We start from the raw sequence: 71,401 nt of genomic DNA, 5'->3' as shown, positions 1-71,401 counted from the left end.
TCTCCCCCTCCAGCCTGGGGAGACAAGAAAAGGAAGGCCGCTCGAACCGGGGAGGCTGGAGGGTCCAAGAAGGGAAGGACTCTCCTTCCGGACTGTTCCACCACCGCCGCCGACAGCGAAGGCGAGTGGTTACTCAGGGCCAACCCCTGGTGAAGTCGTAAGTATTTGGATACCAGAGTAACTCATCGCATACTTTTGTTGCACTGCTTCTCATAACGTCGAATATGATTATGCAGTCCGCCCCGAGCCCATATCGACGTATCCTCGTCGGACGGTTCCTTGGACTCATCGGATATGAATAGCGAATCACTTCCAACTGCCTCCTCTCCTCGCCCTACGGATGTTGTTACTATTGGTTTAGGTGGTATTGTCTCAAGGGGCACCGAGCCGGGGGAGATATTCCTGGAGGCGCCTCAAGGCGACCTTCCGGACTCCAGGCGCAAAGGGAGCAAGACTCCCAAGGGCTCCAAGTTCGGCCCTTAGCCGAACACCGCGCCGGAACCACCAGTGGTTTCGGACTCCGGCAGGCGGCCCCCTTCCAAGAGGGGCAAGCCGCCCGTGCCGGTGACCTCTGTCCATCCAGAGGCACCGGACAACCTGCTGGGAGCGCTTCGCGGCGCTTCCATCAATGAAGAGCACCGCACTATTATGAGTGCGGTGATCAAGAAGGTTCAGTCCGCCAAGAGCGGACTGACTGAAGCCTATGCCAGCCTTCTAACAGGCTTTGAGGTAAGTATTTAAAATATAGGAAAATATTACTGCATAGGCAGTAGCCCCTGATGCTCTGTTTGGTGTTCACAAAGAAAAGCCGAATAGAGGATCAAATAATATCTGTAGGAGTCTAATATAAGTATGTATGTATGTGTATGTAGGCTTCGCTGCTGACCTCTGCCGCACTGACTGCGGAGGTCGCCGCACTGAAGCAGAACCTTGAGCGGTCCGAGAAAGAGCTCGGCCTTGCCAAGAGGCAGCTCGAGGAGAACAAAGGTAAGTAATACCTTGTCTATGTATGTATATATATATAAAGGTGTGGTTGCAAAATGATAGGATCATCATGGATGTGCCAGGGACCACGACCGAAGTGGAAACCCTGAAGCAAGCGCTGTCCGAGGCTGAAAACAAATCGGCCAAGGAGTGCACCGAGCGGGAGAGACAAGAGGCACGGGTGGGCGAGGTGCAGCAAGAGCTCCAGGCTCTCATGAAGAGGCACGAGACCTTGGAGCTTGACTCGAAGACGCGAGAGTCCGAGCTTGCCGCGGCCCTTGAGAGCACAAAGCATGCCAAGGCTGAATCCCAAAAGGCCCTCCAGGAAATTAAGGCGATGAGGAAGATAGCGGCGGGTAAGGCATTCATTATGCAAAGCAAGCATGTGAAAGTAAATTACTTGTTACTTACCCGAGTCTGGAGCTCCCTAGGAGCATTCGCAGATTTGCCCCGCAGCGTGTCAGATGCCGCAAAGTACTACCAGGCCGAGGAGGGAAGCTCGACGGAGAAGTTGTTCTGGTCTCAGTATACTGGGACCGAACACCCGATGCCTGTGAGCGACCAGCTGAAGCAACTGGTCGAGCTGCACAAGGCGGCCGAACAGGCCATGAGGGGCCTTATAGTCCGGATGTGGCCTGGCGACTCCCTTCCCAACAGCTACTTCAGCCTGGTGAGGCGGCTTGTGGATGCCTGCCCACGGCTGTAAGTCATAAAGTGGTCTGTCTGCATCGAAGGTGCACGCCGGGCTTTTGCCCATGCGAAGGTGCACTGGGCCAAGATGGACGCCGAGAAGCTGGTGAAGGAGGGGCCGCCGCAGGGCAAGGAGCATCGCCACCTGAAATGTATTATGAGGGTGTCCTGAAGGGTGCCCGTCTTGTGGTGGACGAGTGTGCGAAGGATGTAATTTTTGAATGAACTTACTCGTGTGATCCTGTATTATGAAAACTTGTTCATGTGCGCTATGCAACGCTTGTTTGAATTTAAAATATTACCTTTTGTGCGGCTGTTTATCAAATCTGAGAGATGGCCAGTCGTCGGCTTCTGCCCCCATGCCACGAGTGCTGGGGTGTTCGGGATAAATCTGAGCACTCTTTTTCCCATTTTTGGGTCCTTCGAGGGAGGTTCTCAGCGCAACGAACAAGGAAATCGGACTATAATGCTTTATCACTCTCACTTAGCCATAGAAGTCTACAATTTTAAATTTTGGCGAAGCCCCTAGTATTCGGAAGGTCGAATTCGGGGCGCTATACACGCCTAAGCCGGATAAAGCCGACTCCTCGCCCTAAGCGGCATAAGTCTTTAGGGACTCGAGACCTCTCGAACAGCGACCAGCTCTCACCTTATCATGACAGTCAGTTTTAGCTTTCTCTACTGAGGTGCTTGCCCAGATGAACTGGGGCACAATCGCAGTAGTTCTCCCATTGCTATCTTAGCCGATATAGCAGAACGTAAGGTACGAAAACATGGGAGCCGGGCAAACCCAACTATTGACCCAAGACATGATTCGGAGCTGATGCATATAATGCTATAAGTTCGGGGTGCCGCACTGTCGAAAGTGTTCGGACTTCTCACGCCGTATTATGGGGTACGCTTAAGCCCCTGGCTGGCCGTACCAGAGCGTACGGGTGTTGAATGTCATGAATGAACATATATATATAAAAAGAATAGAAATGCGATAATAGTCTAGTGTTATGCATTATTTATTCAAAAAGGTGCGTCGAAGCAGAATGATACAAGTAGTGCGATAAGCAAAAAGTAGGACTATTTGACATGTCCCTCCAAGGGCAAGCTGAGGAATGGTATTTAAAGCAGGTATTTCACTCGTTACCAGAGATCACCTGGGAATTCCATGGTGCGACGTAGCTTTCTGCCTCCTTGGTTGTTGTATCGTGTGTCCGGCAATCGTAATGCCGAACGGGGTTTCCAGAGAGTAAAGTCATGAAAGAGAGAAAAAATAACAAAGCGGAAAGCCCCTAGTGCGGTTGAGCCGCGTTTTGGGGCGTGCCGTAGTCGTGCCCCCCCCCACCTATGCCCATGGTATTTTCAATGCGTAATTATGTACGCGTGGCATGGATTTCGCCGTTTGGTTGGAACTGGGGTGGGGGCCGCATTGCTATGCGAGCTCGAAACGTGCCAGGCGGTATTGTTGCAGATTACTCCGGGCGCGCTTGACGGTGTCCGGGTGTTTAATCACCGAACTGGTGGATTGCCTGAAGAGGTTGCTTTGTGCTTCTGCTGCGAGGGCCGCGGTGTGCTCCTCTGTGCGGAGAGAGTGCTCTGTGTTTCCATTGACTGTGATGACCCCCCGAGGTCCTAGCATCTTGAGCTTGAGGTATGCATAATGCGGTATCGCATTGAATCTCGAAAATGTGGTTCGCCCGAGCAGTGCGTGATAGCCACTGCGGAACGGGACTATATCGAAGATTAACTCCTCGCTTCGGAAGTTATCCGCGGATCCGAAGACCAATTCCAGTGTGACTGAGCTTGTGCAATGGGCCTCTACACTTGGTATGATGCCTTTGAAGGTCGTTTTTGTGGGTTTGATCCTTGAGGGGTCTATACCCATTTTGCGCACTATGTCCTGATAAAGCAGGTACAGGCTGCTGCCGCCGTCCATAAGGACTCGAGTGAGGTGAAATCTGTCGATGATTGGGTCTAGGACCAGTGCGGCGAATCCGCCAGACGGGTACTAGTGGGGTGGTCCCTGCGATCGAAGGTGATCGGATAGGAGGACCATGGGTTGAACTTTGGGGTGACTGGCTCCAACGCATGTATGTCCCTTAGCGCATGCTTCCGCTCCCTCTTGGGTATGTGGGTTGCGTATATCATGTTCACCGTCCGCACTTGTGGGGGGAACCTCTTCTGTCCTCCGGTGTTCGGCGGTCGGGGCTCCTCCTTGTCATCACTATGTAACCCCGTATCTTTGTTTTCGGCATTTAACTTGCCGACCTGCTTGAACACCCAACATTCCCTGTTGGTGTGGTTGGCTGGCTTGTCGGGGGTGCCGTGTATTTGACACGAGCGATCGAGTATACGTTCCAAACTGGACGGGCCTGGAGTGCTTCTTTTGAATGGCTTTTTCCGCTGACCGGGTTTAGAGCCTCTGAATCCGGCATTGACTGTCGTATACTCGGTATTGTCGTTGTTGATGCGGCGCTTGTGTTTGTTGCGACATGACCTGCCATTGCTATCCTTGGTATCCGAAGTACCATGGTTCTTTGATATGTTATTGCTTCGAGCCAGCCAGCTATCCTCTCCCACGCAAAAGCGGGTCATGAGTGTCGTGAGGGCTGCCATAGATTTCGGCTTTTCCTGACCAAGGTGTCGGGCGAGCCACTCGTCGCGGATGTTGTGCTTAAAAGCTGCTAGGGCCTCTGCATCCGGACAGTCGACAATTTGATTTTACTTTGTCAGGAACTGTGTCCAGAATTGTCTGGCCGATTCCTCTGGCTGCTGAATTATGTGGCTCAAGTCATCGGCATCTGGTGGTCGCACATAAATGCCCTGAAAGTTGTTGAGGAATGCGGCTTCCAGATCTTCCCAACAGCCAATGGATTCTGCTGGCAGGCTGTTGAGCCAATGCTGAGCTGGTCCTTTGAGTTTGAGTGGAGGTATTTGATGTCATGTAGATCGTCACCGCGGGCCATGTGGATGTGTAGGAGGAAGTCCTCGATCCATACCGCAGGATCTGTTGTACTGTCGTATGATTCGATATTTACGGGTTTGAAACCCTCTGGGATTTGGTGATCCATTACTTCGTCTGTGAAGCATAGGGGGTGTGCTGCATATATCGAGGATGAAGGGAGTCCCTAGATATTTAATGACTGATGGTGGTTCACATTTTATTCATGGTTATTTCCGTAAAATGCTTGCTAAATATGATGTTAATCATAGAATTGCATATCCTTATCACCCACGGTCTAGTGGTCAAGTAGAATTGAGTAACAGAGAACTCAAATTAATTTTGCAAAAGACTGTTAATAGATCTAGAAAGAATTGGTCCAAGAAACTTGATGATGCATTATGGGCCTATAGAACTGCATATAAAAATCCTATGGGTATGTCTCCGTATAAAATGGTTTATGGAAAAGCATGTCACTTACCTCTTGAACTAGAACATAAGGCTTATTGGGCAATTAAAGAGCTCAACTATGATTTCAAACTTGCCGGTGAGAAGAGGTTATTTGACATTAGCTCACTTGATGAATGGAGAACCCAAGCCTATGAGGAATGCCAAATTATTTAAATAAAAAGTTAAAAGATGGCATGACAAAAGGATACAAAAGCGTGAGTTTAATGTAGATGATTATGTATTGCTATACAACTCTCATTTAAGATTTTTTGCAGGAAAACTTCTCTCTAAATTGGAAGGTCCTTACGTTATCGAGGAGGTCTATCGTTCCGGTGCCATAAAAATCAACAACTTCGAAGGCATAAATCCGAAGGTGGTGAACGGTCAAAGAATTAAACATTATTTCTCAGGTAATCCTATAAATGTTGAAACCAATGTTATTCAAACCGTAACCCCGGAGGAATACATAAGGGACACTTTCCGGAACGTTTCAGACTCCGAAAAGGAATAGGTATGTGGTACGGTAAGTAAACCTACTCCAAAACAGTTCTAATGGAAATATTTCTCCATTTTAGAATATTTATAAAAATAGAAAAATAAGAAGCAATCCGGGAAGGACACGAGGGCTCCACGAGGGTGGAGGGCGCGCCCTACCCCCCTGGGCACGCCCCCTACCTCGTGGGCACCTCGTGCGCTTTCCGGACTCCGTTTTCTTACACGATACATATTTTGGTCGGTAAAAATTCATTATATAACCTCCCGAAGGTTTTGACCCCCGTATCACGCAAATATCTCTTGTCTTTGTTTCGAGCTGTTTTCTGTCAGGGTTATCAAGGCCAGGCATTATGTCGTCTCCCTCCTCCTGCAACCATGAGGGCAACAATGCTTGGCTAATGAAGATAGAGCTGAAGAGAGAAGAACCCATGGAAATCAATAAGGATGAAGGGATCAAGAAGACCACGGAGGACCAAGTTCCGGCAACAAAAGACATCCTTCAACTTGATCAAAATCTTCTTACCCCAACTGAGATCGAAGCTTTCAAGATGATCGAGTTAGCTCGTATACAAAATAAGTATCTCACACGTGAAAATATTTTGTTGAAGGAGCATATCATCGCACTCAAAGGCATTATCCGCAAATTAGAAGACCTCCTACGCTCGATGTGCGAGTATCCATCACCAACAACTCCACCTTCTTCACCAACAAAGGATACATAATCACATGGGTATGGGCACTCCCCTTGGCAACTGCCAAGCTTGGGGGAGTGCCCCGGTATCGTATCACCGTCACTTTTATCTTTGCCGTTTTTCTTAGTTCGATCCTTTTGATAATATCTTGATCTAGTAGAATAAGAGTTCTTAGTATGATCTAGTTGTGAGTTTTGCTTTATGATCCTTCTATGTAATCGAGTCCGTGAGCTATATATAATAAATATTAGTGTTGAGTCAAGGGCTTGACTATTTTTCCATGATCTTAAGTGAATAACAGAAAAGAGAAAGAAATAAAAAGAAACAAAGAGATCGTATGGATCTTATGGAGAGTAATGAGCTCACATAGAAAAAGTATGATGAATAAAAGTTGTTGAGAGTTGACAAACATAGTTTTGGTCATCATTGCAATTAATAGGAAGTAATAAAGAAAGAGAGGTCTTCACATATAAATATACTATCTTGGACATCTTTTATGATTGTGAGCACTCATTAAAATATGACATGCTAAAGAGCTGACATTGGACAAGGAAGACAATGTAATGGGTTATGTTTTCTTACATCTGAGATAAATTATATTGTCATGGATCATCCAACATGGTTGAGCTTGCCTTTCCCCCTCATGCTAGCCAAATTCTTTGCACCAAGTAGAGATACTACTTGTGCTTCCAAACAGCCTTAAACCAGCTTTGCCATGAGAGTCCACCATATCTACCTATGGATTGAGTAAGGTCCTTCAAGTAAGTTGTCATCGGTGCAAGCAATAAAAGTTGCTCTCTAAATATGTATGACTTATTAGTGTGGGAGAAAATAAAATTTGTATGATCGCGTGATATGGAAGAAATAAAAGCGATGGACTGCATAATAAAGGTCCATATCACAAGTGGCAATAAAAAGTGACGTTCTTTTGCATTAAGATTTTGTGCATCCAACCATAAAAGCGCATGAAACCTCTGCTTCCCTCTACGAAGGGCCTATCTTTTACTTTTATCTCCTACCTTACATAAGAGTCATGGTGATCTTCACCTTTCCTTTTTACATTTTATCTTTTGGCAAGCACAACATGTTGGAAAGATCCTGGTATATATGGCTAATTGGATGTGAGTTTTCATGAACTATTATTGTTGACATTACCCTTGAGGTAAATCGTTGGAAGGCAAAACTATAAGCCCCTATCTTTCTTTGTGTCCGATTAAAACTCTGTACCCATAAGTATTGCGTGAGTGTTAGCAATTGTGAAAGACTAAATGATAGTTGAGTATGTGGACTTGCTGAAAAGCTCTTATATTGACTCTTTCCTATGATATGATAAATTGCAATTGCTTCAATGACTGAGATTATAGTTTGTTAGTTTTCAATGAAGTTTATGATTCATACTTGAAATTGTGATTGAATTGTTACTCTGGCATAAGAGATCATATGACAAGAATTATATAAGTTGCTGTTATAAGAATGATCATGATGCCCTCATGTCCGTATTTTATTTTTATCGACACCTCTATCTCTAAACATGTGGACATATTTTTCGATTTCGGCTTTTGCTTGAGGACAAGCAAGGTCTAAGCTTGGGGGAGTTGATACGTCCATTTTGCATCATGCTTTTATATCGATATTTATTGCATTATGAGCTATTATTACACATTATGTCATAATACTTATGCCTATTCTCTCTTATTTTACAAGGTTTACATAAAGAGGGAGAATGCCGGCAGCTGGAATTCTAGGCTGGAAAAGGAGCAAATATTAGAGACCTATTCTGCACAGCTCCAAAAGTCCTGAAACTTCACGGAAGACATTTTCAGAATATATAAAAAATACTGAGCGCAAGAAGTTCACCAGAGGGGCACACCCTGCCCACGAGGGTGGGGCGCGCCCCCCTACCTCATGGGCCCCCTGGTGGCCCTCCGATGGCCATCTTCTGCTATATGGAGTCTTTCGATGAGGAAAAAATTATAAGCCATCTTCCCGGACGAGACTCCGCCGCCACGAGGCGGATCCTTGGCGGAACCAATCTAGGGCTCTGGCGGAGCTGTTCTGCCGGGGAAACTTCCCTCCAGGAGGGGGAAATCATCGCCATCGTCATCACCAACGCTCCTCTCATCGAGAGAGGGCAATCTCCATCAACATCTTCACCAGCACCATCTCCTCTCAAAACCCTAGTTCATCTCTTGTATCCAATTCTTGTCTCCAAGTCCGGGATTGGTATATGTGGGTTGCTAGTAGTGTTAATTACTCCTTGTAGTTGATGCTGGTTGGTTTATTTGGTGGAAGACCATATGTTCATATCCTATATGCATATTAATACCCCTCTGATTATGAACATGAATATGCTTTGTGAGTAGTTACATTGTTTTTGAGGACATGGGAGAAGTCTTGCTATTAGTAGTCATGTGAATTTGGTATTCGTTCGTTTTGATGAGATGTATGTTGTCTTTCCTCTAGTGGTGTTATGTGAACGTCGACTACATGACACTTCACCATTATTTGGGCCTAGAGGAAGGCATTGGGAAGTAATAAGTAGATGATGGGTTGCTAGAGTGACAGAAGCTTAAACCCTAGTTTATGTGTTGCTTCGTAAGGGGCTGATTTGGATCCATATGTTTCATGTTATGGTTAGGTTTACCTTAATACTTTTGTTGTAGTTGCGGATGCTTGCAATAGAGGTTAATCATAAGTGGGATGCTTGTCCAAGTAAGGGCAGCACCCAAGCACCGGTCCACCCACATACCAAATTATCAAAGTACCGAACGCGAATCATATGAACATGATGAAAACTAGCTTGACGATATTCCCATGTGTCCTCGGGAGCGCTTTACATCATATAAGAGTTTGTCCAGGCTTGTCCTTTGCTACAAAAAGGATTGGGCCACCTTGCTGCACTTTATTTACTTTTGTTACTTGTTACTCGTTTCAAATTATCCTATCACAAAACTATCTGTTACCTATTATTTCAGTGCTTGCAGAGAATACCTTGCTGAAAACCGCTTATCATTTCCTTCTGCTCCTCGTTGGGTTCGACACTCTTACTTATCGAAAGGACTACGATAGATTCCATATACTTGTGGGTCATCAAAAATGCACCATTCAAAGCCACATCATCAGTTTAGTACATATAGCTCTCATGAATAGATAAGTGACCAAATTAATAGAAGTTCATCATCACGTTAAAAACAAAGTACATACATAGTTCTCATTGAACAACATATAGCTCTCCAGAGCATATAGTTAAACCATACATTGAAACTATGTAAAACCTTTCAATGCAACAACAAATGCGATCCAACGGCATAATGATACCAAGCCTCGGTATGAATGGCATATTTTCTAATCTTTCTAATCTTCAACCGCATTGCATCCATCTTGATCTTGTGATCATCGACGACATCCGCAACATGCAACTCCAATATCATCTTCTCCTCCTCAATTTTTTTCCTTCAAGTAATTGTTTTCTTCTTCAACTAAATTTAACCTCTCGACAATAGGGTCGGTTGGAATTTCCGGTTCAACTACCTCCTACATAAATAAAATCTATGTCAATTTGATGGGCATAATTGTTATAAACAATAAATGAACCAAATAGTTATAAAAGATAATATATATATATATACCACATCCGAATCATAGCCAGGACGAGGGCCGACGGGGGCGGATACCAAAGCCATCGCACTATATAATAACAAGCAATAATAAAAGTAAGAAAATTAGACACGTATCTATCTAAAGTAAGAATTTTTTTTCTTCAGAAGAAGATAAGAACAAGAGGCTCACCACGGGGCGATCGACGGTGGTGAAGACGGGGACGGGACGGGACGGACCGCTAAACCTAGACAAATCTCGGGGAAAATGGAGCTTGGAGGTCGAGCTTCGAGAGGAGAAAGCTTAACTAACGTGGCTCGGGCATTTCATCGAACACCCCATGTGCATAGGAGGTGAGCTAGAACACCCAAATGCCCTCTCCTCGCTGGCCAGAAAAAACAGAGCACTGTGGAGTGCTCTGCTGCGGCGACGTGGTATATATAGGCAACTCATTTGTCCCGGTTTGTGGCTGGAACCGGGACTAAAGCCCAGCCTTCTGTCCCGGTTCGAGCCAAGAACCAGGACCAATGTTTGTGGGCCAGAAGAGAGGCCCTTTGGTCCCGGTTCGTGCCTAGAACCGGGACAAATGGGTCCATACGAACCGGGACCAATGCCCACGAGGCCCCGGCCGGCCCCCTGGGCTAAAGAACCGGGACAAATGCCCCCATGGGTCTCGGTTCGTGACTGAACCGGGACTAATGGGCTTGCCCTGCCCGAACCAAAGCCCTGTTTTGTACTAGTGAAAATGGCAAGGGTGTACCTGCAAAACCGACGTTGACGACCGGATCAGCCAGCGCGGCGCCACTTGCTACTTCTTGATTCACTTTGGACCAAATTATCACATTCCATGCAAGTTGTTGGGTGATGGATGGAGTTTTGCAAGCACCTGGGCTAAATCATCACATTCCATGCAAGTTGTTGGGTGACGGATGGAGTTTTGCAAGCACCTGGACTAAATCATCACATTTTCTACAAGCTCCTTGGCATGTGATGCCTTTACCTCAAATAAATAATTTCTTGTTAGAGGGGGAAAGCATAAAAATACGCCTACTTGCTCTCCGCCTTTTCCCAATCAGCAACCTCCCCTCATCAAGGGTTTTCCTCCTCTCCTCTCCTACCTTTCGCCGCTTCACCGCAACTGCCTTCCCTCCCTCGCAAGCCTCCTCCGCGTCGTCGTCGCCGCCCGCCCGTCGGATCCGCCATGGCGTCCGGTAACTATCCGCCCTCGTATTCTCCCTCCCCTTTTGAAATGAGGATCATTCTTCGACAAGGACGAGGTGTATGGAATGTTTGGTCCCTTTATTATGTTTGTGACAAAATCTTTACAAACTTCTGTCGTCTTTCACCACCTAGCGAGTCTATGTTGGACTCACGCCGTATTCATGCGTCTTTTTGTCTTTGGAAAATAGGACCAATGGTAGTGTCAGATTAGAATACTGTACCATCGCAAACCTTTCATGAAATACATCTTTAGTTCAAAAAGGCAAGTCTTATTGTGTTTATATCTTTATTGTTTCTACCTTGATTCTTGCATGAATATTCTTTGTTCTACTTTAGTGGATGTGTCCTAAAGAGAAGAGCCTCGTTAACCTACACCAAGAAAAAGAGTGCGAAGTTGACGAGGTCGTAAAACGAACGATAAAACAAGAGCGCAGTGTGCACGTCACAAACTCAGTTTCTCGGAGGTACCTAAAGAGCGTGTTGCTTCACATAAAAGAAAAACATATATAGTTGACGCCAAAAAAATGCTTATAGTGCTAATGTATAGAACATCCCCCATCGAATTAATTTATACAACATTTTTCTATATACATTCGAATACTGTACACTTTTTTTTAGGGGGTTTATAAATATACTGTACACATTTTTTCAATGCTGTTTGCGTCCATGCCGGACGCGTCGGAGATGGGCCGTCCCGTTCTTTTAAATCGGAACCATCTTACCTCCTCCGGCGGTATGGTATTATTTTTTTCTACTGTGTCGATCTTTTTTTTTTTAGAATATTCTGTTTATCGATCGAACCACCCGTCGTGGATCCTCGCTCGGCACACGCGAGCCGTCGGATCCGGCCCGTTGCCGATCCCACCACCCGCCTGCCAGTCCACCCGGGCTGACCGGGCGTTGCTGCGAGAGAACGGGCCACCGGTTTTGCACTTGTTTGTACAAACTGCAAAACTTGACTACGGATTGTGATCATGGGTCACTTCCGTGTGATAGAGATCATAGCACATTTGCTCATGAAAACAGTCATGCACAATTATGCCCTTTGGCTCTGTCCATGAAACGGGTCCACACTGGTGGCCAACCACGCCTCACAGATCAACTCATCATCCTTGTTGGAGTACATCAATCCTCTGCTCTTCTTCTTTGGGACGGCACCCGGCGGCTATTGGCCGTTCGGCCCAAATTCCTGGCTGCTTGGTGTATGCCTGTTGGATGTCCGGCAATTGGGTGTCCGGATGTGGCAATTGGCTCTTGCTCCGGCTGGTAGTCATCTATTTGTCCGTCTTCGTGTCCGCCTCCATCATGGATAATGTTCTTCATTGCTTCGTCGTTTGCCGTTGTCGCACTTGGTTGAGTCATTCTGGCAAGGCACCGGCGGACGAGAGCTCCACGATGGGATTCCGCGACCGGACAAGCGTCAGCGACTCTGTGAAGAGATTAAGTCAGTTGTTGGGGTCGACCATCGGCGACAGGACCTCACATCTAGACCCGAACATGCCTTCACTAGCTCTACTTCAATGTCGGGAAAGATGTTGGCACGACGATGAAGAAACCAAAGGACCTTACTTTCACAGCGATCGCAACGAGAGGAAACTGGGAACCCAGCCACCCGAAGCCGATGATAGGAGGCAAGGGGACGGGAAATGCCAGCGGAGGACTGTTGAAGCCGATCGCTTGGTCTGATACAAAAATAGTCATAATATTTTGCAAAAGTTTCCAGGTGCATATGATATATATTTATACAATGTAATATATGTCCATGAAGTGTTGCTTCACAATGTTCTGAAACTATTTTGGATTACGCCTGTTCCACACCGTAGACAAGTTTTGTGCACAATCACCAGTACATCTGCGCGTCGTCTCTTCAAGGAAAAGGACCAAAATAATTGTTCCCTCAAGGAAAGCAACGTTACATCTATCAGGACCCGGAGCTAGCCTCTGCGGAGAGTGACCTGATCAGACGTCCTTTCTGGGAGCATGTCCATGATTTGCGATTTCGACACCCTACCCCGTGCGTTCTCGCTTATGCCGAGCCATTTCTTGAGAAGCTTGAACACATTCTCATCACACAGCAGCCCTCGGTGGTCGGCCCTGACGCCTACCCTTTCTTTCGCTGGGAACCCATCAGCCTGTCAGCAAACAGAGATGCATAAGTGCAGGGGAAGCTTGTAAATCCAATATTGTGAATGGCAAGGCTAGGCAAAGGCACGCTATCTGATAAAATTGGTTGTAATAAGATATGCTATCGTCCGAAAAGGAACACAAACACATTGCAGAATGTAAGATGATAAGCATTTGTGTAACACAGGCATAACCACCGTTGCCGGACCCCATGTTAGAGGAGTATAATCAGCTAAAGTACAGCTTAGTGCACCAAAGCTTCTGCTTTTAAAACAGATACCCCCTCCGTCCCACAATATAAGATGTTTTTGCAACTAGATAGTTCGCATACTTCACTATGACAGAAAGAATGGTTACCGTGGCTGATTCGACAGGAACAGTGCAATCTCCATCCACGTATGTGTATGTAGGCTGACAATAGGATAATCACATGTCATTACCATAAACAGACATTGCAAGATTCCAACAAGAACATGTCAGACTTCAAGTAACGGAAGACAGTACCACTGTGCGGCACACTTCTGAGAGATCTCCAATTGGGGAGCTTTCAGAGCCATAGCTGTGCAAAAAAGGAAAGCCAGGAGGAATGAAACGCAGTACATTTGCTATCAGATTCATCAGCTTCTGAATTTATCTATAAGAAAACAACTCTGGTTATCGTTGCAGAAGGAAAAAATACTGAATATAAGCTGATAGCACTTGTTTTGAAGCTTAAAAGTCGACTACTGTGAAGCGAACATCAACAGGAAATTGCTTCATTGTTATTCAATCATATCAGCTATTGTATCGAAAGCTCCCAACTAATGAGCAACACTAGAGTTATAGTACGCTAACAATAATAATGAATCTCACGTACCCTAACAATAATGATGAATCTCACACTATCATTTCTTGAACAGTATAAAAAGTTAAAAACACACGATGTTAGTATTAATTGCCATCATAATACTTACCAAACATCATATGGTGTTTCATAAGATGTCCCATGTATACTATAAAAACTCACGGTATCTGGTAGTTCAGCATTCTCAAGAATACGGCGAGTCTCAGTAGCCCATTTGTAGATGGACATATTGAATGGTAGTGCAATTGTCTTCCCATTATAATTGAGCTACAGAGAGAGAAAATAGAATGAAGTATCAAACAAGTAGCTGACTAAGAGTCAAAAAATACATTATATAGCTTCATGCAAGAGTTAAATCAACTTCCACTTGTTAAAAAAATAATGGAAGGAAAAGTTTTTCCGAGAATAAAACAAGATAAAGTGGGAATGTCTGAATAGTTCATTTTTTTTTTTGAAAGGAAAGGTAGATCATGATCTACCTTATGCATTCAAAACGGGCGAGGCCCGGCTGGTTAGAACCAGATTACATGAAGGTGGCGTAAGCGCTGCGACAGTGCAGCTAGCCGTCACCAAGCCTAAAAAGAGGTAGAAAAAGGGGTATGGAAAAGAGCAGCAAAATTACACAGCTTAATCCTATCCTCATTGTTATTCGCACGATTACTCCACAGGCGCAGCAGGTCTGCAATCGTGCTCAACACCTTGCCAGCGGACCATCGTGTGTGCTGGAAGACCTGCTCGTTCCTGGCAGACCAGAGAGACACGGCGCAGGCTGCAAAAACAATATGCCAGAGGTTGCCATATGCAGGGGGTTCCGTGGCGAGTAGAAAAATCTGGAGATCATTGGAGCTTCTTGCCTTGTCTTGCACGCCTGCCCGCTCCCAAACAGCATCAGCAAGCCTGCATCTGAGGATGATATGGCTACTGTTTTCGGTTGCAGGGCACAGGTCGCAGCCATTGTGTGTTGTGATTGACGTCCAGCCTCTTTTGAGAATATTATCTCTTGTGTTCAGTCTACCTCGTAGAGCCAGCCAAAGGAAGACCCGATGTCTGTTGGGTATCAAAGTGTCCCATATTTTTGGAGCAGCTGGGCAAAGGATCCCCCTGAACGTGAGCAGCTCATAGAAGAATGCAGTGGTGACCTTTCCAGATTTCATACAAGGGTTTCTCTGATCTGTTTCAGTGTGAGAAATAGATGGATGCACTCCAACTAGAATCATCAGTAAGGCCTCCATTTCTCTTGTGGCTGTCATAGTTAAATTCGGATGTAGCTTGAGGTTCCATTGTCCATCAGTGAACTGCGAGGCAACAGTGCAATAAGGCGATTGTGCAAAGGTGAAGAGAATTGGGAAAGAGAATTTCAGCCTTCCACAGTCCAACCACCAGTCGTGCCAGAAGGAGATTCTGGATCCATTTCCCAAGGTACATCTCGTTGATTCTATAACTGTCTTGATGGCTGATGCCAGGCAACTCCAGGTAGCAGTGTCTCTATGATGTTTATCCATGGGCATGGTACTGAATAGTTCATTACATTTATAGGTTAAAAAACACGACATAACAATCAAAGGAAACATGCATAGTGCACTGCCACTACCACAAAGAATAAATTCATTTGTAGTGCATATTGTCCCTAAGACCCTGACTGTCGAAAGTAAAAAATATCTGGAATCTACAAATAATGTGTATACTATGAAATTAATGTACTGGACAATGTACATGTGATTTTCATGCGTATTACAGTAAGTCTGTGTCTGGATGTTTCTTGTCTCTAGTAAATGAGCTTGCGTGGCCAGTATACAACAAAAATGGCATTATTATATCAAAAACATGTAGAAGTGAGTATGAATACCTCATTATTTTGTAAAGCTTCTTCAAACAGAGAAACACAATCAGTTGCTTCATACAAAACTAGCTCTACTGTTCCATCCTTTTCAGGATTCTTTCGCCAAACCTGAACGAATGGTTTTTCCTTCCACTCAAAGTTTGGATTTGGCAGCATTTCGTAGATTGATGGGCACTCAACCAGCTACATAAAGTGAAGAGGCAGAGATTATTTTTAAATGGCATGGAATAGCTACTGTACAGTAGCAAACATTGATGAGTTCATGAAGCTTAGATGCAACATGGTCAAGAAGTTACCAGTTGGTGCATCGCCCATCGAGAAACGAAAAAGAAACTTTCAAAACCATAAACAAACTGCAGTCCAGTTAGAAGAGAATCATTGATGCATCCTGGGGCACCTGCCAAGGTATGAGAACTAATATAAGAAGTGTATCCTATCAAAGGTGAGAAGTGATAGAATATATCAATTGACTGAAAGTGCATTACCTTGAAATGGACAAGCAATGCAAATCCATTTATTAACATACTTTGAAAATATCTAGAAAAATGAAATGGAAAGATTTTAGAAACGAATTTTGGCTGCATAGGCAAAGTGGCATATCAAACAAGAAAACTCACATCATGATTCATAGACATGAAACAGCGTACTAGCAATCCTCCCATAGAATGGGAGATTATGTTTACTTTTTTCCCACCAGAGGCCTTGTAAGCCGTCTCAAGTTTTGCTCTCAAACCAGCCATTGCTTTGTCTATCCTGCCAGATAAAACCATCGTTACAGCACCTTGTGCTTGTGAAACAGAACATGTTTTAGGCTAAGCCACTTTTTATGCTACTGATTATAGCATCCGAATGAACCCACTTAAGTGTTGATTTAGAGGATTGCACCTGTTGCTTTGACGAAAATCATAACCATATCCAAATAGTGTTGTTCCTTTCTCATATCCACAGTCAAGGAGCATATCAATCATATCATGGAAATGGTACACCATAGTCAGATGCAGTAGCTCTACAAACTGAAGTTAAGAGAGATGGGGCACAAATCAGATCACAAAAATTATGCTCTTTGCAACAACTGGTTAAATCAGAGACGGCAATTAATTCAGAAAGGGAGTTCGCTTCTTGAATAATGATTTGAATTACATGATAAAATACCCCTATATGGGGGATTAGCCATCCCATGAATTCTTGAAGTGAACTCATTCGGTATCAACAGCTAAGATACCATTTTTAAGTAAAATTCCCTGTCCAATATTTTTACAATATAAAAAATGTTTATTTTTGTTTCGAACTCAGCAGTTACGGAATTAATTCCACCTGAAATCAACGTCAAAATGTCTAAGTACCACGAGCAATCAAGCAGGATAAGCATCAGTTTCACCGATGGATTAATTATTCGAACACAAATCTTGTTGATACGACATGCAAGCATGTTAGCAACTTGGCATGTACTATCACTGTTTCATTGCTCCATTTTCAGCTACCAGTTCTAGCCCTGTGATTCCTCATATACTGCATAGATCATTTGATTGAACATTTCACGAGCCAAAGCACGGCTTAATTCCTTGAAGTTAAGAGAATATAAATACAAATTTGATGGCTATAATAGCTCCGGCTCAGTATTTTTTTTCCTGTGTAAGCAACCATGGTCCACATAAATCCATTTTTTTCATCCTAGTCGGTCCACAATCTAAATGCAATTTACAGTCCATATGTACCAAATGCCTGTCCCTATCCTGTTATCCATTCTCCAAGAGCACTAGTAAGTTAAAAGCACAAGAAAGCTCTCCATACGACAGTACGAAACGGATATCCATCACTGATCCCTCTATCTCTATATGTCCACTTCCTCTTCTCCCTTCCCATTTGCCCCAATTAACAGACACCAAGTGTCACAAGAATCGCCCCCAAAAAACTCCCACCGGCCATGCTCACAAAAAGGGGCAAAAAATAAACCTACTGTCAGTGTACAGTTCATCGCACGAACGGAAGAAAAGATCCACTATTCAACTCCATTCACTGAACTAGCACCCATAAGCCCACTCACCCAGGAAGGATCGAGAACGTCGATGGCGAAGAGGCCATGATCGTCGTCCGGCACCACAATCTCCACGTCGTCGTCCAACGATTCCACATACCCTGCGCGAGAAACCACAAGAGAGAAGCCACCTCAATCAATCAACCACCCCCACTGCACCGAAACGTTTCATCGAACAGCTGGAGAACACGGACAACCCACCGGTCTGGGCGTTGTAGAGCGACCAGAGGTACTTCTTGAACTCGAGGTCGGCGAGGAGGATGCGCACCCAGACCCGGAGGTCGAACTTGGTGTCCGACCGCCGCCGCGCGTGCAGCACCGACCCGCCCATCCCGGACACTAGCAGCACCGGCTCGCGCGCCCCCTCCTCCTCACCCCCCGCCTCGCCGCCGCCCCCTCTCCGGGACCGACAGCTCCACCGCCGCCTGCGGCCGCGGAGGCGGAGACGGAGGTGGCGCCGGAGCACGCGGAGCCGCAACCGGAGGATGGCGCCGAGCATGGTGGTGCCTGCCTGCCGCTGCCAGCGCTCGCGCTCCCGGTGCGCCGGCCATGGGCCATTGGGCGCTAATAAACGGCTGATAAAATAACGGTGCCGTTCTCTCGCAGCAACGCCCGGTCAGCCCGGGTGGACTGGCAGGCGGGTGGTGGGATCGGCAACGGGCCGGATCCGACGGTTCGCGTGTGCCGAGCGAGGATCCACGACGGGTGGTTCGATCGATACAACAGAATATTCTCAATCAAAAAAAGAAAAAGATCGATACAATAGAAAAAAAAACCATACCGCCGCAGGAGATAAGATGGATCCGATTTAAAAGAACGGGATGGCCCACCTGCTTCGCGTCCGGCATGGACGCAAACAGCATCGAAAAAATATGTACAGTATGTACAGTATATTTATAAACCCCCTCAAAAAAAAGTGTACAGTGTTCGAATGTATATAGAAAAATGTTGTATAAATTAATTCGATGGGGGATGTGCTATACATTAGCACTAAGCATTTTTTTTTGCATCAACTATGTTTTTCTTTTAGGTGAAGCAACACGCTCTTTTAGTACCTCCCAAAAACTGAGTTTGTGATGTGCACATTGCGCTCTTGTTTTATCGTTCGTTTTACGACCTCGTCAGCTTCGAGCTCTTTTTCTTGGTGTAGGTTAATGAGGCTCTTCTCTTTAGGACACATCTACTAAAGTAGAACAAAGAAGATTCATGCAAGAATCCAGGTAGAAACAATAAAAATATAAACACAATTCAGACATGCCTTTTTGAACTAAAGATGTATTTCACGAAAGGTTTGCGACAGTACAGTATTCTAGTCGGACACTACCATTGGTCCTATTTTCTAAAGACAAAAAGACGCTTGAATGTGGGTGCGGCGTGAGTCCAGCATAGACTCGCTAGGTGGTGAAAGATGACAGAAGTTTGTAAAGATTTTGTCACAAACATAATAAAGGGACCAAACATTTCATACACCTCGTCCTCGTTAAAGAGTTGATCCTCATTTCAAAAAGGAAGGGAGAATACGGCCTCTTTAAGGAAAGCCCCAATGAAGCCGTTGGGGTCGAGCGCCTTGCCAGAGGGGAGGGAGAACACGACCTTTTTAAAGAAAGCCCCAATGAAGCCACCAGGGCCGAGCGCCTTGCCAGAGGGGAGGGAGAACACGACCTCTTTGATCTCGTCCGCATCAAAGTCAGCATCAAGGTCACACAAATCACGTCGCTGGTAGCCAAGGGCCTCCCAGTTGATTTTAACAGAGCAATGCGACTTCGTTCCCAGGTGCCCACTGTAATGGGAGTGGAGCGCAAGTTCTTTGTCCTCTTGCGTGATGGCGACCCCATTGGTAGTCCTCGAGCGACTAGATGAAACTTTTCTTTCCGCAATCATTTGCTTTGATGCGGAAAAGTTTAGTGTTTGCATCCGCAGTTCAAATGGTTGTGAGCCCGCTTTGATGCCTCGTTTCAATTTTTTTGGATCGAGAGGAGACCTATGTAGTTGCTCTTAACATTGCAGCGCATAGAGCATTCCTTATGAGTGAACAAGCGGGATTCCTGTCAAAGCTGCCAAATGATCTCCTTGGAGATCAAGATCTGCGTCTCAATGTCGCGCACCTTCTGACATTGCTAGATCTTAAGCGTCTTAGCGAGGCGGCTAAAAGCTTGACGCTTGTATATGAGGTGGGGTTCCCTGAAGGAGAAGAGAGGCGTGGTTAGAGCATAGCGTAGAGATGGCCTGTAGGTGGGCTGCCGGAAAGAGCATGGCATGTAGATGGCCAGTAGGTGATACCACCTCTAGTATGCTCCCATGATACCAATTTTAAAAAGTCAAATTTAAATGTTTTGAAAAAATCTGAAAAAATTGTGGATGTTCAGAACACATATGTCTACAAACTCTAAAAAATTTAGATCAGAAATTCAAAGTACATATAGAGAAACAAAAGAAAAACGGATGTGAATAATTTAGGTTGTGACAATATTCATCCCTTTGTCTTTATTGACACTATTATGCTGAATTTGTCTTTTTTGTTTCTCAATATGCATTTCGAATTTTGATCTAAATATTTTAGGGACCGTAGACACATGTTTTGCGAACATCCGTGGTTTTTTTTTTTTTGGAATTTTCAGAACATTTAAAATCAACTTTGTCAAATTAGTAGTATCATGGGAGCATACAAGTCATGGTATCACCTGATATTCACCCTATAAGATGTATCAACCCACAGTTGTCGCAGGGGAGAGAGAGCGAGAGGGAACCACTCCAGAATTAAACGAAGCAGCAAGTAACACACTTGTTGACTTGTTTCGCCTTCGTGCCTTTTTCCAATCGCCTTCTAAAATCAGTCTGAAACCGAGTTCGTGTTACAGGACTCACAAAGATCTTCTAAAGATGAAGAACACGGAAGCAGCCAGCCTAAACAACAGATTAAACAAAAATTGCACCTTGCGATATCATTTTCAACACCAAGAAATATTCACGACAGGGGTATATACGCAATCATCACCCCTGACAGCTCCCACAGCGAACCCATATCCCCCGTGCATGGAGATGGACCAAGAACAGGGTTGCACAGCAGGATCAAAACAAATGAGAAGAAGATGGGACTCTGTTGAGTAGCACCGCAAGGCCACACAGGTTACAGGCGAGAGCTACCGACTAAGTAAAACTGAGGGGAAACAATCAACACCACGCCACGATATGACACCGCCGAGAGTCCAGAACCAAGGGAGAGTTTTAGGATCGATGAGCGCTGGGTCTGAGGGTTTGCTTCATAGGAACACGTCCTGCTCGAGCAGCTTCACCACCTCGTCCTGGTTGTTGAGCTTGGCCACCTCGATGGGGGTCTTCCCGTCCAGATTTTGGAGCGTGCTGCAGTCGTTTAGAAACAGTTGAACGTGAGCGAGATTTATGCTGGTTAATTAGAGAGAGAATAGATGGTTTCACTTACACAGCAGCGCCGTGCTTCAAGAGAAGATCCACGCATTCCTTCCGACCGTATCCAGCGGCATAGTGCAGTGGGGTGTTCTTGTTCTTATCCAGTGCGTCAACTGCAGCGCCTGCCTCCAGAAGGATTTCTGCACACTTCAACTGAAAAAAGAAAAACACAAGCTGATGCAATCAATTGCTGATAATCAACATCTTTTTATACAATATATGCAGGACACGCTAAACAAGATATCTAGTAACATATACTACAGATAATAATAAAACACAGGTGGCCTTGAAGTGAGAACTCGTAGTAGTATATAAGTTGTTATGTTCCAAGTTACAATTCAACAACTAAGGACTAGGAAATGTTAATAAGGACCTTGTAAACAAAATATCTTCAAAAAATTAACAATTTACCAAATCACAAAGTATACTGCTTGAATTGGCTGCAATAAGATATACCATGACTAGAAACAAGTCAACTGAACCATATCTCTTTATCAACTCATGGAATTTGAAACTTACAAGTGACATAACAGGAAAGGCCAGATGTGGAAATATGCTACAGTATAAGGGTATACTCAATTGGTCTGAATGTTGGATCATTGATTTAAGTTGACAAAAGTTCAGCATATCACGCACCTCGCCGTATCCACATGCAAAATGTAAGGCCCTTCTTCCCTCCACATCTTCTTCATCCTTGTTTGCTCCACCATCTAATGCTTTCTTCAGTCCCTGTTGTCGTATTCAACTTGTCAATGCAGCACTTAATAGTAAATAAGTACAACAATATCATATAGAGATTTCCTCAGGCGCAAGTAAAAAGATGATGGTAGAAGTCAAACCACATCTAACGCAAGTTCAGGGGAAATCCCATTTAGAAAGAAAACAAGGCTATGGTATCCAGTGAGAAATGGCCCTGTTCAAGCTCAGATAGTTCTACCACAAAGAACAGCAATCATCTGAGAATGGACCCATTTTCAGGATCCACATAAATTACAGGATAATTTGTGAGTTGCCTTTAAATAAACAGATTAGATGACTCATTTTACAAGCACAGTGCCTGTAGGCTATATAAACCAAAGAAGCCTGATCATGATGTAAAACCATCAAGGGAGGGGGAGCATTCCTTAGCCACACAAATAAAAGTTTGTGAGCCTAGTTGGAGATACATGCCTTTCCTTAACCAAAAAATGGTTGCATAGTGACAAATGTGGTAAACACTAAATGTTAACCACTAAGTAGCACAGAGCATCCTTATGAAGATACTGACATGGATAAATACCAATAAAATTGGTAAATCAACTAGCAGCAGAAAAGAATTAGAAGGCAAGGCCTATCAATATTCTTTGACGCAATTACCTCTGCATCACCGACACTGGCGGTGTTATGGACAATGGACTCATCATCATCCTCGCCTTCTTCATCAGTTTCTTGAGGTCCAGATAGTACAGTGGAAGTAGCAGCATCTACTGGGAAGTTCAATGACATAGCCTGGCCAATCTTTTGAAGAATCTCAGGGTCATTCCAGTACCTGAAGTAAAGAAGAATATCTCAGCAACTTTAAGCTGTAATCAGGTATCCATACTCGCACACAATACCTACTTCACCATTGCAGATGGACCACCACGCTCTATCTCATCAAGAATTGGCTTCAAAGACGGATCATCCTTGATACGGGACATTCGCTCTTCAAGCTGCTCTTTGTGAGCTGGACTAGTCAAGTTCTCAAGCATACTGGACATTGCAGGATCCTGCCATACATAGGAGAACACTTGAGAAAAAAAATGCATTGCATAAAATTTGGGTGACAAGCGAGGAAATAAAATGTGATACCTGCATAAGAGTATTCCCAAGACGCTCCGCCATTGACATAAACTGAGGATTCTGCATAACTTGTGTCATGGTTTCCATGTATGCTTGAGGATCCAAATTTGGAACACCCTGTTCCCCTGTACCCTGCGCACTTTTCTGAAGCTGCTCAGCCATCTGGTTGAATACAGGGTCGCTGGCAATTTGCTCAGCCATCTCTCTTATTGATGGATCCTTCAGGTGACAACATGAAAGTTAGATATATACAAGAAAAACAAAGTAGAACTGCTGTAATGCACAAAGGAGGATATGTTTCATGAATCTAGCACAGCAGAGCAAAAAGCATTTCAAGTCCATAATTGAAAAACATATTAAGGGCACAGGGAGAAAACATACATTGAGCAAGCTGCTCATGTTGGAGAAATCAAAAGGACTGGGAAGGCCTGCACCAGCTGTTGGGGAAGCCCCCTTTTTTGCCTCAGACAGCCCCTCCGATTTTGAATCTTTGTTCTGGTCTGAAATGTAATCGGCAGATAGAAAGGGGAGCACGTCAGAGGCTATCAAATTATGCATTAGAAATAATAATAAATGCCAAACTACCATTGCTTGTGTTTCTGTCTTAATGACACAAACCAAGTTACAAGGGCTATTTAAGTATCTTAACCGGTAGCGAAATGAATGACAATTTCATGCTCAACAAAATTACAATTATAACAATTATCTTAAGACAGCAAACTCCTAGGCAGCCAGGCTACACCCTATACCAGCAGCAAATGGTTTCATGATTTGCACCGAGGCATGTCCTGTTCATCATCAGTTCATCATTGCACAGCAACAGCAAGAGCAGCGAAGTAGAAGCGCACATCTAGCTAGGCATTACAAGCACGCTGCCTGTGCTTCACATTTACAATCGACAAACGAAGAGTCCTGGTGCCATCAAAGTACAGAACAACGACCCTCGTTGCCATGTTCTCACAGAATCGACCCAAAACCTACAAAACCATAACTGCCCTCGCCCTGCGGCACGATGAACTCCGAACCCGCCACTCCACGGACCACACTAGGTACTACGACTAGTAGGTAGTTCCCCTCGGCCACATGCCGCATCCCCTGGAATCGATCTAAGCCGCGCGCGCGGAACGCTCCGGTTCCCACGCCGCGGCAACTAGAACCCCGGAAACCACGGGCCCTACCGCGGATCTAGCGGCTGGCCGCTAGCCGGCGAAGAGGGGCCATGGAACGGCGCGGGAAGGGAGAGCACGGGAAAATCGAGCGAAGAGCGCGTGAAGGGCGGGGAGGACCGGAGGGGAGGGGAGGGGCGTTGGGAGGTAGTTACCGGAAGCCATGGCGGATCCGACGGGCGGGCGGCGGCGACGCGGAGGAGGCTTGCGAGGGAGGGAAGGCAGCAGCGGTGAAGCGGCGAAGGGTAGGAGAGGAGAGGAGAGGAGGAAAACCCTTGATGAGGGGAGGGGAGGAGGTTGCTGATCGGGAAAAGGCAGAGAGCAAGTGGACGTATTTTTATGCTTTTCCCCTCTAACAATAAATTATTTATTTGAGGTAAAAGCACCACAGGCCCAGAAATTTGCAGAGAGAATGTGATGGTTTAGTCGAGGTACTTGCAAAACTCCATCCCGCCACCCAACATCCTCTGTTGTCGGATGATGACGTCGTGATGCTGTATCCGTCGGTGAGCTCCCGAATTATGTCGGTCTTTGTTCCGCGTTGTGCCAATCCCGTTATTCTGTTGGGCGACGACAATGTGTCGTGTCGTGTCATGGAAGGTGACAGTTTGATCCAAAGTCAATCAAGAAGCGACAAGTGGCGCCGCGCTGGTTGATTTGCTCGTCGCCGTCGGTTTTGTAGATAAACCCATGCCGTTTTGTGAAGTTAACAGAGACAACGATCACATCGGGTGGATCTGCAGGAAGCTCATCGTCGCGAGAGGAGACGAGATGTTCAAGCTGCCACTTTGAACCATTCACTCCGGCGTGCCCGACGGCCCACGTCCACATGTGCCTTCCCTCTCATGTCACTATGTTGATAGCTTGATAGGTGACAGTTGAGAATAGTGTAATCGGGTGATGCATAAGCATGTCCAATTCTTGTCATTTTGTTTTGTCAAAATGTGTGTACATTTCTGATAAGTGGCATTGGAGAATAGTGCAATCGCCAATCGTGTGATGCATACTTATGCTCTGTTCTTAGGAAAGTAAAGAATCATGATGCCCTTTCCATCTAAGCCTTGGATTTTTTTTCCATGAGGACACATATAATGCTATGAATTTTAGAATTAGGTTGATATGGACGCAATCCTAAAGAATCCATTCCTATAAAATGAATGCGATGCATTTTAGAAAAAAAATCTTGTAGCAAGAATCCATGCATCAGGGCAACGTGGTTTTTAATGGAATCCCCCTCCGAGATGTGGTGTTGCAGCACATAGATGATGAAGGGGGCAATTGGAATACCGAAAGACGTTTTGCATGATGAATGACTCAGCCTCCCTGTGCGCACGTGTGCATGCAGGCGTTGCAGCCCTTATGGCATCTTTGAAAAAGAAAAACCTATATAATTTCGCAAAAATCATACAAACCAAATTATCAATCTCCAAAGGCCACAAACCATCACACCTTTGGACCTGATTGTGTTATGATTCAATTCTTTGGGGTCCTTTCTACATTTTTCACGGGATGCTCTGTATTTTCATATTTGTTGTGATGTTGTTTCTGGTTGTACTATATTGAATCTACACCTACTAATAAAGGGAAATGATATTCTTGGTCTGACATATACTTTTGCAGAAATCTCCTGATATTTGTGGAAACAAAACCTGCAATCCGTTATATTGTAATTGAAAGTGAGTCGGTGATGTTATCGGGCCTCACTGCGACGTTTATGTTTTTGGGCCAAGTTGCATAGATTCCGCTCATGCTTATAAAACAAGTTTGTTACAGCGAGGAACATCTTCGGCTTATGGTGCAGTAGTGCAGGAGATCAAGGAGCATTCTAGTAGTTTTATTTCCTGTTTATTTAGACACGAGTTTAGAACCTCGAATGTCGAGGCGCACAAACTAGCAAAGCATGCTTTAACTCTTGGGACCGGTCGCCATGTTTGGTTAGACCACCCGGGAGAACTTTCTTTCGTCCCTGTAAGCGTGACAGATCATTAATAAAGCTTTGCGAGTTCGTCTCAAAAAAAAAACAGGTTACAAGTCCCACCTAACTTCTTTACACCTAATTTCACCAATTTATATATGCTTGTGAGTATGAAAATTAACAAGTAGTATGTGAATCAACTAATGGAGGGTGAGTTGTGGGTAGGAAAGAAATAAATCATCCAATTGGCATAATAACTAAATAAAATTGTGGATTGGGGAAAAATATAAACAAAAGGGATTGTGGGTTGTGAAATGAAAAATCCCGGTCAGCATAAATAAAAGGGAATTGTGGACTGCGAAACAAAAAATCTCAGTTGACATAAATAATGGGAATTGTGGGTTGCGAAACGAAAAATCCCAGTTGGCAACGGGATTATAGTATGCGAAACGAAAAACCCCGATAATATAAATAAAAGGGATTTTGGTCCACGAAACAAAAAGTAAACAAATGTCTTCCCACTGGCATAATTGAAAAGAGGCTACGTTGCGGTATAAATAAAAGGGATTGTGGGCTGCGAAACAATAAATAAATAAATATCTCTTGGCTGGCATAAACAAAAGTGTTATGCCGTGGAGTGAAGAAAATAAGTAAACAACACTGGGTGAACAATTTCAGCATTTTACGCCAACATTATTTTCGTTTAAAGGCTGAATTATGTCGAGAATTTCATCATTTTTGCAACACTGGGTGCTACTCTTATCTAAAGTTTCGGGGTCCTTTGGGACCTTAAAAAAAAAACGCGACGCCGCAGTCCATTTCCGAGCTTATCCGAGAGCGGGACGGCTGTCAGTTGCCCAACGGCCGGCATCAACGCCGATGCCCTCTCCCTCCCTTCCCGCCGGTGCTGCCATGGCCTCGACCCTGGCCGCCCTTCCCCCCGGGCTCCCACCGTCGCCACCTCCAATCCAGACCCCTCATCGCCACTTCAGCCCACGGACACCAAACCTGCAGGCGCTCTCGTCCGAAACCCCCTCCGCCTCCGCCGCGGCGTCGCTCCTCGCCGCCGCCGCGCGCGCCGGCGACCTCCGCCTCGGCCGCGCGCTCCACCGCCGCCTCCTCGGCACCGAGGTCCTCGACACCGACGCCTTGGTCGCCAACTCGCTCCTCACCATGTACTCCAAGTGCGGCCACGTGAGCGCCGCGCGCAGGGTGTTCGACGGAATGCGCGGCCTGCGGGACCTCGTGTCCTGGACGGCGATGGCCTTCTGCCTCGCGCGAAACGGCGCGGAGCAGGAGGCCCTGCTCCTCCTCGGCGAGATGCTCGAGTCGGGGCTCCGGCCCAACGCGTTCACGCTCTGTGCCGCGGCTCGTGCCTGCTTTCCGGGGGAGCTCTTTCGCCTGTCTGGCGCCGTGGTCCTTGGGTTTGCGCTCAAGACGGGGTTCTGGGGCACCGACGTGTCGGTGGGCTGCGCATTGATTGATATGTTTGCGAGGAACGGACACCTGGTGGCAGCACGGAAGGTGTTTGATGGGTTGGTTGAGAGGACAGTGGTCGTCTGGACGCTGATGATTACACGGTATGTGCAAGGCGGGTGTGCAGGCAAGGCGGTTGAATTATTTCTTGGCATGCTAGAAGATGGTTTTGAGCCCGACGGATACACCATGAGCAGCATGATTTCGGCATGCGCAGAGCAGGGATCGGTCAGATTGGGGCAGCAACTGCATTCTCTAGTACTACGGCTGGGGTTGGTTTCTGATACTTGTGTGAGCTCTGGACTAGTGGACATGTACGCAAAATTGCAAATGGAACAGTCCATGGAATGTGCAAGGAAAGTCTTCAAACGAATGCCCACACATAACGTTATGTCATGGACAGCACTGATATCAGGATATGTGCAATGTGGAGCACAGGAAAACAATGCAATAGAACTCCTCTGCGAAATGTTAAATGAGAGCATCGAACCAAACCACATCACATATTCTAGTCTTCTTAAGGCCTGTGCAAACCTTTCTGATCAAGATTCAGGCAGACAGATTCATGCCCGTGTCATGAAAACCAGCATAGGGAATGTAAACGTTGTTGGGAATGCTCTGGTCAGCATGTATGCTGAATCTGGTTGCATGGTGGAGGCTAGAAAGGCGTTCGACCAGCTTTATGAAAGCAACATACTTTCCACCAGTTCTGATATTGGTGGAACTGAGAGCAGCAATGCCTCTTGGAGTTCTCAGATTGAGAGCATGGACGTCGGAGTCAGCACCTTCACATTTGCTAGTCTGCTTAGTGCTGCTACCACTGTAGGGTTGCCAACCAAGGGTCAGCAACTGCATGCGCTTTCAATCAAAGCAGGCTTTGAGTCTGATAAAGGTATAAGCAACTCCCTTGTTTCCATGTATTCTAGGTGTGGATATTTGGATGATGCTTGTCGAGCATTTGATGAAATGGACGACCGTAATGTGATTTCATGGACTTCAGTAATCAGTGGCTTAGCCAAGCATGGGCACGCGGAACGAGCGTTGTCATTGTTTCATGACATGATCTTATCCGGTGTCAAACCAAATGATGTCACATACATTGCTGTGTTATCTGCCTGTAGCCATGTTGGTCTGGTGAAAGAAGGAAAGGAATACTTCAGATCAATGCAGAAGGATCATGGACTCATACCGAGGATGGAACATTATGCTTGCATGGTGGATCTTCTTGCACGATCAGGTCTTGTTCAAGAAGCCCTGGAGTTCATTAATGAAATGCCCTGTAAAGCGGATGCATTGATTTGGAAGACTCTGCTCGGTGCTTGTAGGACTTACGATAGTATTGAGATTGGTAAAATTGCAGCTAATCATGTCATAGATCTCGAGCCGCGAGATCCAGCTCCATACGTCCTTCTCTCAAACTTGTATGCCCATGGTGGTTTATGGGACGAAGTTGCAAGAATAAGGAGTCTGATGAGACACAAGAACTTGAGTAAAGAAACTGGCTTGAGTTGGATGCATGTTGGAAATACCATTCACGAGTTCAGAGCTGGTGACACCGGCCATCCGCAAGCACAAGAGATCTATGCAAAGTTGGCTGTGCTGATCAGAGAAATTAAAGACATTGGCTACGTACCAGACACAAGCATCGTGTTCCATGACATGTCGGATGAGCTCAAGGAGGAGTGTCTGCTCCAGCACAGCGAGAAGATTGCTGTGGCATTTGGTTTGATTACTACATCGCCAACAAAACCAATAAGGATCTTTAAGAATCTCCGTGTGTGCGCAGATTGCCATTCTGCAATCAAGTATATCTCTAAATCCACTGGAAGGGAGGTAATATTGAGAGATAGCAACAGGTTCCATAGGATGAAAGATGGGAAATGCTCATGCGGGGAGTACTGGTGAGCTGTGAATGGCGGTTGATGAGCAGGTTTGGTTTTTTGCTTAAGAAACTCTAGAGGTTTCTTGCTCAGCATGGCCTTTTTGCTGGTAAATACTGACTGATGTTCATTTTTTTAGCTTTTCTAAACCATTGATTTTGCAAAGGATTAGATGTTGATTCTGTATAGTTAGTCTATCGTGAAGTTATAGAGTATGTACAGTTATATGAACAATACAAACTTGACTAGCAGCATGTTTCTTATCTTTTTGGGCATACTTGGATTACTTCTGGAAGTCCTTAGCTGATAGCTGGTTAAAAGAATAAATACATCCATTTAATTCCCAGTAGGGGGAATGAACTTAGTTGTTTTCCACTCAGGAAGGAACAAAATGATCCATTTAGTCCACATCCAGGAACAATGTTTACATGGAAAATGCTGCACCTCATGGACTCTCCTTGGGTTACCATAAGGTTGAGGGTGATCAAAATGGCAAATACATACACATGGTGAAGACCAAAATCATCCTAGATCTGGAAGCATCAACCGTTTGAACCCATGGACTCACATCTGACAACATAATACAAAAGCCTTCTGTTAAAACAGACAAGCTGACTGAATACATACTTCAGTATCACAAGAGTATATGGATCATATACTGTACAAGCTAATTCTTCATATCACAACTGTCAGGCAGTTTGCAGTGTGCAGTGAGAGAGTCAAAATAGCTGCACTATTTAATCAAATGCCCAGACTGAAGTGCACGAGAAAAGTAAACCAGAACTTGTTTCATTCCATCCTTCGCAGTTCTGGTGGAAGCCGCACACCATGTAACGCTGAAGTCTTGGATCTCCATTAATTCGTCCCTGCTGTATCTTATCCTTTCATCTATTTAAATCAAAAGGCAAACTTAGCTCACTGAGATTATACTCCTTCTGACTGGAAGAAAATAAAGCAGAGTGAAGTCACATCATCCTTACCTACGAAGAAGATACTAGAAGGATGCCTGCTAGAGTCAGTCAGACAAACCATTTACAGCTTTTGTTTTTGCCCATGGAAGTATCGTAGACTTGTGAAGTACCACCACGATTTGGTTGAAGTTCCTGCATTAGTTCATGTCTCACCCCTGTCACAAGGTGATGCCTATGAAATGTTAAATTGAGATGGCATCTCCTGTTAAGATCCAGCAGCCACTTAAATCCAACACATGTAGCTGGGCAGGGGGCACAAATCCCACAAAAAACAAGATGTGTCAAATTTGAGGCGGAACACGGGACATGCAATGCGGGGTCAGACAAGAAATCACTTTTTAGGTACAGATATGTTACTGCTCTAGAGGATGCCAGCCAAGGGAGGTATAGCTTCATCTGACAGTGGTGCATCCTCCAGAACTAGACTTAATACAAAGATACTAGTTGAATGCCCGTGCGTTATTACGGGAAAATATAGCACTGAATATAAGTGTTTGTCGAAAGCACGGCAAACATCAATGTTTTTCACACCTCCCTAGGCTAGCTCCTGGTTGCCTCAGCTACAATTATTGTAGCTCTGGATGTTGTCCTCTTCAACTCTAATGAATCTCTGATGTGTTCCTATCTTGCCGGGAACAAAAGGTTACACATTTGGAGTCTTACCCTTAATACTGATGATAAATAAGTACTAAAAAATGATATTGTTGTTACCCTTGTTACCCGCATCAACCTTTTGAATATAGTAGTTTGTAGTGGGGGAAGCCCCGTCAGCACCACCTCTATCCGCTACGCTTTAGAAAATGCAATATTAACATCGATACTCCAGATTTGGCAGTGTTCAAAGTAACGAAGTTTTGATGGAAGGATTCAAAAGGTAGCATGCCACATCACCATGCACTCATGCCTTGCCACCGGACATAAAGAGAAAAATTAATCTACAAATCAAACGGTCCATGCTGGAAAGGGCGATCAGTTCTGGCGTTTCTTCCAGGTTTCAATCTATCCAACTTTCATTGTTCCCTTCCTCCTAGCAGCGGCAGCATGTCCCTTGGCTTTGCCATTGTTAAGATGTCGCTCTGCTGTTATCTGGCACTAACCTATATAGCAGCCATCTTCAGTTCTTGGCAGTTGCAAATTTAGTAGTTCAGTGTGGTTCTTGCATATCCTGCTGCAAATTTACTTTGTTTTAGGGAGCTTCAACATCAGCTGATGGACCTTCTGACTGTTCAATCTAGGCAGGAAATATCCACGGCTGCTTGTTGAAGAAAGGGCCAGATTGATGTTTGGAACATCTTGAATACATGAGAAACTATGTAGGAGTAATTGAGTATGTGCTGCTCAAATTATGTATTGGTCGACCCGACCAGGTTGCGTGTAATGGAGTATGTGTTATGTGGAGTATATGGGTACGTGGGTATTGTACTGCTTAAATTTTGTACTGCTATAGAGAGTGTCGACATGTTTATTTTTCCAATATGAAAATGGAACATCCAGTGGATTTTGGCAATAATGATCAAGATTAAGGCCAGACTAATTTTACGTGGAGATCGATGTTGGAATCAGCAACCACCGTGCAGTTTCGCAGTTCTCTGATCATGCTCTCATACTCAACAGAACATCTATTCATACACAACGGATTCAAAGTTGTCGGAACCGGAGAACACAGGCAAACAGCTGAGGATAAAGAAGCGGCAATCGTCTCAAGGACAAAACTGCTGCTTCTAGGCAAAATTCATCTCTGTTCACAATTGGTTCAGTTTCTAGTGGTACCAAATCTCTTGTTTGGCTTGAGAACACGGCAAAATTTCAGAGGACCGTCATTGTCAGGTCTGAACTAATGCCGCTTCCTCTTGCCACCTTTCTGGTGTTTTCTCCGCCCCGCGCTCTGTCTACGCGGCTCACTGGAACCACCGTCGTCTTCCTTCTCGCCATCGAGCAGCGTGTTCATCCCGAGGTCGAATCCGTCGGTCAGGCCTTGCAATCTGTACACAGAAACATGCCAGTTCATAAGTTGGTTAGCAAAAGCAAAAGATCTTAAAAGGGCAAGCTCAGCTAAATGTGGCCAAAGCTATCTTCATGTACTCATGTGGCTGACGGGTTCACTTTATAAGGGGGAAGCCTGTACCACAAGAGAAAATCCATAAACTCTGTAGAACGATGGAACAACATACCCATGAAGCTGCTTTTTCATCTGCTTCTCCATGTACTTTTCACGTTTGGTTACGGGAGCTCGGGTGAACAGCTCCTCTTCCGCCTTCTCTTGCTTCTCTCTCTGCCGCATGTAGGCCATAAATTCTTTGCTTTCGTCACCCGCTGTTTCCTTCCACTGCAAGATTGCGCAGAAAACTTAGTTACCTCGATGTAGCTTAGTGTAGCCAACTATACAAAAAGACACAATATACAAACCTCTTCAGGTCTATCAGCAGCATCATCAATCATCTCCTTGAAGTAAGGATTCTCTGTTGCCATACGCAATAATCTTTTCTCTTTCCTTACAGCGTCTTTACTATGACTATCATCCATGGCAGCTGGCCCAATTCTCGGAGGAACGTAGATACCATCTTTGCCCTGAAGTCAAACAGGTACACACATCAGACACAACAAATCTGTGTAAATTGAACTCTAGTCATGAAATCATCATTACTACTGATATAAAACAGAGTGACCCATATTCACGTCATTAACAGGAATAGTGCAGTTAGAAACTTAGAATATGGCAGCATTTAAGCAACGGGTAGCAGTATCCACAAAAGCAACAATATGCTATGATACAGTTCACTTAAAACCAGGCACATAAACCAAGTTACAGTGTAATCTCGAATTCATCAGAAGTTGTTAAGTAGCAACTTAATTTGATTCTGCAGGATACTGCACTGGAAATATCGATTTCTCATCCAACTGGCAACTATATTATGTACAGAAAACAGCTTTGTAAGGATGGATAAATTTGATGTCATCAAAATATATATAAGATTTATTGATTGATGTTTGGGCTAAAGAAGCTGCTGAATTCAATGCACAAATTTTGATGGTAACTGATTGGTGTGTGTCTGTGTCAGCGTGAACAGTCAAACATTACCACCTTAACACATACAGTATAAGGGAAAACATCAGTTAGTGAGAATTTCACCTGTCCTTCAGAAACAATTTTGGGATCCATCATATCCGGGTTTGGCCGGTACCCCAACAGGTCATCCTCGCCTTGTTGCCTGCCCTTGACATTGACCTCAGCGTCTGGCACCTTATCCTGGGCAGCCGCACCATCTGCAGCATTGGTGAGCTTCTGGATCTGGTACTCCATCTTCTTGTCTATTGGGCGAATCTAGCACACAGAAAATATAACACCATCTACTATTAGACAGCTGCATAAATGGAGACTGGCAGCTTAACAATCAACACTTAAGGGCTCACACACCTTCTCAAGAAACAGCCTGATCTCGACAAGGCTGCGCACGACGGGGTGGCCATCGACGGACAGTCCCTTGGCCTTGCGTAGCAGGTAGTAGACGAGGTCCTGGCAGTAGCTCAGCAGCAGGTGGTGCTTGGCCTCCAGGTACCCAATGCCATCGCCTGTCAGCAGCTGGTTTTTCCTAACCTGCACCACACAGAAAATTGAACAGAATCGTCAGTTTTTGCCACCCACCCAAAAGCTAACATTAGGAATGGATGGAAGATATGTCAAAGTTGACTTGATTGATTTGCTTGTCAGACAAATAGTACAGGGAACAGATCAGTAATTATGTGGCTCTAAGGGCTCCAAGAGATGCAGTCATAAACAGTGATGGGGTGAATGTGGTTCCTGAAGTCTGGGCTATTAGAGATAAAATCAAGCAGTTTCCAGAAACTTATAAAAGTGGCTCATGGGTAAATTTTGAAACAAATCTCTTAACTTGGCAAATATAGCAGAAACAGTAAAGATTAATCGCCGCTACTTCTTGAAATGCAAGCTGGGGCAACAAAACGCTAATACATATTGTCTCAGTTGGAATAGGTGGTAGCTTCCTTGCACCTCTGTTTGTGCATACAGCTCTCCAGATTGGTCCTTTTCTAGGTTTTCTAAACTAAAGATTGTTTACAGCCAGATTTGATCTCATCTGACCTGAAAATGTTACTCATTTTCAGACAGGAAGCAGCAGAATCTGCCAAAGGCCAACAACTGGGATTGAAAGTGTGCACTTGGGGGGCATGTTTCTGTGTTTCGCTTGCCGGCACATGTCATTCCTGGTGCGTCGGCGCTTCCTATAGATTCTCAAGAATTCAAAATGTGATAGAGTGGCTATCTGTTTGACTAAACGTGACATTCATGCAATATCTAGGATAAGGGATCAGTGCAAGCAGCTGCTGACCAGTGCATGTATTGTTCCCTATCCTTTATATTAGCTGAAAGACCTTAGGGAGCCACTTGGTCGCAGAAAGAATGTTTGGTCTCACATCAACTGGTGATGGCCACCATGCCCTCTGTTCTGTATTTCTGTTGCTCCCTTCTATTCTCCTGTTTTCTCAATCAACAGGGCTTGATTGATTGGAGATGTTTTTTTGGGCTTCATTGGATTGATATTGTGCTTCGGCTTGGAGATGATGGGAACTATGGCAAGTTAGACACTAACTACTGGTGTTGTTTAATCAGTACTCCCTCCTATCCAAAATAAGTGTCGCAGTTTTGAACTACGGTATTATGGATCAGAGAGAGTAGTTTTCTTTTCCAGCCCTGTTGCTCATTCTTCCTGCCTACTACTAGGCTTCCATGTTTGCAGGCTGATGTTTGGAAGCAAGATTAACTAAATGCCCATGTTTAGGTTCTTCCTAAACAAGACCACACAAAATTCAACAGAATTTTCTTCGTTTTCGCCATGGCCCCCCAACGGCTTAACCAGAATCACATCCCCTAGTTGTCCCGAATTCCGGCGGCTAAACTCGCGCGTAATCATCAGAATCATAGCGTGAGACGGGTCGCCCGCGAGGGGGGAAAGCGGGGGGTACCTTGCGGGTGAGCGACTCGACCTTGGACCTGACGAGGTCGAGCCCGTCCTTCATTTCCTTGAGAGCGGCGAGCAGCTTGGGCGCGTCATCCCTGTTAATGAATGAACAAAACCAAACCCGTGTGAACCCTCCTTGGTATTTTCCGGGCGAGCGATTCTGCGGGAAGCGAGGGGGGATTACCGCACGAGGGCCTGCGCTTTCCTCTCGTCGTCCGCTCCGGCGACGGCGGCCGTCATCGCCGTTTCTCTGCCTGCCCGAGACGGGGAAAGTTCAGGGGGGTCGCCGGTGAGGGGCGGCCGTGCGGGCAAACGAGCCGCCGGGCGCCGGGGCGGTGGCGCTGCGGAGGAGGGCGCCGGATGGCAGGGGGGAGTGGGGACGGCCGGAGGAGGGCGCCGCCGGGTTTGGTTGTGCACACGAAAAACCCTAGGGGCGTGTTTGTTTCCCTGGCTCGCAACGGGCGCGCAAAAACCAGCCCGTTTGGTGTCCTCTGTGGCTTGGCCCAGCCGGTGCAAAGAAAAAAAAGCCTCTCAGCCGTACTGCACGTGTGTCATTTGTCGCAATACGAGAATTTTTTTAATTCATTTATCTATTCAAAATGTTTTATCTTCTAAACCATGCGTCTAAATCTCGAGCTGATTTCATCGTTGGATTCTTTGCATCGAGATATTCAAAATTAGATCCCATGTTGATAAGTTTTGACGAATTTTTTTTCTCAAAAACAAACCGGGCAAACAAACTGTTGCTCTCACGAAAGAAAAAAAATCGTTTCCGAGAGGCACGGCGCGGAAGCAAAAAAAAACCTGTTTTTTCGTTCCGAAAGGCATGACCGTGCCTCTCGCGAAAGGAAAAACATGTTTTTTTGTTTCGAGAAAATCGCACTTCTCGCGCCGCTCGCGAAAGCAAAAAATAGACATGTTTTTTTTCGTTTCCAAGTGGCACGGTCGTGCCTCTCACAGAAGCAAAACCGTGTCTCTTGAGAAAGAAAAAAAACGTGTTTTTTCACGCAAAAATGCGTTGATAGTGGAACCGCGCCAGCGCGTTGGGGCGGAAGAGGGTGAGGTTCCGTGGACTGTTCCTGGGGTCAGGGTCGTCGGCGTCGCTGGGGTCCTTCGGCTCCGCTTGCATCTCCGCCGGCTGCGCCCCCAACTCAGAGGCGACATCCAGGAGGGAAGGCTCTCACGGTGGCAAGGAGCAGAGAGCTCCGATGGTGGCCATGGCGAGATCTGTCGTGGGGACAGAATGAGTGGGAGTGGGTCGGTGTGTGCGTGGGCCCAAACCTGTTTGCACACACCGCTAGCATCCTTCTCTACGCATCCACGCCCTGGTCCGGCAAGTAGGCCCAACCTGTCAGGTTTGCTGTTAGTCGCGGTTCACAACTCGTTTAGTGCAATATGTTATTCACCTGCCGAAGAAGTGGTGGTCTTCTGTTATTTTTGGCAAAAAAGGTACTCCCTCTGTCCCAAAATAAAAACGTTTTTAACACTACACTAGTATAAAAAATGTTCTTATATTATGGGACGGAGGGAGTAGTTTTGGAGTACCCTAGCCATAAATGTGGTGATATTCAACAATTTACCCAAACATCGGTGATCCTATCGAACTTTCCTATCAAAATCTAGCCAAATTTGAAGAGTTTGTTCAAATGTATCAACAAATTTGACAGCGAGCAACTGAAGAAAGATCCGTTGAGCATCTGTGGGCTGTTAAGAGGGATGACAATATTGGAGTGTAATATTTGAACTTTTTTTGTTTGAACTATTGCTGCATTTGAACATTTGAACTATTTTAGCCTATATATGCGGCTATTTGAACGTCTGAACTTTGAAAAATTAGGGTCAGATGTATGCGAGTAGAGTTGGATGGTCGGCTTTCCGCATCCATGTCCGCATAGTTATATTATGCACTTACGCAAGAAGTCAAGAACTATGATTATTTGTGTTTTATGGCTGTTGTGAATTTTCACTTGTGGACCTTACTATGTCATACTATCATATGTACTTGTGGACCTTGTTATGTTATATTGTCATACATACTTGATACTTGTGGACCTTGCGATGTCATACTGTCAACTGTCATGCATACTTGTGGACCTTGTTATGTTATGCAAATGTAAGAACTATGATTATATGTTATCAAGTTATTACAAGTCTTAGAGACAAAAGCACATGATGATTGTTGCCATACTTGTTGAATATATCATATTTTAGAGCATTGTTGTCATACACTCATATAACTGTTTGGTTTTTTTGAACTCACATGTCACATATGACCTCAGATCAAAATCATCAAAACTTAAAAGTTGTTCGCATTGCCAATACAAATAACTTTCATGTTGAACATTTTTCCATATCGAGTACTTATTCATTTGAGGCCATTTAAATTACATTTTTGCGTGGCAAAAATCTGGCCCCAACACCAGGATTCAGATTTATAAGAAAAAAACTAACTGATTAACGGTCGACCGATTAATTGTCCGATTCACGATTAATTCCTACTCCCTAGCCGATCGAGCAGTTACCGATTACCGATTTCCTGAACATTGCCGCATACTTGTCCCCCTTATCCGCGGACAAATGTCGAAGAAAATTTTGCGGGTTAACATTGAAGATGCCATAAAGTGTCATAGAAGCTCTCTTGAAAAAAGCACCTTACTTGCAAACCCTTTCTACAGATAAAAAAGCGTTTGCGAAACAATATGTGGTTTAATGATTAGAAGGACACTGACATCTCCAACCCTTATGAGTTTAAATTTTAAACTTGATATCTCACATTTTTTTGGGTTTATTTCAGTTCTTCTTGTGATGTGCGTCCCGTCAATTATGAAGGTGCCTGTGACGACTTTTATCAATCTTAAAATGATGTTGTATTTCAGTTGTTGAGAGGTGCTCGTAGAGACAGACTGCGTGCGTGCATATGTATGTACGAGCATCGTTTTTTCTAAATAGGCTGTTGGAGATTTGAGAAAACTTTCCCTTCACTCTGGCCGGCCCCACACGTGCAGCAGCGGCGCTATGGTCTCGGCCACTCCATTTCCGGCCACCGCTCCGCTGCCGGAAACCTAGACACGGCGACCGCCTCCAGCCGCTGAACGCCGTCCCGGATCTCCTCGCCACAAGGAATCGACCGCCATCAGCCCAGCACCTTCAGCCGCCGGATTTGACCAGACCCTCACCGCTTTCGGCCAAGGTAATTTACCCCCACACCCAGCCTCTAGATCAACCCCATCTACGCTACGCTTGCTTTTTTGAGCTCCATGTGGATTCACTCTCGTGTCGGCATACTCTCCAGCCAATCGCCCGACGACTTGCGGCTTCTAATGGCGGATCCGGTGTCCGCTGCTGTCGCTGTAGGATGGGCCATGAAAGCCGCTGGGTGGGTGGCCTCGCCCATCATCTCCGAGCTCTACAAGAAAGCCTCCTCCCTCCTCAACTTTGATGCGTCGCAGAAGCTCAAGGAACTGGAGCCAAAGATTTTGCTTCTGCAGCGCGTGATGGAAATAGTCGAGGAGAGCCCTTACAGGCATCGTCTGCAGCAGCTGTTCAACGATCTTAAGTCTGCTTTCTACGAAGCAGAGGACATCTTGGATGATGTTGAGTATTACCTCCTAGAGAAACAGATACAGGATGACTATCTCAAGTTAGAGGTGGCCGGGCCTCGACGCAACAAGAGTCATGTGAAGAAGCTCTTGACGTCTGCCATGAAAAAGTGCAACTTCCTGAAAGATCAGGTCCTTTACTGCCTCTATTTGTTTGTATTTTATCTCGGGCATAAAAAGGTTTTTTTTGTTAAATTGTTGCATGAAAACATGTTAGAATAATTGCAAAAGGGGAGTATCAACTCTACCTTTGATTTTCTGGTTTATTTGGGGCTCACTGGCTTTACAACTTAGCAACCATATCAAGCTGACGAACAAAAACTGAGTTGGATAATATTAAAAATAATCTTATTTTGCTAATCAAGCTTAAAATTAAAACTAACTTCAGTTTTTTTTAATGTATATTTCTCGGATCCGTAGAAATATTTTCTCATTCATCGATTTCCTCGCTTGGTATTTTGTTTTGCAGGACTGTGGCATGTCAAAAATCGAGTTGAAGCAGAGCCTAGAAAAAATAGAAAAGGTCATAAATGATGCATGTGGATTTTTTGAACAGATGAACTTGCCAAACAAAAGCAATGTTAATTTGAGCAAACCTGCCAACTCACGAGGTGCGGTCACTACGGCGAGGCCTCCACCTCTGGTAATCGGAAGAGATAAAGATTGTGATAACATAGTTGCAATGCTTCATGATAAGGAAGAAGATGCTCAACCAGACACCAATAGGGCTCAATGTTATTCCGTAATCGGCATTCATGGCATCAGTGGTTCTGGAAAATCAACCCTTTCACAACTTGTTTGTGCTCGTGAGCAAAAGGATGGTCATTTCAACCTTGTTATGTGGGTTCACGTTTCTCAGGATTTTAGTGTGGATGCCATTTTCAGGCAGATGTCTGAGGCCGCTAGCAGGACCCCGTGCCCTCAGTTCAATAATCTTGACACCTTACAGACTAATTTGGAGAAGAAACTGCATGGAAAACGGTTCCTCTTGGTACTAGATGATGTTTGGTACAATAATAGAGATGTGAGGCAGTATGAGAAGCTGCAACAGATACTTTCACCGCTGAATGCTGGAGAGGCAGGAAGCAAGATCCTGGTGACTAGTCGAACTAAAGACGCATTGATAGCTCTGGGTGCTGTAGAGCAGAGATGTATTCCCATGTCAGTCCTAGATAAAGATGTCTTCCTGAAATTGTTCAAGCACTATGCATTTCACAACGTGTGCGTTGCTGCTGATGACCGAATAAGACTCGAAGACATTGTGACTCACATTGCAAAAAAGCTGAAGGGATCACCTCTGGCGGCCAAAATTGTTGGAGGACAGCTACGTATGAGGCCAAACATTGATTACTGGAGAAGTTCCCGAGATGGGAACCACTTGGATGACACCATGGGAGCTCTGTGGTGGAGCTACCAACATCTTGATGAACAGGTCAGACGATGCTTTGCTTACTGCAGTATTTTTCCTCGAAGACGTTACTTGGAACGACATGAGTTAGTTAAGCTTTGGGCTGCAGAAGGGTTTGCTAGAAGTAGCGATGAAGGCAAGGATTTGGAAGATGTTTGCCAGGGATACTTTGATGTACTAGTGTCAGCCTCATTTCTGCAACCTGAAGTAGGGAAGTACTCCAGTAAAATGGACGCTTATATAGTTCATGATCTGTTGCTTGATTTAGCGGATAAGGTCGCTGGAAGTGATTGTTTCAGAATCGAGAATCAGTGGAAAAGGTCAGGAGATAACTGGACAATGGAAGGATGTGAAGATGAAGTTCCCCCAGACGTCCGCCATGTTTTTGTTCAGACCTATGGTTCAGAATTGATCATTGAGAAAATATGTAAATTGGATAACCTGCGCACTCTCATCATTGACAGTGCAGAATGGAAAAAACCAGTTGAGGAGAAAGTCCTCAAGAGTCTGTTTGCGAAGCTAAGGAAGTTGCGGGTGCTTATCATAGCTAGTGATCAAGGTATATTGTCAGTCCCAGAATCTATTGGTCAGCTAAGGCATCTACGATATCTTGCTTTTATGACTAGATATGGTTCAGACAGCAGGCTGGTTTTACCAGGCACTTTGACCAAGCTTTACCACATGCAGGTTCTAGATTTTGGTAATATTAGTGATTTGGTGTTTGACTCGTGTGAAGATATGTTTAGCCTCATCAACTTGCGACATATAATCCAAGTGCCGTTTCAGGAAATTCAAAGCATTGGCAGGCTGACATTACTTCGAACGCTGGAAACATTTGAAGTAAGAAAGGAACAAGGGTGCGAGTTAAAGCAACTCAGCGACCTAAACCAGCTTTGCGGCAAACTGACTATCTTGGGCCTCCAAAACGTTGAAAGCCAGCAGGAAGCTCTTGAAGCCAACCTAGCCGATAAACAAGGGCTCAGAACATTGGAACTGTGGTGGAATTATGATGACAGAGCAGAGTTAAAAGAAAAGAAAGTTCAGACAGAGGTACTAGAGGGTCTATGCCCACCGAAGCTTCTCGAATCACTGACCATATACTGCTACGATGGTTTGAGCTAACCCAAGTTGGATGATGGGTAAGCTACAATGGTGGCCCAAAGTATCTCAACACACTCAGCCTGCACTGTTGCAGCACAAAACTTGGCCCAGAACTTGGTGGGTTTTGCTCCCACCTCCGTTCACTCTATATCTTCGGTTGCAGCTGGGACACCTTGCCAGATCAAATGGAGCACCTGACGTCACTGAAGGACCTGGGCCTCAAGGGCTGCAGGAATATTCGGTCGCTTCCAACGCTGCCGCAGTCTCTTGAGTGCTTCAAACTCAGTCGCTCCAATGAGATGTTGATGAGTTCATGCAGAACAGTTGGAGATCCCAATTGGGAAAAGCTTCAGCACGTTCCTGTAGCATATGTTGATGGTAAATAAAATCTCTCTCACAATAATATCATTTTGTGTGTGTGTTGCATAGCATCAGTGCATCACCATATATATCTTCCATGTCAAGAGTTGTTATGATCGTTTCTTTCTTAATCTGTTTGCTAAACTGTCAAACACCAGGCTACCGGCTGGAAAGGAGAGCCCAATATACTTCATCATCAGAGCCTGAGACCCCCTAAAACGTGAAGTCGTGTGATCCTTAAACCCGCCTACCAATATACTTGGTCCATTGTATGCCACTGATCTTGTGAGTGAAGCGGTGCTGCCGCGGTCACCGCGTCATCGGCTGGCTACACGCTGCAGAATCTGATGATGTATGCAAATAACGCACACTGGTTTTATCTTTTTTAACCTCCCAGTGGGCTATATATGGTCCTTGATAACGAAACGTGCAACTATATACCCTGTAAAAATGGTGTGAACCCATTGAACACTGAACTCGCGTGTTTCCCTTGGTTTGTAACATCGCGGAAGAGATGCTCAACATCCAATTTATCTGTCTCCGATGGTTTGCAATAAACTGTTGAAATATTAGCGGTTGTTGGATAGTTGCGTTATCATATATACGTATTTTCTGCCTGTGTATTTATTCGTTGTTCTGTCCCTGCGGTGTGTTTATTCGATGTAGCAGATGTGCATTTGTGAGCGAGCACATACGGACAGGTAGGGCCTAGGTCAAATGACAGTTTACGGATCAAATCAACACGAAAAAACTGAAACAAGGCAAGGAATTGGCAGACAATGGTAATGGTAGAATTGTTCTCCTTGAAGAAACGAACAGAGTAGAAGCAGAGGAATTGATTCCTCTCCTCCCTTGTTTAAAAAGTGAACAGTTCTACTCTGCTTGGTTGCTGATTGAACTCGGCAGCTAGGTATGAATATGACAGTGGAGGGAACTAACTGACCAGAAGCCAAGGGCTAATATTAACGGTTGAGATTACCATCTACAATTTTTCTTTTTAAAAAGGACAAGATCGTCTTTTTCAAAAGTATGTCGCGAGCTGCTAGCCACTTCACCCCACCACTGTATGTGATATATTCTAGCGCGAAATACAAAAAAAACATAAGAACGTTAATATATATGAAACATTTTAAAAAAATCGGAAATTTTATATAAAAAATGTGAATAATTTTGAAATGTCGAACAATTTTGAATTTATGAACGAAATTTCAGCAAACATTTTTTGAAATTTGAACAAAATTTCGAAACATGAACAATTTCCGAACATCTTTCGAAACATGTTGTGGTTTTATTTTTTTCTGTTTTTGTTTGTCTCGTTTTCCTTCTACTTTTTTTTTTTATTTTTCTCTCTTTTCCATTTCCTTTTCTTTATTAAAATTCGTGACTATTTTTAAAACATCAACCTTTTTCTTAAAACCATGAACTTTTAACATTCATGCATATTTTCTTAAATTGTTGAACTTTATTTTAAAATCTGTGAACCTTTTCAATCCATGAACTCTTTTCAACTTTTACTAACATTTGTCAAAGCCCGTGTTTTTTTTAAATTCATGAACATTTTTCTTCTTCAAAATTGATGAACTTTTTTTAAATCCGCGAATGCTTGGGTCGGCCCAACAGGCACCCGACGGGAGCGATGTCGGCGTCTAGTTGAACCAAGGCCTGAGCATTTTTTTATTTTTTTTCGTTTTATTTTCTTTTTCCGTTAATTCATTTGTCTCCTTTTGAACCTCATTATCATTTTTGAAAACTATTTAAAAATTGAAATATTTTTGGAACACCAAAAATTGTTCTTGTTTTCAAATATTGTTTATAATTTAAAAAAAATGGATTTTAAAAAAATCCTGTTTTTGAATTTTTTTCGTTAAGAAATGGTTGCATTTCAAAAATATATATAGATTTTTAAAAAGTATGTGGTTTGCAAATTGTGTACAACATCAATTGTTGGGTATCTGTTCACAATTTTGGAAAAAGTGTTCAAGTTTATAAAATTTTCGCACACAATTTGAAATTCCAAAATTGTTGACCAATTTCAAGAAATTACATGGATATAAGAAAATATTCATGTTGATTGATAATGACTGAAATTGCAAATACCATAGGCATTCAAATTAGAAAAAAACTACATGCCCACGGATGCACCCGAAGTATAGCACACTCCTAAAACTGGTATTTTTTGGGGACTATGGATAAATAACCCCAACTTCTTGGAGCAGCCTGACACGGACATATGAGGCGTCCATGCTAGGTTTGAATGACTTCCTACGCCGTTTGCACGTTGCGACATGTCCGGCCATTTATCAACCCTTTTTCACTAAGAAAATTGCAGAAAACACAAAACTTGTCAAAATCCAAACATTTTGAGATGCCTTGAATTCGTCAAAGAAGTTGGTGGAATATTTTGGGGCTAGTTGATGGATGAAAAACAATGTCGAGAAGTAGCGTGCTCTCAGAGGGGGCCTTTTGTCCTACCCAACTTTATATGCATTTTCTAGGGTTCTCCCCCCATGCAACCAAATTTGGATCCATTTGGTTAATGTGAAAAAACAAGGTTGTCCTCCACGCAAAATTTGAATGAATTCGAACACCGAATGCACGTTGTGTTATGTTCGGCCTGTGTTTTAGGGGGTTTTCACTCGAAAAAACCCTAGAAAATGCATAAAATGTCAGAAATCGATGAAACTTGACATGCATGTTGGCCATGGTGATGCCAATGTGCAAAAAAATAGGTCTATTTGGTGGAGGTAAAAAAGTGTTTCCAGACATGCCTTGTCGGCCTACCCGAACGGTTTAGGTTGTATATTATGTGTTTGCTACTATGCATGAAATGACACCAAATTTTGCCAGCATGTGGACTGATACGTCTTCGTCGTATCTACTTTTCCAAACACTTTTGCCCTTATTTTGGACTCTAACTTGCATCATTTGAATGAAACTAATCCGGACTGACGCTGTTTTCAGCAGAATTGACATGGTGTTATTTATGTGCAGAAACAAAAGTTCTCGGAATGACCTAAAACTCCACGGAGATTATTTTTGGAAATAATAAAAAATACTGGCAAAGAATCAAGGCCAGGGGGCCACACCCTAGCCACGAGGGTGGGGGCGCGCCTGTCCTCCCTGGACGTGCCCCCCTGCCTCGTGGGCCCCCTGGAGCTCCACCGACCTCAACTCCAACTCCATATATTCGTGTTCGGGGAGAAAAAAATAAAGGGGAAGGATTCATCGCGTTTTACGATATGGAGCCATCGCCAAGCCCTAAACTCTCTTGGGAGGGTTGATCTGGAGTCCGTTCGGGGCTCCGGAAAGGGGAATCCGTCGCCGTCGTCATCATCAACCATCCTCCATCACCAATTTCATGATGCTCACCGCCGTGTGTGTGTGTAATTCCATCGTATGCTTGTTGGACGGTGATGTGTTGGATGAGATTTATCATGTAATCGAGTTAATTTTGTTAGGGTTTGATCCCTAGTATCCACTATGTTCTGAGATTGATGTTGCTATGACTTTGCTATGCTTAATGCTTGTCACTAGGGCCTGAGTGCCATGATTTTAGATCTGAACCTATTATGATTTCATTAATATATGTGAGTTCTTGATCCTATCTTACAAGTCTATAGTCACCTACTATGTGTTATGATCCGGCAACCCCGAAGTGACAATAATCGGGACCACTCCCGGTGATGACCATAGTTTGAGGAGTTCATGTATTCACCATGTGTTAATGCTTTGGTCCGGTACTCTATTAAAAGGAGGCCTTAATATCCCTTAGTTTCCGCTAGGACCCCGCTGCCACGGGAGGGTAGGACAAAAGATGTCATGCAAGTTCTTTTCCATAAGCACATATGACTATATTCGGAATACATGCCTACATTACATTGATGAACTGGAGCTAGTTCTATGTCACCCTAGGTTATGCCTGTTACATGATGAACCACATCCGACATAATTCTCCATCACCGATCCATTGCCTATGAGCTTTCCATATATTGTTCTTTGCTTATTTACTTTTCCGTTGCTATTGTTATCATCACTACAAAATACCAAAAATATTACTTTTGCTACCGTTATCTTTTGCTACCCTTACCACTACTATCATATTACTTTGCTACTAAACACTTGTTGCAGATATTAAGTTTCCAGGTGTGGTTGAATTGACAACTCAGCTGCTAATACTTGAGAATTTTTTTTGGCTCCCCTTGTGTTGAATCAATAAATTTGGGTTGAACACTCTACCCTCGAAAACTGTTGCGATCCCCTATACTTATGGGTTATCAAGACTATTTTCTGGCGCTGTTGCCTGGGAGCATGGCTCTATTCTTTGAGTCACTTGGGATTTATATCTGCTGGTCACTATGAAGAACATGAAAGACGCGAAAACAAAAATTTATCCCTCAACTACGAGGGGAGGTAAGGAACTGCCATCTATCTCTGCACTTGATTCACCTTCTGTTTTGAGTAAGCTTGCAACACCTAAACCTGCTTCTGTTATTAATTCTGATATGTCGCATATTATTGATGATGCCACTTCTGCTATGCATGATACTTATGATGAAACTACTTCTAGGCTTGATACTACTGTGCCACTTGGTGAATTTCTTGATGAACAACTTGCTAGGGCTAGAGAGAATGAAATTATTGAAACTAATAATATTGATGAAAGTGATGATGAAGGCTCTTCTAATAAATATGAATTGCCTGTTGTGCCTGAGGGCTATGTTATGGATGAAGAAACTAAAAGAGACTTTGTTGCATGCAATGATAAAAGAGATCTTAAGAAATTATTAGCTAAGCTTAAACAAAAAACTCTGAATGCTAGAATGAAATATGATCCTGCCTATGCTACTTCACCTATCTTTGTTACTGATAAGGATTATGAATTCTCTATTGATCGTGATATAATTACTTTGGCTGAATCTGATCCTTCTTATGACTATGAATCTGAAAATGTTGTGGCACATCTTACTAAATTAAATGATATAGCCAGCATGTTCACTAATGATGAGAGAACTTGCTACTTTTATATCCTTAAAATATTCCGTTCTCATTAAAGGGTGATGCTAAGATATGGTTTAATTCTCTTGATCCTGGTTGTGTGCGTAGTCCCCAGGATATGATTTATTACTTCTCTGCTAAATATTTCCCTGCTCATAAGAAACAAGCTGCCTTAAGGGATATATATAATTTTGTGCAAATTGAAGAAGAGAGTCTCCCACAAGCTTGGGGGAGCCTTCTCCAATTACTTAATGCTTTGCATGATCATCCTCTTAAGAAAAATGAAATACTTGATATCTTTTATAGTGGACTAACCGATGCTTCCAGAGACCACCTGGATAGTTGTGCTAGTTCTGTTTAGGGAAAGAACACCGGATGAAGCTGAAATTCTATTGAATAATATGTTGACAAATGAAAATAATTGGACACCTCCTGAGCCTATTCCTAAACCCACTCCGAAGAAAAGGGGTGTACTATTTCTCAGTCCTGAAGATATGCAAGAGGCAAAGAAATCCATGAAAGAAAAGGGTATTAAAGTTGAAGATGTTAAGAATTTACCTCCTATTGAAGAAATACATGGTCTTAATTTACCGCCTGTTGAAGAAATATATGGTTTTAATCCATCACCTATTGAAGAAACACATGGTCTTGATAACCCAACACAGGTAGTAAAGGTAAATTCTCTCTATAGATATGATAAAGCTGAAATCCCTCCTACTAAGTTTGCTAGCCAATGTTTGGATGAGTTTGATAACTTTATGGTAAAGCAAGAAGACTTCAATGCTTATTTTGGTAGACAACTGAAACAAAATGCTTATATGATTGAACACTTGGGTGATTATATCTCTAGAGTTAAAGGTGACCTTAAACTCATTAGTAAACATGCTTCTACGGTTACCACTCAAGTAGAACACGTACTTAAAGCTCAGAATGATTTGCTGAATAATTAAATAGTAAGAATAATGATAATGTTGTTAGAGTTATGACTAGAGGTGGTAAAATGACCCATGAACCTTTGTATCCCGAGGGCCATCCTAAGAGAATTGAGCAAGATTCTCAGAGAAATGATATTGATGCACCTAGTCCTTCTAAGAGGAAGAAAAAGAAAAATGATAGGACTTTGCATGCTTCTAGTGAACCTGTTATCGACACACCTGAGAATCCCAATGATATCTCTATTTTTGATGCTGAAACACAATCTGGTAATGAACATGAAACTAGTGATAATGTCAATGATAATGTTCATGTTGATTCTCAACCTAGAAATGATAATGAGGTAGAAGCTGAACCTGCTGTTGATCTTGATAACCCACAATCAAAGGATCGGCGTTATGATAAGAGAGACTTTGTTGCTAGGAAACACGGTAAGGAAAGAGAGCCTTGGGTTCAGAAACCCATGCCTTTTCCTCCCAAACCATCCAAGAAAAAGGATGATGAGGATTTTGAGCGCTTTGCTGAAATGATTAGACCTATCTTTTTGTGTATGCGTTTGACTGATATGCTTAAACTGAATCCTTATGCTAAGTACATGAAAGATATTGTTACTAATAAAGGAAAGATACTGAAAGCTGAAATTTCCACCATGCTTGCTAATTATACTTTTAAGGGTGGAACACCTAAGAAACTAGGAGATCCAGGAGTACCAACTATACCATGCTCCATTAAAAGAAACTATGTTAAAAGTGCTTTATGTGATCTTGGAGCCGGTGTTAGTGTCATGCCTCTCTCTTTATATCGTAGACTTGATTTGAATAAGTTGACACCTACTGAAATATCTTTGCAAATGGCTGATAAATCAACTGTTATACCTGTCGGTATTTGTGAGGATGTGCCTGTTGTGGTTGCAAACATTACTATTTTAACAGACTTTGTTATTCTTGATATTCCCGAGGACGATAGTATGTCTATTATTCTTGGAAGACCCTTTTTGAATGCCGTAGGGGCTGTTATTGATTGAACCAAAGGCAATGTCACTTTTCATGTTAATGGTAATGAGCATACGGTACATTTTTCGAGGAAACAACCTCAAGTCCACAGTATCAATTCTATTGGAGAAATTCCATCGATTATTTTTGGAGGTTTTGAATTTCCTCTTCCTACTGTCAAGAAAAAAATATGATATTCTTATTGTTGGGGATGTGCATATCCCCGTTGAGATAACATAGTGTTATTTGAAATTTTTCCGGTTTCATGTTACTCGAAATGAGTTTGTTAACAAGACTTGATCAACCTTGTTAGTGGATGATATGTCTCCAACGTATCTACTTTTCCAAACACTTTTGCCCTTGTTTTGGACTCTAACTTGCATGATTTGAATGGAACTAACCCGGGCTGACGCTATTTTCAGCAGAATTACCATGATGTTATTTATGTGCAAGAGCAAACATTCTCGGAATGACCTGAAACTTCACGGAGCCACTTTTCAGAAAATAAGAAAAATACCTGCAAAAGATGAAGGCCAGGGGGCCCACCACCTCTCCACGAGGGTGGGGGGCGCGCCTGCCCCCCTAGGGCGAGCCCGCTACCTCGTGGGCCCCCCTGTTGCCTCTCCGACTCCAACTCCAACTCCATATCGAGTTTCGGGGAGAAAAAAATCAGGGAGAAGAAATCATCGCGTTTTATGATACGGAGCCGCCGCCAAGCCCTAAAACCTCTCGAGAGGGCTGATCTGGAGTCCGTTTGGGCTCCGGAGAGGGGAATCCGTCGCCATCGTCATCATCAACCATCCTCCATCACCAATTTCATTATGCTCACCGCCGTGCGTGAGTAATTCCATCATAGGCTTGCTGGATGGTGATGGGTTGGATGGGATCTATCATGTAATCGAGTTAGTTTTGTTAGGGTTTGATCCCTAGTATCCACTATGTTCTGAGATTGATGTTACTATGACTTTGCTATGCTTAATGCTTGTCACTAGGGCCCGAGTGCCATGATTTCAGATCTGAACCTATTATGTTTTCATCAATATATGAGTGTTCTTGATCCTATCTTGCAAGTCTATAGTCACCTATTATGTGTTATGATCCGTTAACCCCGAAGTGACAATAATCGGGATACTTATCGGTGATGACCGTAGTTTGAGGAGTTCATGTATTCACTATGTGTTAATGCTTTGTTCTGGTTCTCTATTAAAAGGAGGCCTTAATATTCCTTAGTTTCCGTAAGGACCCTGCTGCCACGGGAGGGTAGGACAAAAGATGTCATGCAAGTTCTTTTCCATAAGCACGTATGACTATATTCAGAATACATGCCTACATTATATCAATGAACTGGAGCTAGCTCTGTGTCACCCTAGGTTATGACTGTTACATGATGAACCGCATCCGACATAATTCTCCATCACTGATCCATTGCCTACGAGCTTTCCATATACTGTTCTTCGCTTATTTACTTTCCCGTTGCTATTGCTATCATCACTACAAAATACCAAAAACATTGCTTTTACTACTGTTACCTTTTGTTACCGTTACCACTACTATCATATTATTTTGCTATTAAACACTTTGCTGCAGATATTAAGTTTCCAGGTGTGGTTGAATTGACAACTCAGCTGCTAATACTTGAGAACTATTGCGATTTTGTTGCTAGGAAACATGGTAAAGAAAGAGAGCCTTGGGTTCAGAAACCCATGCCTTTTCCTCCCAAACCATCCAGAAAAAGGATGATGAGGATTTTGAGCGCTTTGCTGAAATGATTAGACCCATCTTTTTGCATATGCGATTAACTGATATGCTCAAAACCAATCCTTATGCTAAGTACATGAAAGATATCATTACAAATAAAAGAAATATACCGGAAGCTGAAATTTCCACCATGCTTGCTAATTATACTTTTAAGGGTGGAATACCAAAGAAACTTGGAGATCCCGGTGTACCAACTATACCATGCTCCATTAAAAGAAACTATGTTAAAACTGCTTTATGTGATCTTGGAGCTGGAGTTAGTGTTATGCCTCTCTCTTTATCGTAGACTTGATTTGAATAAGTTGACACCTACTGAAATATCTTTGCAAATGGCTGATAAATCAACTGCTATACATGTCGGTATTTGTGAGGATGTGCCTGTTGTAGTTGCAAACGTTACTATTTTAACGGACTTTGTTATTCTTGATATTCCCGAGGACGATAGTATGTCTATTATTCTTGGAAGACCCTTTTTGAATACTGCAGGGGCTGTTATTGATTGCACTAAAGGCAATGCCACTTTTCATGTTAATGGTAATGAGCATACGGTACACTTTCCGAGGAAACAACCTCAAGTTCATAGTATCAACTCTATTGGAAAAATTTCATCGATTATATTTGGAGGTTTTGAATTTCCTCTTCCTACTGTCAAGAAGAAATATGATATTCTTATTATTGGGGATGTGCATATCCCCGTTGAGGTAACATAGTGTTATTCGAAATTTCTCCGGTTCCATGTTATTCAGAATGAGTTCGTTAACAAGACTTGATCAACCTTGTTAGTGGAATCCTTTTGATGACCATGAGATGGATGAAACTAGAAGGCACAACCCTTTGTACCCCACTTTTACTTTCTGTCATTTATATCAAATAAAATATAAAAAAAATTCTGTCTGTTATCTGATTATCTGTGAAATATAAAAATACCTCAAAAATAAAAGTTCTTCAAATGCCTTGAAATGTAAATATGTTTTTTCTAGAATATTTGAGAATATTTGGCACTGAGAACACAACAGGGGGGCCAACCACCTGCCCACGAGGGTGGAGGGTGCGCCCCCTGCCTCGTGGGCCCATGGTGGCCCTCCTCCACTTATTCTTTCACCCATATACTTCTTCTTCCTCCCCCAAACACAAATATCCAGCTCAAACCCGAGTCCAAGCTCGTTTTGCTGCCATTTTCGATCTCCTTGCTCAAAGCACCTCTCACAAAACTGCTTGGGGAGATTGTTCCTTGGTATGTGACTTCTTCATTGGTCCAATTAGTTTTTGTTCTAGTGCTTTATTCATTGCAAATTTTTGGTGCTTAGGTGACCCTGTTCTTGAGCTTGCATATCAAATTTATATGGTCAAAAGTAGTTTTGATGCATGATATAGGCCCTAGGCACTTGTAGGAGTAGTTGCTATCAATATTATTGAGTTTGGTTTACTTTTATTTTGAAGATACTAAAAATTTCATAATTTTTCAGAAAATGATGAGGAGACTATTGAGGGGCTCATCGAGCCAAAGCTCAAAGGAAAAGGCACCGAAGTCTAAGTATAATTTGCCGCGCACCACGAAGATTCGGGTGTGTGAATGGCCTTCTGATGATTTCTTGAGAGCAGCCGGTATTTATGAAGATTATCATGAATTGGTTAAGAATGCAGGCCTCACCGCTTTCCTCCAGGACCAATGTGATCAGTATCTCTTACTCACAAATACCTTTGTGCAAAACTTTCATTTCCATTCTAGGAACTTGCCACCTACGGTGGAGTTTTATTTATATGATGAGCATAAGGAGATGTCACTTTATGATTTTTGTCGGTTTTGTTTAGTCCCTTTTGAGGGCAAGACAGAAGAATCACATCATGATGATGTGGAGGGGTTTATTGATACTATCACTGTAGGGGAAACAAGGAAGGTTTTCGATGCACGAATCACTAGCATACATTTTTCTGTCTTACGTTACTTTGCATTATTTGCTAGTCGTTGCTTAATTGGTCGCAGAAACTGTGGAAACCTTAATATCCCTGATATTATTATTCTGCTCCACGGTTTATACAGTGATAACACTTTTAGTATGGGCGGTATTATTGCCAAACGGTTAAGTCTGAACCGTACCAAAGGCCCCATCTTTGGAGGCATCTATGCTTCACGCCTAGCTGCACATTTTAACATACCTATTAGGCATTTTGAGAAGGAAGAAAAGGTGTTGCCTCGTGTTTATCTAGATTATAAAAGTATGGTGACACATGATTTTATTGTTAAGAATAGGGAAGGAGAGCTTAAATATCAATTGTTCTTTAATAAACATCATCCTGAGACTATTACCTTGCCTGCTCCTTCTTTGTTTGATTTATCTTCAGGCACGTACCTTGTTCCGTTGAAGGCTATTCATGCCTACCGAAACCCTGCACCAGCCGAGGAGCCAGAGCCGGAACCACAAGTTGATCCTTCACGACAGTCTAATTACCAGTGGGATCCAGAGATGATTGTCAGCCAGTGGCAATCGGAGTCTTCCTCTTCTTCTTCCTAGTACAAGCCCAACTACTATTATGGATATCCGCCAGGATAGCCGTGGCCATAGACCAACTTAGGCCAAAAGCCTAAGCTTGGGGGAGTACGTATTTCCCACCGACATTACATTTATGTTCACACACTCATTGCTAGATGTCGGTGCTCATACTTTTTCATTGTATCATCCATGCTAGTTTAATTTCCTTTTTATGCTTTCTTCTTGTGTGTTTGATAAACCTTAAGAAAAACAAAAAAATAGTTGTAGCTCTTAATTAGTTTAATTTCCATGCTTGTAGTAGTAATTAAAAAGAAAACCCGAAAATATTTTCTGTTCTTCTTTTGCTTGTTGGGAGCTTTCCCGTGTAAATAGTTTTATTATTTTCTTTTCTTTGGGGGTCGATAGGAGAAGACCATGATTAAATTGTTGAAGTGGCTCTTATATGCATTATTGTTTATCTGACAAAAGAGCCCATATTGCCTTGTCTTCTCCTGTTTATTGAATGCCTGCAGATTCCAGCTTAGTCCAATGCACGTGCACTATTATTATTATTCACACTATTTGGTCGTGCAAGTGAAATACAGTTATGATGATATATGATGGACTGGCTGAGATGAGAAAAGATGGTATGAACTCGACCTCTTTTGTTTTTGTAAATATGATTAGTTTATCGTTCCTGATTCAGCCTATTATGAACAAACATGTTTTCAATGACAACTAGAGATCATAGTTTCTTATGCCATGCTTGATTAGCTATGAGTTATAATGGTTTACCTTGCATGCCAAGATGCTATTAAAATGTTAATGATGTGGTATGATAGGGTGGTATCCTCCTCTGAATGATTTAAGTGACTTGACTTGGCACATGTTCATGCATGTAGTTAAAACAAAATCAACGTAGCCTACACGATATTTATGTTCATGGTGGATTATATCCTACTCATGCTTGCATTCGGTGTTGATTAATTTTAATGCATGTTCATGACTATTGTCGCTCTCTAGCTGGTCGCTTCCTAGTCTTTTGCTAGCCTTCACCTGTACTAAGTAGGAATACTGCTTGTGCATCCAATCCCTTAAACCCCAAAGTTATTCCACATGAGTCCACTATACCTATCTATATACGGTATCTACCTGCTGTTCCAAGTAAATTTGTATGTGCCAAACTCTAAACCTTCAAATAAATATTCTGTTTTGTATGCTTGAATAGCTCATGTATCAACTAGGGCTATCCGTATCTTCCATGTTAGGCGGGTTATTCTTAAGAGGAGTGGACTCCGCTCCTCACTCACGAGATAAATGGCTGGTCATCGGGATGCCCAGTCCCATGCTTTATGCAAACTAAATCAAAATAATTGCAAACAAAACTCCCCCAGGACTCTTGTTAGTTGGAGGCACTCGTTGTTTCGAGCAAGCCATGGATTGATGCTTGTTGGTGGAAGGGGGAGTATAAACTTTACCATTCTGTTTGGGAACCGCCTATAATGTGTGTAGCATGTAAGATATCGCCATCCCTTGGTTGTTATGTTGACAATGAAAGTATACCGCTCAAAATATTATTCACCTCTGTTTCAAAACCGAGCTCTGGCACCTCTACAAATCCCTGCTTCCCTCTGCGAAGGGCCTATCTATTTACTTTTATGTTGAGTCATCATCCTCTTATTAAAAAGCACCAGTTGGAGAGCACCGCTCTCATTTGCATTCATTACTGTTAATTTACATTGAGTATGACTTGACTGGATCTCTTTTACCATGAATTACAATGTCTAGTCAGTCCTTGGTCTTTAAAGGTGCTCTTCATTTATGTTTTGCAGTCTCAGAAAGGGCTAGCGAGATACCATCTTGTTATATCATATTATGATTGTTTTGAGAAAGTGTTGTCATCCAAGATTTATTATTATTGCTCGCTAGTTGATTATGCCATTGATATGAGTAAACTTGAGACCTATGTGTTATTGTGAATATGGTTAGTTCATAATCTTTGCTGAAAACTTGAATGCTGGCTTTACATATTTACAACAAGAAGAGCAAACAAAGTTTGTAAAAGTTTTTCTTTATCACTTTCAATTTGTCAACTAAATTGCTTGAGGACAAGCAAAGGTTTAAGATTGGGGGAGTTGATACGTCTCCAACGTATCTACTTTTACAAACACTTTTGCCCTTGTTTTGGACTCTAACTTGCATGATTTGAATGGAACTAACCCGGACTGACGCTTTTTTCAGCAGAATTACCATGGTGTTATTTATGTGCAGGAGCAAACGTTCTCGGAATGACCTGAAACTTCACGGAGCCACTTTTCAGAAAATAAGAAAAATACCTGCAAAAGATGAAGGCCAGAGGGCCCACCACCTCTCCACGAGGGTGGGGGGCGCGCCCCCTACCTCGTGGGCCCCCTGTTGCCTCTCCGACTCCAACTCCAACTCCATATATTGAGTTTTGGGGAGAAAAAAATGAGGGAGAAGAAATCATCACGTTTTACGATACGGAGCCGCCGCCAAGCCCTAAAAGCTCTCGGGAGGGCTGATCTGGAGTCCGTTCGGGGCTTCGGAGAGGGGAATCCGTCGCCATCGTCATCATCAACCATCCTGCATCACCAATTTCATGATGCTCACGGCCGTGTGTGAGTAATTCCATCGTAGACTTGCTGGATGGTGACGGGTTGGATGGGATCTATCATGTAATCGAGTTAGTTTTGTTAGGGTTTGATCCCTAGTATTCATTATGTTCAGAGATTGATGTTGCTATGACTTTGCTATGCTTAATGCTTGTCACTAGGGCCCGAGTGCCATGATTTCAGATCTGAACCTATTATGTTTTCATCAATATATGAGTGTTCTTGATCCTATCTTGCAAGTCTATAGTCACCTATTATGTGTTCCATTAACCCCGAAGTGACAATAATCGGGATACTTACCGGTGATGACCGTAGTTTGAGGAGTTCATGTATTCACTATGTGTTAATGCTTTGTTCCGGTTCTCTATTAAAAATAGGCCTTAATATCCCTTAGTTTCCATAAGGACCCCGCTGCCACGGGAGGGTAGGACAAAAGATGTCAGGAAAGTTCTTTTCCATAAGCACGATGACTATATTCGGAATACATGCCTACATTATATCAATGAACTGGAGCTAGTTCTATGTCACCCTAGGTTATGACTGTTACATAATGAACCGCATCTGGCATAATTCTCCATCACTGATCCATTGCCTACTGCTACCTCTTTTAGCACTGCGTTGGTTTTCCCCGAAGAGGAAGGGATGATGCAGCAAAGTAGCGTAAGTATTTCCCTCAGTTTTTGAGAACCAAGGTATCAATCGAGTAGGAGGCTACGCGCGAGTCCCTCGCACCTGCACAAAACAAATAAATCCTCGCAACCAATGCAAATAGGGGTTGTCAATCCCTATAGGGCCACTTACAAGAGTGAGATCTGATAGATATGATAAGATAATATTTTTGGTATTTTTATGATAAAAATGCAAAGTAAAATAAAGAAGTAAATGACAAAGTAAATAACTAAGTAGTAGGAGATTAATATGATGAAGATAGACCCGGGGGCCATAGGTTTCACTAGTGGCTTCTCTCGAGAGCATAAGTATTCTACGGTGGGTGAACAAATTACTGTTGAGCAATTGACAGAATTGAGCATAGTTATGAGAATATCTAGGTATGATCATGTATATAGGCATCACGTCCGAGACAAGTAGACCGACTCCTGCCTGCATCTACTACTGTTACTCCACTCATCGACCGCTATCCAGCATGCATCTAGAGTATTAAGTTAAAAACAGTGTAACGCCTTAAGCAAGATGGCATGATGTAGAGGGATAGACTCATGCAATATGAAGAAAACCCCATCTTGTTATCCTCGATGGCAACAATACAATACGTGCCTTGCTTCCCTTACTGTCACCGGGAAAGGACACCGCAAGATTGAACCCAAAGCTAAGCACTTCTCCCATTGCAAGAAAGATCAATCTAGTAGGCCAAACCAAATTGATAATTCGAAGAGACTTGCAAAGATAACCAATCATACATAAAATAATTCAGAGAAGATTCAAATATTATTCATAGATAGACTTGATCATAAAACCAGAATTCATCGGTCTCAACAAACACACCGCAAAAAGAAGATTACATCGAATAGATCTCCATAAGAGAGGGGGAGAACATTGTATTGAGATCCAAAAAGAGAGAAGAAGCCATCTAGCTACTAACTATGGACCTATAGGTCTGAGGTAAACTACTCACACTTCATCGGAGGGGCTACGGTATTGATGAAGAAGCCCCCTATCGGGGATATACCCCGCGGCGTAAACCGTCCGGAAGTATAACCCGGCTGGACTTGGCGGTTTACTTGAGATCCGGCTGACACTTGGCGATTCACTGGCGACCCGCCCTGACCTGGCGATTTACAAGCAACCCGCCTGGTCATTATGGCTCACTGGTGACCCGGCGGGCGGGTCAGATGGATGACGAGGACCAAGGCCCAGAAGGTCGGTTCACGTTTAATGGTGGGCCGGTTTATGAGGAAAGCACAAGGAATATTCCCTTACAAAGGAAGCAAGACTAGGACTCCACTTGTAATAGAGTAATCCTAATCCTAATAGGACTAGTCATGTAAACCGCCCCATCAACATATATAAGGAGGGGCAGGGCACCCCAAGAGGGACAAGATTGACAAGTTCCACAAGTTGGACAAGTTAGGTTTAGACAATAGCTCTCGAGATATAGCACTCTTGTAATCGTGATCATCATCATCAATATCAATGAAGCAGGATGTAGGCTTTTACCTACACCGTGAGGGGCCGAACCTGGGTAAAACATCGCGTCTCTCGTCCCGCTCAACCCCTCTCAAGCTCCACATAGATGCGTTGGCCTCGCGACTAAGTCCTGACACTAAGGACATCTGTCGTGACAATTCCACGACAGTTGGCGCCCACCATGGGGCCTGCGCACGGTGGTATTGAGTTCTTGGAGGGATCTTTCCTAGGGTTCGAGAAATTCGCAATTTTCCGGACCAAGAAAAGTCAGTGCAGAAGGATTTACATCGTGGATGAGGAGTTGGAAACTGAGACTCAGATTTTAGGGTTGTATGCTATACGGCCATGATGACCCGCCGAGTCCGAAACAAAAGTTTTTGATGACAGCAGATTCTAGGTTTGCGTGTTATACAACCATAGTGATCACAAGTCGCCGAAGCAAGCATATCCCACCAGAGAAGTGCTGCAATTGTTCCAAGTTTTTTCACTGTTCCACGTCCGTGATTTTTAGACTTCAAGTCCTAAGGGAATAAACTATTGCTACTGCTGCTTTTTCCTGACATGAAGACTAATCAAGTTTAGAAGTACACGGTGGGCATCTTCGACTCGTACGTGATCTGAAGCCAAAATCAGTTATTTCCTTTGGTCAGCTCCGATTGATACACGCACACAAGGAAGCTACCAGGAGACCGATTCAAGAAATATGAAAGAAAATTACTACGTGAGTCCACCTGGAAAAAAAAAGAATCAAAGAAAAAAGACCACGATCCGGAAACGGAGCCGGCCATGACCCGGACTCATTGACCACGTCCGCGTCCTCGCCTCGAGGCGCCGGCCTCCGCCGCTGTTCTGACCCCGAGCCGGCCTCGCCTCGCCATGGAACTCTGAGCAGTGTCGCCTCTGGGCCGTTTCTGCCTCTGCCGAGCCGCTACAGTTGCCCATCGCCTCCAGGCCGATCGCCGTCGGAGCGCCCTCGTTGTTCGATCCGCCAGCGCCTCTCCGACCGTGCCGCAAGCAGCTCCCCCTCAGTCTCAGTTGGCTTCACGGCTTCATCTCTTCGCCGTGCGACTCCGCCTCCGCCGCGGCTATGCTTCGCCGGCTCCCTACTGTTACAGCTCTGCCCGGTGCCTCTTTGCCGTGACCACCTCCACAGGCCAGCTCCGCCTCTACCCTGTCCGCGGCAACGCATCCCCTGACCTCTGCCGTTGGGTTGAGCTGGCACCGCAATCAGATAGCCTAGTTTTAAGTCGCCCTTGCGACGTCACTCATGGACGTGTATTCGCCCTCGCGCCCTCGCGCCAAGCCGCCGCATCCACCGCGCCACCTGCCTTCATCGCCACGCCCCGGGCCGGTTTGCTGCGACGCCTCTCTTCGCCGGGCGACTCCTTGAGCCGCCGCCTGGCGCCGCAGCACGCCGCCTCGCGGAATCGTTGGCCCCGAGCCACTAGCCAGCTCCGGCTAAATGCTTGGGATTGTTCGATGCTATTGTCGCATCTTCCGAAGTTAAAGTGCTGTTATAATGAAGCTTCATGTGTTGAAGAAAGTTAAAGAAGAAAGGAGCGACTTCTATGCAATCGCTATAGCTGATATTGATCGCGCCATGAAGAAATCTGCTGATAACTTGCTACATGTGCCGGGAGGAGCTTCAGACTTGCATAAATGGAGGGCAGAAACACACTATCTTGAGGACTCTGTTGGCAAGTTGAAGCTCACGATTGATAACTACAAATGGCAGCACTGATGGAAAACTGAAACAATTTGGGAACACACTGTGAGAGATTAACAGGAGACTAGAAAAAGAAGTGATGCCATGTTATCTGACGGATCCACAAGTAATCACTTGGGGTACAAGGCATGCCACACCTAAATTCATCTCGCGTCAAGCGGCATGGTTCAGGTCACCTTCCACATCTGCAAGAACTTGACCATAAAATGCTGAGAAAACGCAAGGGAATTTAGCACCAATGTCCGTATCACGCCAGGTCACTGACAAAATGCATGCTTTGCCCGCCATCCTCGCAGTCCAGTGTACATCATATTTGCCGGGTCACCCGGCGGATGCGTATGTACACGGAGGGATCGGTGAACGGGTTGTCGGGTCAGACGGATTAAGCCTACCTTGCTCTTTCAGCAGGCAACTTTGACTCGCCGCAGAAACTGACTCACCGTATGGTCTCCGGCTTCGACGGCCCGGCCGTGGTCGATCCTACAGCAGTCGACGTGGTGGCCAGAGTCAGACGTGCGGACGAACATTGCCCAGAGATAACCTGTTGTTCAAAAATATCAGGTGATATCTGTCTAATTTTTTTACTTAATTCTTGTGAGAACAACTATTCTACCCTACAGTGTTGTTATCTCCAGGACAATTATCCACTATAAAAGTGATGCCAAGATCCTGAGTATGGAGTGCGAGCCGGTGACATCTGCATTGGAGTCTGCGCTGCCTGACGAATATGTGTGCAAATTGCCACCCCCGCAGTACGGTTTATATCAATACGAGGTCAAGTCACCCGTCTGCGCCTGCGGCTGGTTTTTTGTGTCCACGCCGGCTCACAAACGTTGCGGCCGCCCTCGACTCTCTTGTCCGCACCGGCTTGCAACATCGCGGCCGACTCATCTGTTTGTTGCCGCGACCGACTCGCCCGTGATTTTTTTCAGCTTTGCTGTGGTGATCACCAACTCCGCGGCTGATATTTCCTGGCCTAACATATCAGGTGAAATCCATCCATTATATTTTTATATTATATATTGCTTTCTTTAAAAAAAGCAATTACTTTGGCTTGCAAGTTTTCCAATGCAGGACAAATTGTCTACTATAAAAAGGGATTATTATATCACTAAGCTATTGAATAAATCATGCCGGTTTATATCACGATTAAATATGGAGAATCTCAAGCCAACTCCTCGAGTCGTCTTGAGACTTGGGGGCTACAATGACATGACTCGGGAACTCCGGGTTATTGGAGGGAATGATAACCCGGTTCCGGAGGACACCGCCATATTGATGAAAATTTAAAGGCCGTCAGAAAATTATCGGTTCAAAATAAAGATTCCAGTTTAAAATCCGGTTCAAAAGATATCTCTCTCCCGCAAAGCTTTGAAGCTCTCAAATTCGGTTCAAACATCCGACTCAAGGTAAATTTCTCTCTTACAAAGCTTTTAAGCTCTCAAATGCGGTTCAAAAAGAATTAATCTCTCGCAAGTTCGAGTTCTCAGAAAGATTAAAGGGTGCTAAAAAGGGATTGTTGCCATGATGCACGGTTCAAACATGGGTATCCCGCTTTACGGCTTATCTTATTATGGTCACTTGGGGGCTTCCTGCTCATCAAGTATAGCTGTCAATACCCTTTTGATCGGCGCAATGCCAAAACTTATATGGTCACTTGGGGACTTCCTGTTCAAACATAGGTCGTATTCAAACCAAAGAGGACATAGCCGTCGTACCCTTTTGACCGGCGCAAAGCCAAACTCACTAGGGGGCTTCTTGATTGTATCCGAATCATAGCTTAACCCCTTTTGGGTCCGACTTGGGTCGTATTCGAATCAGGGTCGTTAAAAATCTCTCAAGGTCATTTGGGGGCTTCCTGTTCAAACATAGGTCGTATTCGAACCAAAGAGAACATAGCTGTCGGTACCCTCTTGATCGGCGCAATGCCAAAGCCACGGGGGGCTATATGATCATATTCGAATCTTAGCTCAACCCCTTTGGAACGGGTTTCTGATCGTATACGAATCAGAAGCCTTAATTAAATTTTTAATCCTTTTTGCAAACAATTTTGGGTTTGACTTGAGACCTTTTTTGGATTATATCTCAAATGTATATAAGTGTTTTATGCTTAACGCACCTTGAATTCGCCAGCTTATGACAATCATCATCTATGTGGAAGCATTGACTTCTAAGGATTGGGTTATCACCCTTACTGCACAGGTCATGTAAACCGGTAGTACAAATTCAATATCACAATGCTTATATGTGAGGTATTATGACCCGCCCTGCGGCAAACCGCCAAGGGTTCTTGTGATCTACTTGTGTGCAGGGTAAGACTACATTTGGGTGGTTACTCGCCCTGGATTTTGACGTTAAATCGCCAGGGCATATGTTGTTTAAACTCTGTGCAGGATTTGCAGAACTATGACTTATATAAATGCTTCAGTCCAAGCTCATCACTGAAATTGGTGTCTCAAAAGGGTTATCAATTATTGATTTTCTCAAGGGCTATAGGCCACCGGGTTACAAAAATTCCGGCTTACAATGAATGCGCATTAAGTCGTCATCGGCCAAGAGCCGCCAGGTATTTAAACTCCGGATCTACTTGTCAACCGATGAGGTATTCAAATCTTTAATACCCAAAACTGGCTGGATTTTCATGATGATATTGAATGATTGAGGTTTTCATACCGGATTATATTATTCAAATCTTGAATAGCCAACATGGCTGGATTTCTATTGTGATTATCAATAACCAATGTTATGATTGAGGTTTTCAAAGTCGCTTTAGCGCAACGACTATTATTTTTATCAATGGGCATGATTTATTTTACAATGGAGGAAATAGTCCCGAGTCGTTGCAGGCTTACGACCCGGCACTTGGGGGCTACATTGTTCAAATCGAGATTACATCGAATATACAAGTCCCATGTCACTGCCAGCATGCACCATGGCACTTGGGGGCTAATGCAAAGTCATTTTTTGCTCAACTTATCAAAGACCCGACTCATCACATTTTAAATGAGCCGGCCCTTGGGGGCTACCAATTGCTCCTGTCAGAAATTCAAGGTACAGAAGCCTTAATCCATTATATTGAAAGATCCATTATTCAGTTGGTAGAGTATAAAGCTCTTAACCTTGTGGACGTGGGTTCAAGCCCCATGGTGGAGATTACATCATTTGATGGTATTATCAATGAATCATATACAAAGTCCCAGCTCAGTAATATCTTATTGAGCCGGCCCTTGGGGGCTACACGTTGTTGCTCAAATTTACATGATCATATTTACAAAGTCCCTGCTCATTATTGCATAATGACCCGGCCCTTGGGGGCTACACTGGTTGAAATCTTTATGAGCATAAGGCAATTACAAGTCCCAGGTTGCTGGAAGCATGACAACCCGGTACTTGGGGGCTACAGGTGATATGCATATAAGGGAGGAATAACTTCAAATTACCAGTTTTGAGTAAATCAGATTGACCCGGCGTCACCAATAACTATGACCCGGCGTCGGCAACAATTATGACCCGGTACTATCAATATTTACAAACCAGATATTTTTGCAATGATAAAACGGCAAGTTCCATAAACCGGTTGAAAGTCAGATGAGTTTTTTCAAGACCAATATTTTTTAAGCCGGCGCTTTGGAAGCCGATTCAAGTGGATTATTTATTACAATATTTCTCTATAAGATACCAATGTCTGCAAATTGGCTCTGAAGCTGGCCTATTGACCCGGATTTTTCAAAAAGAAGTATATGGATTATTTGCATTGACAAAGTTGAAGCATATCAGTTAAAGAAGATTTTCTATGGGGATATGGACATATTTATATCAACAAGGAAATGATAAGGACTTAAAGATGTTCAGGTGCCGGCTTACAAGAATATTTAACCCAGAGCACAACCTGTCAAATTTGTTCTTAAGTTATTTTGTAGGATCAGTTTAACATGGATAAATCCAAATTAAACTGGGGGCTAATGTCGGGGATATACCCCGCGGTATGACCCGGCCGGATGGATGATCCGGCTGGGACTTGGCGACTCACCAGAGACCCGGCTGGAGCTAGGCGAATTACTGGCGATCCGCCCGGACATGGCGGTTTACATGTAACCCGCCTGTACATTGTGACTCACTTAAGACCCGGCGGGCGGATCAGACGGACGACAAGGCCCAAAGCCCAGCAGACCGGCTTATACTCTGGTGGGCCGGCTTAAGACGGAAGGCATGAGGATTATTTCCTTTACAAGGAAGCAAGACCCGTACTTGTATCCGACTTGTAATAGAGAATAAGTTAGTTCTAATCCTACTAGGACTCTACATGTAAGCCGCCCCTTCAACATATATAAGGAGGGGCAGGGCTCCCCAAAGGGGGACAAGCAACAAGAAATAATATCTAGGGCTAGACACAAAGAGGAGAGCCGGCTTACGGCGACTCCCTCATGATCATAATGAGACCTGGCCACAAACATCATGTAGGGTTATTACCGGATGATATTTCTCGGGGCCCGAAGCTGTCTAAATCCTCGTCTTGTATGTTGCGTCTCTCGATTCGTTCAACCCCTTCAAGTTACCACATAGATGTGTTGGCCTCGCGACTAAGTCCTTACACTAGGACATCAAACATCCGGCTCAAGGACAATTTGTATCCCACAAAGTTTTGAAGCTTTCAAATCTGGTTTTAAAGTTTTGGTTCAAAAAGAATTAATTTCTTGCAAGTTCGAGTTTAAAGGCTCTCAGAATATTTCCAGCTGAAAATAAAGATTCCGGTTTAAAATCCGGCTCAAGGGAAAGATGTCTCCCACAAAGCTTTGAAGCTCTCAATCTCCGGTTCAAAATCCCGGTTCAAGAAGAATTTATCTCTTGCGAAAAGTTAAAGGTTGTCTAAGAGGGCCTGTTGCCATGATGATCGGTTCAAACATGGGTTATCCTGCCTTATTGGCTTATCATATTATTGATCACATGGGGGCTTCTATTTATAAAGCGGAGTTCTGATTACATATTGATCCGGCTATCAAGCCAATATTATCATAAGGGGCCAAAGAGAGTTTGTTGCACAACACAACTCAAACATAGGCACCCGATGAGCACAACTCAGAAATATATCACTTGGGAGCTTGGTCATATTTGAACCATAGCTACACCTCTTGATTGGCGTAAGGCCACCCGGGAAGTTACTTGGGGGCTCTTTGCTTCGCAACGAACTAAGAGTTTGCACCCTTGTAATAGGCTATCAAGCCAGGCTTGGAAGCCAGGTGTACGCACCTAAAACCCCGGATTAACCTGCCTTCTTTAAGTAAGTCACTCCGCCCAGGTAAACCTGGTACGACCCGCGAACGTTTGACAGTCAATCTCATAGACCCTGAACTTGTCAAAGTTAAAACGTGATTGGTTAAAGATTGAGGTCCATCTTAAGAGGCTTTGTGAAATGGTTAATTCAGTGGCCTGGCAGCCCATGAAAAGCCTCGATTTGGAGCCTGGCAGCTCGTAAAAAGCCTAGCATGTACTTTTTGAGTTCTATTTGGCAAGTTTTTTCGCCTTTGTTGAGGTTCATAATATCTTCTGATAAACCAGCGTCCTTGACCCGGCTTGGCTTTCAACTACAAGTTGTCAGTACATGATCAGTTATAATCCGGTGTTCATTAACCTGGTCTGGTTTTGACTAACAAGTCACCAATATGAAATAAACCGGTGTTTATCACAACCCAGAACGGTTTTATCATAAACCGACACAATATGGGAGGAGTTATCAGTACTCAAAATTTGGGTTATCACCCTTACTACAAAAAGTTGGTAAACCAACGATGTGATTCAATGTCACAGGTATGATATATTTCATATTTGATTATTCTTAAGTGCGGCCTTGGTTATAAACCCGGGTTATATGTTGGGCATTATGACCCGTCCGGCGGTAAACCGCTAGGACACTATAACTTGTTGTATGCAGAAACAGGTTGAATAAAGCATAATTATAAATCACCGGCGTTTATTAACCCGGCCTGGCTTTCGACTATAAATCGCCAGTATGATGATAAATTATCCGGTGTTTATTAAACCGGTCCGGCATGGGATTATAAGTCGTCAGTATATATTTGGATTATGCCATTGGAATCCGGCGCTCATAAATCATTGGATTATATTGTTCAAATCTTCAAATAGCCAACATGGCTGGATTTTATTATGGTTATCAATAACCAGTATTATGATTAAGGTTTTCAAAGTCGCTTTAGCACAATGGCTATTATATTATCAATGGATATGATTTATTCTATAATTGAAGGAATAGTCCCGAGTCGCTGCAGGCTTATGACCCAACACTTGGGGGCTACATTATTCAAGTTGAGATTATGTCAAATATGCAAGTCTCATGTCACTGCAAGCATGCACCATGACACTTGAGGGCTAATGCAAAGTCATTTTTATTGGCCTTATTGGAGACCCGACTCATTACATTATAATGAGCCGGCCCTTGGGGGCTACCAATTGCTCTTGTCAACAAGGTACACAAGTTTTTATCCATTATATTGAAGGGTCCACTCCTCAGTTGGTAAAGCACAAAGCTCTTAACCTTGTGGACGTGGGTTCAAGCCTCATGATGGGAGTTACATCATATGATGTTATTTTCAATGAAGTATATATGAAGTCCCAGCTCAATATTATCTTACTGAGCCGGCCCTTGGGGGCTACACGTTGATGTTCAAATTTACATGATCATATTTTTAAAGTCCCTGCTCATTATCGCATAATGACCCGACCCTTGGGGGCTACACTAGTTGAAGTTTTTTGAGCATCAGGCAAATTCAAGTCCCAGGTTGCTGCAAGCATGACAACCCGGCACTTGGGGGCTACATATGTGGAATACTCAGTTCTGACTAGTGATTGAGATGAACACACATGGATTTCTTCAAAGTGGTAATATTTATATTGAAGCAAGTCTTAAGTCCTCACTTTGCTCTACTCAAGACTTGGGGGCTATAGGGATTATGCATATAAAGGAGGAATGTCTTCAAATTATTAGTTTTGAGTAAATCAGGAAGATCAATTACATGACCCGGTGTCAACAATAATTATGACCCGACATTGTCTGTTTTTTAACCCGGCAATTTTTGTAATGATAAACCGACAAGTTTTACATCTTCAAACTGGATGAATATCAGATGAGTATTTCAAGACAAATATTTCTTAAACCGGCGCTTTGGAAGGCGACTCAAGTGGATTATTCTTCACAATATTTCTCTGTGAGAAACCAATGACAGCAAATTGAGTATGAAGCTGGCTTATTGGCCTGGATTTTCTAGAAGGAAATGACAAGGAATTAAGGATGATCAGGTGCCGGCTTACAAGAATTCTTAACCCGGAGCATAATCTGTCAAGTTTGTTCTTGTGCTTGTTTTACAGGATCAGTTTAATATGGATAAATCCAAATTAAACTGGGGGCTAATGTCGGGGATATACCCCGCGGCGTAAACCGGCCGGAAGTATAACCCGGCTGGACTTGGCGGCTTACTTGAGATCCGGCTGACACTTGGCAGTTCACTGGTGACCCGCCCTGACCTGGCGATTTACAAGCAACCCGCCTGGTCATTATGGCTCACTGGTGACCTGGTGGGCAGGTCAGATGGATGACGAGGACCAAGGCCCAGAAGGCCGGTTCACGTTTAATGGTGGGCCGGTTTATGAGGAAAGCACAAGGAATATTCCCTTACAAAGGAAGCAAGACTAGGACTCCACTTGTAATAGAGTAATCCTAATCCTGATAGGACTAGTCATGTAAACCGCCCCTTCAACATATATAAGGAGGGGTAGGGCACCCCAAGAGGGACAAGATTGACAAGTTCCACAAGTTGGACAAGTTAGGTTTAGACAATAGCTCTCGAGATATAGCACTCTTGTAATCGTGATCATCATCATCAATATCAATGAAGAAGGATGTAGGCTTTTACCTACACCGTGAGGGGCTGAACCTGGGTAAAACATCGCGTCTCTCGTCCCGCTCAACCCCTCTCAAGCTCCACATAGATGTGTTGGCCTCGCGACTAAGTCCTGACACTAAGGACATCTGCCGTGACAATTCCACGACACCCTCCGCGATCGCTGCCCCCTCCGGCGGAGCTCCGGAACAGGCCCCAAGATGGGATCTCATGGATACAGAAAGTTACGGCAGTGGAATTAGGGTTTTGGCTCCGTATCTGATCGTTTGGGGGTACGTGGGTATATATAGGAGGAAGAAGTACGTCGGTGAAGCAACAGGGGGCCCACGAGGGTGGAGGGCGCGCTTGGGGGGGGGTAGGCGCGCCCCTACCTCGTGGCCTCCTGTTACGTGTCTTGACGTAGGGTCCAAGTATCCTGAGTTGTATTCAATGAGAAAATCACGTTCCCGAAGGTTTCATTCCGTTTGGACTCCGTTTGATATTCCTTTTCTTCGAAACCCTAAAACAGGCAAAAAAACAGCAATTCTGGGTTGGGCCTCCGGTTAATAGGTTAGTCCCAAAAATAATATAAAAGTGGATAATAAAGCCCAATAATGTCCAAAGCAGTAGATAATATAGCATGGAGCAATCAAAAATTATAGATACGTTGGATGCTGAGTGCTACTTGGCATACTTTTAATGTAATTCTTCTTAATTGTGGTATGAATATTCAGATCCGAAAGATTCAAGACAAAAGTTCATATTGACATAAAAATGATAATACTTCAAGCATACTAACAAAGCAATTATGTCTTCTCAAAATAACATGGCTAAAGATAGTTATCCCTACAAAATCATATAGTGTGGCTATGCTCTATCTTCACCACACAAAATATTTAAATCATGCACAACCCCGATGACAAGCCAAGCAATTGTTTCATACTTTGACATTCTCAAAACTATTTCAATCTTCACGCAATACATGAGCGTGAGCCATGGATATAACACTATAGGTGGAATAGAGTGGTGGTTGTGGAGAAGACAAAAAGGATAGTCTCACATCAACTAGGCGTATCAATGGGGTATGGAGATGGCCATCAATAGATATCAATGTGAGTGAGTAGGGATTGCCATGCAACAGATGCACTAGAGCTATAAGTATATGAAAGCTCAAAAAGAAACTATGTGGGTGTGCATCCAACTTGCTTGCTCATGAAGACCTAGGGAAATTTGAGGAAGCCCATCATTGGAATATACAAGCCAAGTTCTATAATGAAAGATTCCCACTAGTATATGAAAGTGATAACATGAGAGACTCTCTACTATGAAGATCATGGTGCTACTTTGAAGCACAAGTGTGGTAAAAGGATAGTAACATTGTCCCTTCTCTCTTTTTCTCTCATTTTTTATTTTTTTATTTTATTTTTTTATTTGGACCTTTTCTCCCTTTTTATGGCCTCTTTTTTTCTCCTTTTTTATTTGGGCTTCTTTGGCCTCTTTTATTTATTTTTCGTCCGGAGTCTCATCCCGACTTGTGGGGGAATCATAGTCTCCATCATCCTTTCCTCACTGGGACAATGCTCTTATAATGATGATCATCACACTTTTATTTTTCTTACAACTCAACAATTACAACTCGATACTTAGAACAAAATATGACTCTATATGAATGCCTCCGGTGGTGTACCAGGATATGCAATATGACAATGATGGAGTGTGTCATAATAAACGGAACGGTGGAAAGTTGCATGGCAATATATCTCGGAATGGCTATGGAAATGCCATAATAGGTAGGTATGGTGTCTGTTTTGAGGAAGGTATATGGTGGGTGTGATACCGGCGGAAGGTGTGCGGTATTAGAGAGTCTAGCAAAGGTGGAAGGGTGAGAGTGCGTATAATCCATGGACTCAACATTAGTCATAAAGAACTCATATACTTATTGCAAAAATCTAAAAGTTATCAAAGCAAAGTATTACACACATGCTCCTAGGGGATAGATTGGTAGGAAAAGACCATCGCTCGTCCCCGACCACCACTCATAAGGAAGACAATCAATAAATAAATCATGCTCCGACTTCATCACATAACGGTTCACCATACGTGCATGCTACGGGAATCACAAGCTTCAACACAAGTATTTCTCAAATTCACAACTACTCAACTAGCATGACTTTAATATCACCATCTTCATATCTCAAAACAATTATCAAGTATCAAACTTCTCATAGTATTCAACATACTCATAAGAGAGTTTTATTATTATTCTTGCATACCAAGCATATTAGGATTTTAAGCAAATTACCATGCTATTAAGACTCTCATAATAATCTAAGTGAAGCATGAGATATCAATGGTTTCTATAAAACAAATCCACCACCGTGCTCTAAAAGATATAAGTGAAGCACTAGAGCAAAATTATATAACTCAAAAGATATAAGCGAAGCACATAGAGTATTCTGACAAATTCCAAATCAAGTATGGCTCTCTCAAAAGGTGTGTACAGCAAGGATGATTGTGGTAAACTAAGAAGCAAAGACTCAAATCATACAATACGCTCCAAGGAAAACACATATCATGTGGTAAATAAAAATATAGCTCCAAGTAAAGTTACCGATACAAGTAGACAAAAGAGGGGATGCCTTCTGGGGCATCCCCAAGCTTTGGCTTTTAGGTGTCCTTAGATTATCTTGGGGGTGCCATGGGTATCCCCAAGCTTAGGCTCTTGCCATTCCTTGTTCCATAATCCATCAAATCTTTACCCAAAACTTGAAAACTTCACAACACAAAACTTAAAGTAGAAAATCTCGTGAGCTCCGTTAGCGAAAGAAAACAAAAGACCGCTTCAAGGTACTGTAATTAACGCATTACTTATTTATATGGGTGTTATACCTACTGTATTCCAACTTCTCTATGGTTTATAAACTATTTTACTAGCCATAGATTCATCAAAATAAGCAAACAACACACGAAAAACAGAATCTGTCAAAAACAGAACAGTCTGTAGTAATCTGTAGCTAGCGCAAGATCTGGAAACCAAAAAATTCTAAAATAAATATCTGGACGTGAGGAATTTATCTCTTAATCATCTGAAAAAAGAATTAACTAAATATCACTTTCCAAATAAAAATGACAGCAGTTCTTGTGAGCGCTAAAGTTTCTGTTTTTTACAGCAAGTTCAACAAGACTTTCCCCAAGTCTTCCCAACGGTTCTACTTGGCACAAACACTAATTAAACACAAAAAACACAACCAAAACAGAGGCTAGATAATTTATTTATTATTAAACAGGATCAAAAAGCAAGGAATAAAAATAAAATTGGGTTTCCTCCCAACAAGCGCTATCGTTTAACGCCCCTAGTTAGGCATAACAAGCAAGAATAGATCTAGGTATTGCCATCTTTGGTAGGTAATTCTTCAATGCGACATCTACCATCTTTAGGAATTTCTTTATTTTTATTAATTATCAAACTTTTAGGCACAAGATCGAAAAATTCATTTGTAACAAATGGTTCCTTAATGATAGCAAAAAGATTGGGATGAACACTTATAGATTTGAGATCCGCATTTTCCTTACTAGATGATTCACCCTTATTTTTAGGAACATACATAAGTTTGGCAACTTTAGTGGAAGGACTCTAAGTATTCTTTACGGAAGAAAAAGCGGTTCCAAAGTTGGTAATAATATTCTCAAGTTTATCGATCCTAACAGAATCGTGATTTATTTTCTCATTAACTATGGGTTCATTTTCTTTAATATCTTTCAAAGTAACTCCTACTTTAGATCCATATTGAGAGATTCGGATGTGGATCTTTTTATCCAAATTTTCAATTAACTCTACGGTAGCAACCTTATT

General features: G+C 43.5%; 5 protein-coding genes across 6 annotated transcripts; 2 read left to right on the top strand and 3 right to left on the bottom strand.

The window, feature by feature from the left end:
* Nucleotides 1-12,777: 12,777 nt before the first annotated feature.
* LOC119302273 (phospholipase A(1) LCAT3-like) lies at nt 12,778-18,457 on the bottom strand. Its single transcript, XM_037579313.1, has 11 exons — nt 18,106-18,457; nt 17,914-18,005; nt 16,755-16,882; nt 16,487-16,622; nt 16,355-16,406; nt 16,166-16,266; nt 15,876-16,052; nt 14,139-14,296; nt 13,690-13,744; nt 13,543-13,596; nt 12,778-13,193 (listed from the first exon to the last, which is right to left on the bottom strand). The coding sequence occupies exons 1-11, from the start codon at nt 18,401-18,403 to the stop codon at nt 12,996-12,998; spliced, it is 1,449 nt and encodes a 482-aa protein (XP_037435210.1). The 5' UTR covers nt 18,404-18,457; the 3' UTR covers nt 12,778-12,995.
* Nucleotides 18,458-20,809: 2,352 nt separating this feature from the next.
* LOC119302270 (ankyrin repeat domain-containing protein 2A-like) lies at nt 20,810-24,617 on the bottom strand. The gene is made up of 8 exons (XM_037579311.1): nt 24,473-24,617; nt 23,533-23,651; nt 23,161-23,370; nt 22,930-23,078; nt 22,687-22,858; nt 21,967-22,059; nt 21,344-21,483; nt 20,810-21,264 (listed from the first exon to the last, which is right to left on the bottom strand). Exons 1-8 carry the CDS (start codon nt 24,480-24,482, stop codon nt 21,165-21,167), a joined length of 993 nt encoding a protein of 330 aa, XP_037435208.1. The 5' UTR covers nt 24,483-24,617; the 3' UTR covers nt 20,810-21,164.
* A 2,444-nt stretch (nt 24,618-27,061) lies between these two features.
* On the top strand, nt 27,062-34,991 carry LOC119302269 (pentatricopeptide repeat-containing protein At3g49170, chloroplastic-like). Of its 2 annotated transcripts, none has more exons than XR_005147440.1 (2): nt 27,062-29,697; nt 34,682-34,991. XR_005147440.1 is itself a non-coding variant. In XM_037579310.1 (2 exons), exon 1 carries the CDS (start codon nt 27,112-27,114, stop codon nt 29,611-29,613), a length of 2,502 nt encoding a protein of 833 aa, XP_037435207.1. In that variant the 5' UTR covers nt 27,062-27,111; the 3' UTR covers nt 29,614-29,638; nt 31,795-32,078. The 2 variants fall into 2 exon arrangements, 1 of the variants encoding a protein (XP_037435207.1); XM_037579310.1 differs by lacking the exon at nt 34,682-34,991 and adding an exon at nt 31,795-32,078 and having other exon boundaries at nt 27,062-29,638.
* On the bottom strand, nt 32,195-35,975 carry LOC119302272 (neuroguidin-A-like). Its single transcript, XM_037579312.1, has 7 exons — nt 35,720-35,975; nt 35,540-35,630; nt 33,975-34,154; nt 33,690-33,881; nt 32,966-33,127; nt 32,731-32,885; nt 32,195-32,541 (listed from the first exon to the last, which is right to left on the bottom strand). The coding sequence occupies exons 1-7, from the start codon at nt 35,773-35,775 to the stop codon at nt 32,394-32,396; spliced, it is 984 nt and encodes a 327-aa protein (XP_037435209.1). The 5' UTR covers nt 35,776-35,975; the 3' UTR covers nt 32,195-32,393.
* Nucleotides 35,976-38,792: 2,817 nt separating this feature from the next.
* On the top strand, nt 38,793-42,532 carry LOC119302268 (putative disease resistance RPP13-like protein 1). Its single transcript, XM_037579309.1, is given in 5 exon segments — nt 38,793-39,266; nt 39,604-41,658; nt 41,660-41,686; nt 41,688-42,021; nt 42,162-42,532. Coding segments are annotated over 5 exon segments (2,949 nt in total). The 3' UTR covers nt 42,221-42,532.
* Nucleotides 42,533-71,401: the final 28,869 nt, after the last annotated feature.

This window comes from Triticum dicoccoides, chromosome 5A (genome assembly GCF_002162155.2).
Source record: "Triticum dicoccoides isolate Atlit2015 ecotype Zavitan chromosome 5A, WEW_v2.0, whole genome shotgun sequence".
In the NCBI taxonomy this organism is placed as follows: Eukaryota; Viridiplantae; Streptophyta; class Magnoliopsida; order Poales; family Poaceae; genus Triticum; species Triticum dicoccoides.
This window is presented reverse-complemented; position numbering and strand designations above follow the sequence as displayed.

Excerpts from the sequence above, each read along its gene's own strand:
- LOC119302273 (XM_037579313.1), bottom strand. The coding sequence starts at position 18,403 with ATGCTCGGCGCCATCCTCCGGTTGCGGCTCCGCGTGCTCCGGCGCCAC. Across the intron at positions 16,623-16,754 it reads GATTTTCGTCAAAGCAACAG|GATAGACAAAGCAATGGCTG; the intron begins GTGCAATCCTCT and ends TTTATCTGGCAG. Across the intron at positions 14,297-15,875 it reads AAGCTTTACAAAATAATGAG|CTCAATTATAATGGGAAGAC; the intron begins GTATTCATACTC and ends CTCTCTCTGTAG.
- LOC119302270 (XM_037579311.1), bottom strand. Across the intron at positions 22,060-22,686 it reads CCAGTGTCGGTGATGCAGAG|GGACTGAAGAAAGCATTAGA; the intron begins GTAATTGCGTCA and ends ATACGACAACAG. Across the intron at positions 21,484-21,966 it reads TTGCATGTGGATACGGCGAG|TTGAAGTGTGCAGAAATCCT; the intron begins GTGCGTGATATG and ends TTCTTTTTTCAG.
- LOC119302269 (XM_037579310.1), top strand. The coding sequence starts at position 27,112 with ATGCCCTCTCCCTCCCTTCCCGCCGGTGCTGCCATGGCCTCGACCCTG.
- LOC119302272 (XM_037579312.1), bottom strand. The coding sequence starts at position 35,775 with ATGACGGCCGCCGTCGCCGGAGCGGACGACGAGAGGAAAGCGCAGGCC. Across the intron at positions 35,631-35,719 it reads AAAGCGCAGGCCCTCGTGCG|GGATGACGCGCCCAAGCTGC; the intron begins GTAATCCCCCCT and ends ATTCATTAACAG. Across the intron at positions 32,886-32,965 it reads CTGCTGATAGACCTGAAGAG|TGGAAGGAAACAGCGGGTGA; the intron begins GTTTGTATATTG and ends GCAATCTTGCAG.